Genomic DNA, 72,089 nt, shown 5'->3' with positions numbered 1-72,089 from the left:
AGTGAATTAAGTCATTTGGTGCGCCACCTTCCATGTCCGTTTCCATAGGCAGACTAAGCATTAACTTTCAATAGTGTATACCAAAATTTTGGTCTGTCTGCCTGTTGGCTGATTTGTTTGTTTGCATGCAGAAACTCTAATTTTAATCGTAAAAATTATTTTTAACTGTAATAAACGTTTTAGATTTTTATATATTTTACAGTTATTAATGAAGGTGTTTTAATAGTCCTTACAGAGAAGTCGTGTGGTGGCCACATCAGATATTTTATTGGGTGCATGTACCTAAATTAAATATACGTTCATGTTAGGTAAGTGGTGAGCGAAAGTGTTTATGATTTTATATATAAATAAAAATCAAAAGATTTGAGTAGGAGGAAAAGGGATGTGAGACCTTTAGATCGAATATAATATTGTGAAAACAATGCACTGATTTTAGAGAAAAGACAAAATAATAGTTTAATTAAACTCCCACTTCCCTTAACTCTGTGATTGTGACCCAATAAGCAGTGAAGATAATAAAGATTTCCATTCTAAGTCTCATGAATTTTTCAGGCATGTGTATAAGTGCTAGAAGGATGTTCAGCCAACAGCATTAAGCAGGCGCATAATTTAGCTCTGTTGGTTCACCGAAGATGAAATATAACTCACTTTCTCGTTCCCGCTCTCTAGTCATAATCTGTTGGATGAGAAAGTGACCATCGCACGAGCTACCTTAATTCCATTACCTGAATCCCTTAGTAAGGTAAGCGTTCTGAAAACGCCATGTTGTCTCAACTTATTATATCTTGTTATTGAGGAATGTAGAGAATTGAAATGATATGTTCTATTCACTCGGTTTTCAATGTTCACAATGTCTGTTATGATGGTCGTATGAAATATCGTCGCCTGATATGATATCAGAATGTCGTCTGATAGGATGGTTTCTTATGGAAGCATATTGTTGAGCATAAAACTCTGTTCGAGGTATACTGGCTTTTGTGTTAGATGTACCTATGTACCAAATTCGTAGCCCTGGGTCCATTAGCTTACACGCAGCATGAGCGAAAGAAATACACACAGACACTTCCTTTATATTATGAGTACAGTTATATATCAGAACATCTTTCATTGCTACATATTCAAAGAATCCTTTTAATAACATTTGTAACAATCAAGTTCCTAATAATTGTTTAAGGCTTTTGTTGAATTACAACAAAGTTAATGAATACTTTTTAACAATGCTAGTAAACCATAATCATTAGAGATATCAAATCTAGTGGTGCTAAAATTTTACGTGTGGATCACATTTGCTTAAATTTGTTATTTTTACTGCTGAAAACGTATTCGGGCCATTTTTAGAAATGGGCTTCTTTGTGTTGACAGTATTATGTTACGTTTTTATACCAACACCGTTTATCGACAGCCTATTGGGCATACTTATTTGTTTTGCGATTGCCTTCATTTTGTTTCCTCGAGGAGAAGACGAAACTCGAAAAAGTAACGACGAAAATACCATTAACCTTAATGAACACAACTATAGTGCCGGAAAGAAGGTACATAATTTAGATTACTTTGATTCATGTGCTGATATTCATGAACGTAATGACGATTCGTTTGATGTGGATGTAGAAAATGACGCCCATCTCCTCCAAGTTTCTAACGAAGCTTTTGATAATAATCTTCTAAATTTGCATATTGATAGTGACACTGATCACATCGAAAGTTTTGCCAAAAATTTCAATAATAATCCTACTGAAGTTTACCATATAAGTGATGGAAATCAATTGAATTACCTCCATGAAGAAGGAGAAAGGAATTTTGATTATCCAAAACCTGATAACTCAGGCATGAATAGCAGTATAATCACCTTCACCCAGGAAAACCCCAGTTTGAATGCCTCTATTAAATCATTGGATGCTGAATGTATTGTATCGCATACCGATCTTGGAGCACAAGGGGACATCAATTTCGGCAATCTCATCAACACAAATAATGAACCAGAAATAAATAGCAAAATGGATCAATTAGACACAATAGAAGTGAAACCAATTCAAGAATTTCAAGAACGCCTTATTGATATCGTCGTTGATACCGTCGCTGTTATCTACGTTGATGACGAGAATACTCAACATCCTTCATCACATCTTAGCAAGCGTTTCAAAATTTCAAAATTAAGAAAAGCTTTACTGAAATATTTTCGCTTTAAAAAAATTAAAAATAAACATAACAGTTTAAAGCATCATATCAAGATCTAAGTTTACATAATTTCAATTTATGTTCGTGATAAAGTTCTTCGAAATGACACCAATCTAATTGACTGACTAAAAAGTGTACATTGACTGACGAGAGACTGACTACCTGACGATCACACTAATTGACTAGTGACTGAAGTGACTGAATAAATGTAGGACATTAACTGAATAAATGACGATCTCATTGATTGAATAAAAATTGGATATTGATTGACCAGGGACTGGTCATGTGATGATCTCCTTGACTGACTGAAAAACTGACCTCATAAGCAGAACCTATATTTATTTAACAAAAAAGAGACTAATTGGGGAGCCAAGAAAGTGGCTTACTTATGACTAAACTGTGCATTCTGCCAAAATTAAGGCGTTTAAATAAAGCTTAAGAATTAATTTTATTATATTTTTGAAATTAATGCAATTTTTACTATTTTTATATCATATTCCGTTCTAAATGTTATTTTATTTTTACTTATTTATTTATTAATATTTACTTTTATGTTTTTAGTGTTTTCTTATTGTTACTTTTTAAATTTTATATTCCTTTATCCTTAATATTTTATTTTGCTTAGCATTAATTTTATTATTATTAATATTATTACTATTATTATCTTAATTTTGTATTTGATTTACTTATTTCTAAATTTTTGATTATATTTTTATTACAATTTCATTTATTATTACCATTTCAAAAAAATTTCGAACCCGTTATAAAGTTTAGACTTTTATTAAAAATTAAATGTAAAATTAACACTTTTGGCTCTCCAATAAAATTTTAATCATTCATCTTGTCATCTCATTTGTATTAAAGACTTTCGTTTATTATTATCCATTTAAGATTTATTATAATATTCAAAGCTTTATTCTTGAAAAACTGCATGAATCATAAAATATTGTCATTTGAGGCAAACCTACGAGACTTCAGACTCCGCCCTAAAGGTTTCCATTTCCTCGTAATCCATAAGTATATCCAGATACAAGAGAATGATTTTAAATAAAGAAAAATTTATTTAACAAATTCTTGTAATTTGAATTCGAATTTCATATAACTCAGAAAATTTTCTTTAGGTAAGCGACCTCTTTAAAAGGAGATTTATTGTTATATGTTTACAATTTGTATATTTTCCCTTTCGCATTTTTATTTTTCGAGTTTGTTCAATTATAAATTCTTATTTCAATTTGGATAATTTTTAATATTGTCTTAAAACTCTTATACAAGTTTGCGAAAGACGCGCTTTTCCTGTATGAAAAATGCAAGCTAAATTTCGTTAATCGGCCCTGTAGAATGGAAGATACAAAACTGTCACCTTCTAATTCCTTGTACAAATTAAAGTAAGAACTGTAATTGCCAAAAATTAAACCCACTATAAATCAATTGAAATGATTTTTTTTTGGCATAGTATCTGGACAGAATAAATATGGAGCTCTTTTTTCCAATAACGGATTGTAAAATGAATTCAGAAAACAGATTTTTCGGTAGTTGCAAGTATTTTTGTTTCAAGAGATACGTATCTCGAATAAATCGAGAATGAGTAGACGTAGAATGTTTTAGTATAAGGGAGTGCTGTAACATATAGTTGTACTCCTCGCTTTTTCTTGGCAATCGGCCACTTTAACATGTATAAATATATATATATATGTATATATATGTGTAATGAAACTGTGGTTTGAAGGTGGCAGAGTGGAAAGCATGATGACGCAATTTAACACAACATATCTTGAAAAACCACAATCTTTATTTTTTCCATGCATATCAAATCTTACTTTTTCAGACAAGATATTTTTTAATAATATTTGAATACAGTAAGTTCCATTTTGAAGTAGAACGTCATCTTAAGTAAGTAAGCAGCAGCAGCATGGATGAAATGCGTCTTAACAGCAGTAGAGCTCCCGCGGAAAAAAGGGAATGGTTATAGTACTTTCATAGCAAGAAGGCTGAAGTTTCAGTTCACAGTTTTGGTTTAGAATTAATTTGATTGGACCAGAGGCATCTGCATTAAAACGTTACTTAAGATAGAAAAGTCTGGAACCTGTGAGAAGAGATGAATTTAAAGGCAGATTACCAAATTTAGAATGTTAATTTTGAGGTCGTCAATTATATTTTGAAACAGCTATCATATTTTGTTATATCTTACATATCCCCCCCTTCAAAAGAAAAGTTCCGTGAGCAGGGTAGAAGAATAAGCATTAGAGGAAGAAAATGTTAAAGTTTTAATTTTGAAATTACAAACATATTAACTTTTAAACAAAAAATTATTGTCATAAAGTAAACTTTTGACAGATATATTTGACATTTCATTGAAAGGCATAAAATTTTCAATTGAATTATGAATTTTAGCACTGTATCATTTTCAAACAGCTATCATATTTTGTTATATCTTACATATATGTATATATATTCCTGTCCTGTTACACCGGCTCGTTCAGCTCTGTATTTGTGTTCTTGTCTATTAGTAAATTTTGCATTTTTGCCTTTCAAAAGTGGAGAATTATTTTTTTTTATGTTGCGTTTACGGATTTTACAACTTTAGTACATGGGATAGCTTTCGATTTATGAGCAATGTAAAAGTGATGGTAGGCGCAACGAGGCCACCATTTATTTGCATTTGAAAGAGTTACTAGAGTTAGTGAATTAAGTCATTTGGGGCGCCAACTTCCATGTCCGTTTGCATAGGGAGACTAAGCATTACTTTTCAGTATTGTATACGAAAATTTTGGTCTGTCTGCCTGTTGGCTGATTTGCTTGTTTGGATGCAGAAACTCTAATTTTAATTTAAAAATTGATTTTAACTTTAATAAACGTTTTAGATTTTTATATATTTTACAGTTAGTAATGAAGGTGTTTTAATAATCCTTACAGAGAAGTCGTGTGGTGGCCACATCAGATATTTTATTGGGTGCATATACCATAATTAAATATACGTTCATATTAGGTAAGTGGTGAGCGAAAGTGTTTATGATTTTATACATAAATAAAATTCAAAAGATTTGAGTAGGAGGAAAAGGGATGTGAGACCTTTAGATCGAATATAATATTCTGAAAACAATGCACTGATTTTAGAGAAAAGACAAAAGAATAGTTTAATTAAACTCCCACTTCCCTTAACTCTGTGATTGTGACCCAATAAGCAGTGAAGGTAATAAAGATTTCCATTCTAAGTCTCATGAATTTTTTCAGGCATGCGTATAAGTGTTAGAAGGAGGTTCAGCCAACAGCATTAAGCAGGCGCATAATTGAGCTCTGTTGGTTCACCGAAGATGAAATATAAGTCACTTTCTCGTTCCCGCTCTCTAGTCATAATCTGTTGGATGAGAAAGTGACCATCGCACGAGCTACCTTAATTCCATTACCTGAATCCCTTAGTAAGGTAAGCGTTCTGAAAACGCCATGTTGTCTCAACTTATTATATCTTGTTATTGAGGAATGTAGAGAATTAAAATGATATGTTCTATTCACTCGGTTTTCAATGTTCACAATGTCTGTTATGATGGTCGTATGAAATATCGTCGCCTGATATGATATCAGAATGTCGTCTGATAGGATGGTTTCTTATGGAAGCATATTGTTGAGCATAAAACTCTGTTCGAGGTATACTGGCTTTTGTGTTAGATGTACCTATGTACCAAATTCGTAGCCCTGGGTCCATTAGCTTACACGCAGCATGAGCGAAAGAAATACACACAGAAAATTCCTTTATATTATGAGTAGAGTTATATATCAGAACATCTTTCATTGCTACATATTCAAAGAATCCTTTTAATAGCATTTGTAACAATCAAGTTACTAATAATTGTTTTAGGCTTTTGTTCAATTACAACAAAGTTAATGAATACTTTTTTAACAATGCTAATAAACCATAATCATTAGAGATATCAAATCTAGTGGTGCTAAAATTTTACGTGTGGATCACATTTGCTTAAATACGAGACTTCAGACTCCGCCCTAAGGGTTTCTATTTCCTCGTAATCCATAAGTATATCCAGATCCCAGGTAATGATTTTAAATTAAGAACAATTTAGTTAAAAATTCTTTTAATTTGAATTCGAATTTCATGTAACTCAAATTTTCTTTAGGTAAGCGACCTCTTTAAAAGGAGATTTATTGTTGTTACGAAGATCACAGAAAATATATAAATCAAATATGTTTAAAACAGTTCGTTCAGTTGCGGGTGCGTCCACCCGAGGCTGGGTGCGTTACGAATAAAGACAAAAATGTTCTTAATAAGCCATTCTTTTTTTTCATCAAAACACTATTACTCTTCCGAGATCAGCTTTCGTTCGTCTACCAGCAATCCATTCGAAACACTTAGCACGCAGGCTGACGTCACAAACAGCAGCGCCTCACGCCGGCTATTACTTCAGTTCATTTCACAACATCCTCCCCCCCCTTGAGACTCAGGTTGAGTCTCAAACTCATTACAAACATTATTTAAAAGATCAAGCCTTTTTGGAGCTTTTACAAGTCGTCCAGAGGAGGAATATTGTTGCATTACCATTTTATCAGGTACAATTCCCCTTTTTAAAGTACATCCAGCACTAGAATTATATTCCTCTAGTTTTTATCAGGAATTATGTTTCTGTCATTGGACTGTATCTCCAGGGGAAAGATGCGTTGTATTGGGCGCATAACTGTTCCATGTTGGGTCTTAAGTTTAACCGTGCGAATCTTTCCATCACGTCCAGGGATCAATTCTGTAATTCGGGCTAAGTGCCAAAATAAACGTTTTTTGTTATCATCTCCCATCAGTACTATTTCTCCAACTACAGGTTCCCGAGATCGTTTTTCATTATGCTTTTGAACCAGTTGACTAAGGTATTCTTTTCTAAATCGTTGTCTCAGATCATTTAACAAATTAGTTCTGTACTTTAATCTCTTATTAAGACTTGACGATTTTAATTCATCAAGATCTTCAACTTTGGAATTTCTGTTCTCGATAAGAAACATTGCGGGTGTCAGAGGGACTAACTAATTCTTGTGGATCTTCAGAAACATAAGTTAAGGGTCTACAGTTAGTTATAGTTTCAAAATCACAAATAATAGTATAAAGTTCTTCATATGATAACACTGATTTACCTAAAGTACGTTTGAGCAATTCTTTTACTGTACGAACCAACCTCTCCCACCAGCCGCCTCACCAAGGTGCAGTAGGTGGAATAAATTTTCAGAGTATCCTTTCTGTTCCTGTTTCCTTTAATACATTAGCCCAATTTATTTTTGATAAATCATTAGATGCACCCCGAAAATTTGTCCCGTTATCACTATAGATTATTCTAGGGCGTCCGCGCCTATCAACAAATCGTCAAAGCGCCAGGAGAAACGCATCAGTAGAAAGAGAATTTACGAGTTCAAGGTAAATGGCACGGTACACAGCGCAGGTGAACAGCGCAATCCACACCTTTCCTCCATTTTTTAAAAACAGCGGTCCAGCCAAATCAATCCCTATGATTTCAAATGGAGCACAATCCGTAACTCGGTCTGGTGGCAGAGGTGTCGGTTCGCTTGACATAGCCTTAGTTTTAAATCTTTTACAAACGATAAAGTTAAAGAGGACATTTTTAATGGCCTTTCTAGCTCTGACTATCAAAAATCTTTCTCGTAATATACATTGCATCATCTGAAGACCAGCATGACAGTTCTTATTATGTACATTTCTGATTAATAACTTAGTGAAATCACATTTTTCTGGTAACATTATTGGATACAGAAAAGATTCATGGTCATCTCTATTTAGTATTCTCGTTTTAACTCTCAGAATACCATCATCATCAATGCGCGTTTCAATAAAATTATAAGATTTCTTATCAGTCAGATAATAATTTAAAGATTTCAAAGGCGATACTCTAGACTTCGCCCGTACGAGATTTATTTTTACTTCAGAATTAAATACTGATCGAACAAAGATGCACGTTGCATACTCCCCCTTGCAAGCATCCACAAATGCGTGTAGTTCAGACGTGTTATTGATAAACAAGTATCGAGGCAAAGTAACATCTTTCAAAACATTCAGTTCTTTAAACCAGTTCAAAAATATATTTACATCATTTGGAGACAATTCATCATCCCATGCAATTTTCACTTTCCACAATTTTTGCAACAACAGTTTTGGAAGCAATGTAGTTGGCGTTAATAAACCAGTAAGATCAAAAATTGTCTGCACAATTGCCAAAATTGTCCTCTTTGTGATTTTCGTATCACAGGTCAATGTATCTGTATCTGTGCAGCACCTCAGTTTATCATTATCCAAATTCCAAATTACCCCCAAAACGGAAGTATCCCCTGAATGTTTGTCAACATTTTAACCAGCCACATTGCTTTCAAAACCGCGCAAGTTAAAACATCCATTTGACATGATTAATTTGGAATGTTCAATAAAAGTAAACTGTTCATCAATACAAAAAACACTAGACAATTATTATATGTGGAATTATTATATGTTATTTTATGTGGAAAAACAATTATCCACATAAAATAACGATTTTAATTTTTGAGCAACTTCACTATATTGACGTGGACAGTTTTCTAATAGATGCATTATAGATATGTTCAACAAGTAGGGGCTGGAAGAAACTCCAAACACAACTCTGCAATGACTATAAATTAATTGCCCTTCTTTGCATGGGTAAAAAAAATCTGAGAAAATCTCTATCTTTAGATGCGACGGATAACATTAAAAAAGCCTTTTCAATATCGGCACTAATACCTATCGGATACATTCTAAAACGATCTAGAATATCAGGTATTAATTCAATAAGATTTATTCCTTTACACAAACATTCGTTCAAAGAGAGTTTCCCTTTCTCAGATGCAGAAGCGTCAAAAACAGGACCAATTTTCGTGGTTTCACTTCCTAATTTGATTACAGGCTTATGCGGCATATAATGACATTCATTATTCAGTTCGTTTTCTGGTACGCGTTCAATAATATTCAATCTTTTCCATTCCTTGAACACATTTTGATAATCATCGAAAAATTTACTACATCTAAGTTTATAGATCATCTTTTAATACCTTTTCCAGGATGATTCTTTATTATCGGTTAAATGTGTCGTATCACATTTCCACGGAAGCTCTACTTCATATCTTCCATCTGGAAGAATTTTCATTTTATTCTCAAATTTAGAAAAATTAAAACTTTCATTTATTTTAACAGTTTCGTTTCGAGCGCATATTCCTATTTTTTCAAGTTCCCATAACTCCTTCAGAGGAATTCTCCTGACATGCATTGAAAATGTTTTCAAAATATTATCCTTTTCACCCGAATTTCGTTTTCCAAATACCGTCCACCCAAGTTTCGTTTTGACAGCCGTTATTTCGGACTGTAATTCAATAAAATTTCCCGTCAATAATTTTCCTATAACATCTGCTCCGATTAAAAGGTTAATTTCAATTTCCTTTCGCAATGGATCAGAAAATTCGATTTCGTTTTCTTTTAATTCATTCAAAATCTCTTTATCTTTAACCTTAGGAATAAAACCGCAAATCCTTTTTTCAGAAAGTGCTTCAAAACTACATGCGAAAGTTCCTTTCAAATTGCTGACCTCGACCGAAAACACTTCATGTTGTTTAGGTTTCGTTTCGTCCCCCCCAAACAGTGTATGTATAACTGTCTCCTTTTGAAGTGGAGATGCTTTAAGCTGACTCATCATATTTTCACTAAAGTAGCTACTTTGGCTTCCGCTATCAATTATGCAGAGAATAATTTTCTCGCGACCTTGACACCGAATTCGAACGCAAAGCGTTTGCAAAAATACAGTTTCGCTTTTGCCACAGTTAGAAAGAGAACTCTCTTTTGAAACATGGATCTAATCGTTATTTTTTAGCTTTTGATTACACATTACATCAAAATGATTACAACTTTTGCAAATAGAACAACTTAACTTACCTTTCAAAGGACAAAATTTACTAATGTGACTCGCTCTTTTCAGACAAGAGAAACAAGCACCTTTTTTCAACAACAATTGTTGTTTTTCAGCTAAAGTCATTTTTTTTTTTTTTTTTTTTTTTTTTTTTTGCAGACTAACTTTTTTCACTAAAATGTTTCTTTTCACAAAAATTACAGTTCAGAACACTCTTACCTGAATTCTCAAGACTTGCTAGAGCTGATGCTGTTACGGGTTCATTTTGCTTTACCTGTTCGTGGTTAAAGTCTTTCTTCCGATGGTTCTGTTGGGAAGCGAAACCAGTTCTTGCGAGTTGAACCCTCTCTTCCCCCTTAACTTCCTATTTTAAGTAACTTCCTATAACTTCCTATATTATTATTATTTATTAAATGATTCAAGGATCGAGTCGCTTTAGTTCCAATGGAGACGTGATTTCTGCTTCTTTACCATGCCATCAATACTTCTTCTGGTAAGCAACGTTCCACTAAGGGGGTCAAAAAATCTCCATATTTTTCTTAGGTTCTTCCCAAACTTTCCAACGCTCGCAATTTTCCTTCTAGTTCATCATACAGGGAGGGTAGATCAGTTTTTACTCGTCCGGTTACAGCGTTCTTCATCACTAGGCTTAACAAGTCTCTCACATAGATTTGAACAAGTAAATCTTCGCGTCGAAAGCGCTCTCTTAGTTGTTCGATGGCTTTAGGATAATTAGCTGCCGTTGCCGGGAAGCTAAGGACTAGGCGTTCTGCTTTCGATTTGGGTTCCATAACCTGCAACAGATATTGCATTTTATCTTCATCCGCAATACTTTTGTCGTCGTGGATTTTCTGGAACTGACTCCAAAATGTCAGGTAATCTTTAGCTTCACCACTGAATTTTTAAGCTCAATTTTAGGCAAATTAAATTTCCTAGATTCGGAATTACTTGAAAGAGAGGAGACTTGTATTTCCGCATCTATTTGAGCACACTGTTCTAGAAACTTATCTCGGTAATCCTCCGCTTCTTGAAAATCATCACTAAATAATTTTTCTCCATCTTCAGTCTGCAAAATCTGCTGCGATATAGCACTCTGGCATATGTCAAGTCTCCGGAATTTATCACAAATTTGACACTTCAAAATCGAAAGTATTTTTAAATCTCTTACTTCTTTAGTTAATTCACTTTCGGTTTACCTTGAGGTTTGCGAAAACGCAATTCTAAGTCCTTTTCTTTGGGCCTTTAAAGCGATCAAATCCATCTTCAAAGTATATTCATAATCGGAAAATTCTAATTCATAGCACCCGGTCCCGCCGAGGGTACCACTATGTTACGAAGAACACAGAAAATATATAAATCAAATATATTTAAAACAGTTCGTTCAGTTGCGGGCTGCCTCTACCCGAGGCTGGGTGCATTATGAATAAAGACAAAAAAGTTCTTTAAAAGCCATTCTTTATTTTCATCAAAACAGTATCACTCTTCCGAGATGAGCTTTCGTTCGTCTACCAGCAATCCATTTGAAACACTCAGCATGCAGGCTGACGTCACAAACAGCAGAGCCTCGCGCCTTTTATTACTTCAGTTCATTTCACAACAATTGTTATATGCTGACAATTTGTATATTTTCCCTTTCACATTTTTATTTTTCGAGTTTGTTCAATTATAAATTCTTATTTATAATTTTTAATATTGTGTTTCAACTCTTATACAAGTTTGCGAAAGACGCGCTTTTCCGGTATGAAAAATGCAAGCTCGATTTCGTTAATCGGCCCTGTAGAATTTAAGATACAAAACTGTCACTTTCTAATTCCTTGTACAAATTAAAGTAAGAACTTTAATTGCAGAAAAATTAGGGCACCAGGTTTCAAGAAAACTCTGTGATTGTGACCCAATTTAACCCACTATAAATCAATTGGAATGATTTTTTTTTCATGTTATCTGGAGAGAATAAATATGGAGCTCTTTTTTCCAATAACGGATTGTAAAATGAATTCAGATAAGAGATTTTTCGGTATTTGCAAGTATTTTCGTTTCAAGAGATAAGTATCTCGAATAAATCGAGAATGAGTAGACGTAGAATGTTTTAATATATGGAAGTTCTATAACATATAGTTGTACTGCTCGCTTTTTCTTTGGAATCGGTCACTATAATGTATATATATATATATATATATATATACATTATAGTATATATATATATATATATATATATAGATATTCTTGTCTTGTTTCATCGGCTCGTTCAGCTCTGTATTTTTGTTCCTATATATTAGTAAATTTTGCATTTTTGCCATTTAAAGGGGTAGAATTTTGTTGTTCTTATGTTGCGGTTAAGGATTTCACAACGTTAGTGCGTGGGATAGCTGTCGAATTATGAGCAATGCAAAAGGTGATGGTAGGTGCAACGAGGCCACCATTTATTTGCATTTGAAACTGTTAGTAGAAGAGTGAATTAATTTAAGACTTAGCAACCCTTACCTTAATTCAGCTGCTCAGTTAATTAAAAGCTCCAATAATGCTGTCCTGTATGGAACTGTAAACGATTCTGTAGTATTATGCCCTATAATTTGAAAATAATATTATAGCAAAACTTTTTTTTTGGTATTTCTTAGCATTATTTCTTAATTATTGTCCTTGGTCATTATCGATTCCTATTTCCCTTCGAAGCCTTTAATTGTCTGCTCTTCGTTTGTGGTAATTAGCTGAAATCAAAACCGGTCTTGTTTTTGAGTTTTTTGTTTTGATATTTATACAGTCAAGGAACGCCAACTAATTGCCAGTTATCTTTGAGCAATCGAGCTTTTAGTTTGCAAATGTTTGCCTTAATTGTAACCTCCAAGAGTGGACAAATATCACTGACTTGTAATCTCCGTTATCAGGACAATAATACCTAGGCGCTTAAGAAGCAGCTTTTAATGAAACAGAGAAGTTAGAAAAACATTAAGATTAGCTTAGAACTAGTTTTAGAAGTGAACGTTTCCCTCTAGACATATTTCGAGTAATATTCTAAATAATAGTAACCTAGTGAATCTTTGTTCTCATTAACTTACAAAAGTCTAATTTGAAATTAATCTGTTATTTATAATCTCAGCCTTTACTACGATTTCTCCCATTATTTTTTTTTAAACAGAATGCAAATTATATAAATAAGCTGAAGTTTTTGGGTTGTAAGACAGAGCGTGTTTCTATCTCTCGAGGCCACGTTATTTTACCATCTAGGATCAGTTCATAATTATTCGGCTTTGTGCTTTTTGCTGCTGCCTTTAAATTATTTCGCCGCTTAGAGTTTTGAGCCAACTTCTATTTAAATTTAATTGTCTAGTCTTTGACTACTAGTCTACGATTTAAATTTGAATTTGACTGTTACTTCAGTTTCATCACCATAAACAACGGTTAATTTTGTTAAGCAAAAGATGTGCACTTATACAAAGTACTGTTTTAATAAATAATTGTTTTAAACTTTTTAATGTATCTGTAGTTTATTACTTCAAATACAGCGATAGTTCCATTTAATTCTGCTAAGAGTTTGGAAATAGTTTATCTTCCAAAGCAAATCAATCCCAGTGAACTGTTCACGAAGTATTGTTCAAATTTTAACACGCTTAGCTGTTTATTCATGCTTCAAATTTGTGCTCCCTTCACTTTCGCTATTTATATGTTTTGGTGAGAAAGAAGTAATACGAAATCGATGCATTTATTTAACACATTTCAAATACTAGCACAGTTCATTACGAATGCATGTATTCGTTTCCAAAACTATGAAAACTTGACATCAATTTGATCAAATAAAACTAGATTTTAATAGCTGTTCATGCAAATTTTAACAATCACAGCTGAAATTCTATACGCTCGAATTAAGTACAGAATAAAGCAGCATATCATCATGAAATACAATGCACTATTTGTACATTCAGACAATATTTTCTGAACTGTAAAGGAGAGGGAAAGCTTTATTTTTATCTCTAACAATAATCACATGTGTTAGAGTAGAATAAAATCATTCTAAAGTAGTATAGAATTTAGGAAAATGGCATTTAAAATTTTATTAAATATAATTTTTATTATAGTCATCTACCTTGCAGAGCCATTAGTTTTTTTTCCTTAGTCCAAAGGGCATTTTGTCCAGAAGACTACTTATTTCCTTTTGGCATTTGCGTTGGTTCACTATAAATGTCGGTTCACATTTCAAATCGTTGCCACCAAATATTATCGCCCTGTATTATACTTAAATTAAATAATGAAGAACTTGCATAAATGTATGTATGTTCTCGCACTGTTATAAAACAGCGGTACCTAGAGCCATCAAATTTTGAATAACGTACGTTTCCAAACGAATATGGAAGCCCAAATTTGCAATTTGCAATATTTTTATTATCTACTTCATATTTGTAAACCTTTAACGAATTTTTGATTAACAAACTCAACGATTTGGAAGCGAGCATTGGCAACACTGTACGAAAAAAAAATTATCTCCAGCAAGCGAGACTGTGTATCGGAAATTTTAAACATACGCTCATTTTGAGATATTGCTGTTGAACTGAATTTTACGGTTTAAGTGCAAAGAACAAAATATTTAATAACTAAAGGTAACGCACAAAACGTTAAGAAAGTCCCATTGGCCGTAATGTAAAATCTGAAATCTTTCAAATATATATATATTGAAGCAGGAGACGTGAAAAATGAGCACTATCCTGACCGGAGCTCGAACCCGGACCACTCGAATACGCGCCGAGTGTGCTACCGTTATACCACGAAGGCATGCTTGAATGAGGGACAAAATACCTTATAATCTTTGAGTTCGTGGGTCACTTGTATCGTTATAAAATTTTGGGGAAGTCATGAAACTGTTGTTTTTACAGAATAAAGTACCAGAAAAAAAAATTGAAAGTTTTCAGATTTTAAATTAGTCCAAAGGGGCGTTTTTTCAACGATTTGTGTGTTACTTTTATTTATTAAATATCGTGTTCTTTGCACATGAAATTCAGTACAGTATTAATGTCGTAAAATAATTTTGAAACGAGCATATCTTTAGAATTTCCGATACACATTTCCGCGCCCGCTGGAGGTGAAAAGGTCTCCCCCCCCGTATTTCAAATTTGGTTTTCCACATATCCATATTCGTAGGACGATTGCGTCATTCAAAATTCGATGGCTCTATGTACCGTTGTTTTATCACAGAGCGAGAAATATGCATATTTTTCATTATTTAATTTCTTCAAATATAATGCAGGACTCTAACATTTGGTGGCAACACTTTGAAAAGTGAAACAGACATTTATAGTAATACAACGCAAATCGCAGAACGAAAACAATAGTCCTTCAGGGACAAAGCCCCTTTGGACTAAAAGGTATCATCCCATTCATAACCTACGTAGTTTGTCAGATTGTATTTCTCCGTTAATCTGACAAATGCAATCTGAACGTAAATCTACGTAGTTTCGTCAGATTACAGTTTTCCATTTAGGCGCCTCTAGGTCTGACTGCCATAGCGATGGGTCCGAGTTCGAATCCCGGAGAAAGCATGGCTGTAAATGTCCGTCCCTTCATAGGGGGCAACGGCGGCCACCTATTAGGCAATTCCATAATGAAATGGCCACCCCTTCCGGCCCTTGTAGTGGCGCGAAAGTTTATTGACTATAAGTTTATTGACAAAGTTTATTAACTTAATCGCCCGGCCATTGCAAAAAACATTATTCATTAAATTAGATGTTTTTAATCAGCAAAATAATGATCCGAATTTGCTTAAAGCTCATTCAAAACTGAATTCTCATTCTCCCGGATCATTCAAATCTCATTCAAACTACTTCAGAAAATGAACAAAAGGAAGGAATTGTTTTTATTTAAATAATATCATAGCATGATTTGTGAAACGATAAATTACTTACTTTATTGTATAAGTATAGAATCTTATACAATGTTTATTGACAAAGTTTATAACCTACGTAGGGACCGTGACTTATATTGGGAAAGGGTTACAAATCCCAATATAAATTACTATCTTATATTGAGAAAAAATATTCTGAAGTAGTGTTTTCTTATGCTTTTCTTTTCGTAATAATTCACCCATTTTGAATCATAATTAGAAAATATTCTTCATAGAAATGGCTGCGTTTTTAAGCATTTATATATGTATTTACCCTTTTTTATGATAATTAAATGCGATTATTTAGAGACGTAACTTTTTTAAGCCTGAAGACATTAAAAATAATTCTTATGTACACTTGATTTCTTTTTTTCTTGATTTTTTCCCACATACCACGTGTCATAAGCAATACATATATATATGTATACACTCGATGCCTTTTTCAGATACCCAGTGTCAGAAACAAAATAAAAAAAATATATCAGTTGCAGTTCCCGAGATTGAACAGCACGAACAAGTTTCACAACATAGAATCCTTGGAAAAATATAGGAAGCCAAACTATATGAAATATCGTGAGGAAATTTTTAATATCGGTTTACCACTTTTGTTGAACTGCTAAAAAGAACACCAAAACTGATCGTTTCAATCTTCTGTCAAAAGGCTTCTCTGTAGGTTGTGCAGAATTAGAAAAAAAGTTCTTAAAGAAAGAAAACATTAAAATATAACTGTACGTAAAAGATTAATCAGGTTTTATTGCAATTCAGTGGTATTTCCTCATAAATTCCAGGAAGTAAATGCAAAGCGAAGCCATTCAAGTCTGTTTTACTGGAAAACAACATGCTTCTTTTTTTTTTCTAAACGCTTTTGAAACCATTATAAATAAAAACTCTTAAGTCATTACAAGAAGGCATAATAAATATATTTCTTCTACTTATGTTAAAGTTAATTACATAAATCTGCCACAAAAAGCGAAATTTTTAGACATGTCAGACACGGCTATTATCTAACAGAAAATTATCTCATCATTACGTCAGGAAACTTAATCTTACAATCAAATCGAGTAAAGTAATTCTGACAGAATACATTTATTACTGGGGGGAGTACATGTACGGACACTGTTCGTACCTTTTTTAGACGAATTTGGTTTGTTATAAAAAATATCGTCCGCTTGGAGAAACAGGTTTAATTGTAGCTGTATTTCTGAAAGTAAATTATCGTCTTCTAGTTTCGTACCTTTTTTAGACGAATTTGGTTTGTTATAAAAAATATCGTCTGCTTGGAAAAACAGGTTTAATTGTAAATTATCGTCTTCTACGTGACAATTTTATTTTCATGCAAAATGGCGCTTTTAAAGAAGCAATAGGCGGAAGGATATGTTTGTGCTTTTTCCGAAAAAAATTGTTCGTAGTTAGTTATTAAAATATGCTGCAAGAACCATTATGTTTGGGTACCCAAAGCAAAGATACATAATATTGTCAACAAGAAAGAGGAAAAATCGTCAAAATTTGGCTTCAAGCAGAAAAATCGTTCAAAATACATATCCAAGGCAAAAACGGAATGTTTATAATATTGCAAAGTAAGAAATTTAATGTTCAAAGAAAATCTGCAAATTCAAAGGACATTTAAATAATCATTAAATTGCTCAATGTCATCTGTAAAAAGTGATTAATGCTAATTTGAATCTTAAAAAGGTCGAAAAAACGTAATGTCCATCGTCTTTCTCCACGGCATATCGCCGAAAGCAGAACGCGCTGCAGATTTCTCTATTAGAAACAATTATTCAGACAAAAATGGAAAACTGTTGCCACACTAGATGAATGTTGGGCATATTTAAATAACTGCAATAAAAAGAGATCCATTGATTAAAATATAAATGCTTATGCTTTAAATGCATTCTGATTTTAAATTAGTGAACACTGATTATTCAATTAACTTAATTCTCTACATTTTCTTTGAATTCTATTTGACGAAGTATTCTGTGTGAAATACAAAAACTGGTAAAACGTATACGTCAAATAATGTTAAACATAAAAAAACAAAAATTAGCACCGCTTCTTTAAGAAATGCAGGTAGAAACGCTTCCGTAAATCTGGAAAGACATTTGGCTGCTGAGCCACAAACAGATTAGAAACCAAGTAACTAATAATAATCAGATAAGACAGCATTCGACAATTACATTTCAAGTGAAGTGCAGTTCAGCTGTTTCAAGTTAACACTGCCTTTACGTGTTTCGTTTAATATAGCACATGCACCCTACTTTCTACTAAGTTACGCGTATTATGATCGCTAATTGTGTCCGTTTCTAATATTGAGTACAATCAGTTTTCGACTTGTAATTCTTTATCAATTGATTACTTAGACATATTTTTCAGGTAGTCATTTAGTTATAATCAAATATTTTAAACATTCATTAATCGTCTTAGAGCGTTTGACGTTATGTACCAACGAATTCATGAAGAACAGCTGACCGAAGTTTGAGTTCACATTTTTCTAATATAAAAATAAGGTCTTGTTTTCATCGATTACGTTTTCCATTTTTGATGTAAAATTCATCATCCATAACAGTTTTGTAATCTAAATATGGTCAAAGCCATTTCCAAAGACTTTGTTACGGATTTTGTATTTAGTTAGTTATTTTTAGTACAATTTATCCCCGTGCCATGCAGCACGAGACACATTTTAAAAGAAATCTACTCCGGAAAAGTGAAAATACCAGAGCACGCGCATTTAACATTGAATATTTATTCAATGTTAAATTTATATTTAATTATTTCTCGTAATTTATATTTAAACTGAATAAATGTAATTGACTACTGTGTTAGCTGTGACCGTAATTCTACTCTTTTGCTTTCCAGAAATCTCGAGAAAATAGAAATTACCAGAACTTTCAAGCGGCCAATTAAAAAAGCCTTAAAAACCGGAGAGAGTGATTTCATCTCAGTAATTTTAGTGAGCAGTTGTTGTTTACTTAGCTGCTGTAGTTTTGTTGATCGGATTAGCATTCTCTGCGCTGTAGGCTGCGTTGTATTCTAACGTTTTTAGTAGTTTAAAGGAGAGATATTGATTATATTGCACGATATTTTGATATTGTACGAATATCCCTGAGAAAATACTCCAGCATTTTGCTTTATTTTTGTGATAAGAATAAATTTTAGTAACTTTTAATCGGACTTATGCATTCAATCTATTACGAACCCGTGCGCACACAATAACTTCTTTAAAGCCGAATTTTGCTCGGAATCAATGAGCCAGACGTTTGGACGACGAAGATTAAAAATTGGATTGATTTCTCCTAATCACATTTTAAAATAATACCAGCAAGCTACGGCCAAAGCAAAATTTATATGTATACCTGAAAAGTTAATTCATAAAAACATTTAAGTATGAATAAAATTAATTCATTCTTTCTTTCCAAGCAACAATCAATTAGTAAGTAATATTTTATTGCTAAACCAGGAAACAAAAACTTCTGACACTTCAGGTTAAATACATACGACGTAATGATTTAAATTTAATGTAATATAACAATATTTTCTCAATATTAATAAAAGAATTAACGTTGCAGTGATATAGCATGTAAATTATAACAACCTGAAACAAAAAAGGTGCCAACAGCTGGTATTTATTTAAAATGCTGACATAACGAAACGTTTTAGACATACAATGACGTCATATGAAATCACGTGCTTTCTTCAACGTCAGATGGTGGTGTGGTGGTGTATTTAATTATGGCAAAGCACACTAGGGCTATCTGCCTAAGGGGAGGGATGCCTTTCGTGGAGGACTTTCTAAGGGAAACTGGCTCGTATACACGTTACACATGGGGAAAACCACGAAAACGCCCATGCAGCCAGCCCGTTCGCGGGATTCGAACCTCGGACCAAACTACCAGTTTTCAGCGTCTTTACCGCTCGGCCGCTGGTGGGCCTCTTCAACGTCAGAACATGACCTTATACAATTTTTTTATTCATTTTACAAATGCCAAACGTTAGAGCTTAAGCCATTAGTTCACGAACTCTTCAGTATTTTTTAGCAATCTCCTCATACTGGGAAAGTGCAATACAATTATTTAAATGTTTAAAAATCATAGGCTGATTGGAGTCACACAAAATGCAGTTTGGGGAATCCACCACTCAAATTCTATAGATGTGGTCTGGCAAACAGTCATGTCCGGTCAGACGTCTAAATAGAGCTACCGCTGTCGTTCTAAGAAAATTGGGAAAGGCCAACAGTCCAAGATTCTTTGGGAATTACTTTGGTCATTCAGAAGAGCTTGAAACGCACTTTCGGAGTCGGACAATATGATTGCCTTTGCAAAGGAGTGGCTACAAATCGACAGTTGTTAAATAGCCACAGTAATAGCTTCGATTTTACCATCAAAGGCAGTTGTAAGAGGTCATTGGTAAGTAGAAACTGAAAAGCTCGCTATGGATACCTGCTCCAGCACCTCGCGTTCTGTCTGACAAAGAGCAGTCAGTGTAGACATGCAACCGCTCCTTTTGAGCATGGCGAACCCCAACAGTTTCCATTACAATAGATCTTAATTGTGAATCTCTCATTTCGTTGTTAACAACTCTTTGAATAAGATCAAGATTTACATTCAAATTAATAAATTCCAAGGAACACTGGGGAGGAGGTTAAATTAAATAATCTCGGCTCAACTCCAAAGCATCAGATTCTCTCTAAGCAGCCTGTATAAAGTCAATTTGAGTTTTAAGATTCATAGAAATTTTCTTATTATTGTTCCTCCAAAAGGCGTTTTATGGCAAATGCACCAGCTTCTGGTTTTGATCTTAATACAATCATGAACAAATTCCAAACAGGTTAAAAGCTGCATTGAAATAATAGGAGTAAATCTCACTGCCCCAGTAATTATGCGTAACGTTTGGTTCTAGAAAACTTGAGGGATCTGGACGACATTCTCTGGAGCCGTGATGAGAATCTTGCTACAATGACCAATAATAGGTTGAATGTATAATTTTTAAGTAGTCGTCAATGTCTCTCTGTTATCTTATATCGTAATAATATAGTATTTAATGTTTGGCAATGCTATTTTCATGCTATTCATACTTACAAATTTTTTACTAACAAACCCTACGATTTTAAAGCGAGCAATGGCCACATTTTTCGAAATAAACCAGATGTTTATCTCCAGCGTGCGCAACTGTTGCCGCTGGAAAAAACTCAGTGCGAAAATTCGCTTTATCAGAGTTTTTAATTAGTATTTCGGCTGTTTAAATTCGCACGAAGATGAGAATGGTCGAAATGCCTTCCCACGAATTTTAAGAATCCGGGAGGTACTTCTCTTGAAACTAAACTCCTCGCCGTTGCGGAGGAGATGATGTCACAAATAATCATGCAAACAGACAGACGCGCACAGATTTTAATGGTATAGCTAGATAATAAAAACTACATTGTCTTTATCTGCCTGCATAAAGAATCATTAACGAAGTTACTGTTGATTCGAAGTGTCCAGCTTACACGAGTATGTATACTTCTGCTTAATTAGAGCTTTCAATTTTTAACTTCTTCCTTTAGCATAATTGAGTATAAGAAAATTCAAATTAAAAGATATATTTACAGATTGAAAATCGAATTTCTAATTGCCATATCTGTTATAAATCACTAAAAAAAATAAGCGTCAAATCTTTGTGTCGCATTCAGCTGTGTGAGATCGTTGCGATTCCCTCCCCCCCCCAAAAAAAATTCAAGTGATAAAAACAAAAAAATAACATTTTCCTGAATATTACTAAGATCTCATAGAAATTTTTTTGTTAAAAAAATTGTTTCGTCGGTTTTATATAAGAAGTCCTAACATGAAGACTTTTTAGTATACTCTAGGAACTGTGACGTAATGGTGAATAAAATAACTATTTTAAATTTTATCTGCTTATCTTTTATGCGCAAGAAAACAGAATCCAACCTTTACTGTGCACTTGACAATGTTTAATTTCCGTGTGCATTTAATTATATTTAGGTAAAAAGTATTTAAGTTGGTTAAAGTTTAATTTGAATAGAAAACTTTAACATGAGATTGACTGGAAAAACGTATTTTGTTCCTGATAAAAAAGGACCTGTATCTGATAGGGGCCCTTTAATTTCATTTTGTTGAAAACTTGCGCCAAAATATGATTGCTTTATTTTCTAACATTTTTTTTCAAATTTTAAACTGACGTATTTCTCTTTGTTTGAATAGATAGTTATCATCGGAGAGCATGAAATATTATTTCTAAAGCCAGGTCAGAGTGAAAAATTAATAAATATTTGTTACACTTGCGTATTTTAAAAATTATATATATATGCATATATACAAACTAATTAATCAAATTAATAGAATCAAAATTATCTGAACACAAATACACTACTTGAAAGATAAAATTGTTTTATTCCTAGAAGACCTTATAGACAGTGAAATTTCTTCCCACTTGATTAGTAATACTCTGAAAAAAGCAGGCGTTAACTTTCATATATCTATAAACTAATAATTTGTGATGGGCTTTATTTTAAGCCGTCCATGGAGGATGAGTCTGGATGTTTTGTTAGATTTGACGATTTGTATATTCTGTATTTTACTGAAATTACGAGTACTTTAATAAAAAATAGCTCTGACTTTTTTCCTTTTATTAAAAAATGCCATTTAGTTTCTAAAGACCCAAATATCACGTGAAAACGTTTGACTGTTATTCTTACTATTTTCTATTTCCTTGACTTGGAGGCTATTATAAGTTTCTAATTTTAAGTCTTTTATAATAGTCTTATTTATGTAATAGCCAAAAGAAAAATTAAAACAATTTCCTATCATCTTCATTCACTCTTCATATAAACTAGCCCGAATTTATAGATTACTTGAATATGTAATGAAAACACGAATAGTTACTACAAACTATGAAATGATACATTCGTAGACGGAAATAGGTGATATTATTTACAGATATAAGAGAAGCTAACGTCTTTTACATGAAAGCATGTTTTATCTTAATGGAGTCATCATCTTACTGGCGGAATCGTCTGAATTCTATCACCAGAAATAAAAGTCTTTTTTCACACAGCTTGCCGTACCATCTGATTATTGTGGATGATGCTATCCTATATATATATATAAAATAAAAAATGGAAATGGAAAGTAAGACAATATTTTAACTAATGAGAGTTGTATTCCTTTCATTACTTTAATTATATATATATATATAATGTTGTATGATCTTAAATCGATTTAGTGCGAAAACAAGTTATTACTACTTGCGCAATTGCTGCAAAGTTAGTTAATAATAATTTATTTCCTAAAGAGTATTGATTAATTGATTATATTATCTCCTAAGTTTAATTAAAGTAGAATTATTTTAAAAGAGTGAATCCATACTGGTAAGTTATATTTTGAAAGATGTTTTGAAGTAATTTGAAAGCAAAATGTTAATAATGTTTTAACGGGGACTGGAGTTAAATCATCATGAAGAATAAAATTTCAATTGTAAAAGGAAAATATAAAAACATGTAATCATTGTCATTGATCGGAAATTAGTTGACTTTTCAAGGGGAACAAACCAACTCCCGTTCAATGAACAATAATTGATAAAAATGCGTAAATACGAAAGTGTTTCGTCTTTACTCGAGTTATAAGTTAAAGCCAAACCGACAATTCTAGTCAGGCCAAAAATTTCCGCGAATAGAAGGGATTATGAACCAATGCTGATACTCAAAGAACTTATTCTTATGAAGCATTTTAGTCAATTCAATAAGGAGTAAAAAGCAATTACTGTAGAGAAATCCTAATTAACTCGAGTAACCGTCCCCGACACTTTCATGTTTATGCATTTGAGTTCTATATTATTTGTAAAAATTAAACATTGGAAATTGTCATTATGAAATCGAATTCAAAGTAAAGTTGAAATAAACATAGAAGATTACAAAATAAGATAAATAATGCAAACTTTGTAAAAACAAATCAAAGACAATATAAACATAATATAAAAATAATATAAAAATAATATATAATAAGAACAGTGAATGTATATGAAGATATAACTACTTTAATTTAGGAGATAATATAATCAATTAATCAATACGGTTTAGGAAATAAATTATATATATATATTGTTACATAAGAATAAATTGAATTCAAATAAATTTAATTTAAATACAAATTTAATTAATTCTTTGCGCCATTGCTGCAAGGAATGAAATTTAAATTTTAACAAACATGTATATACGTAAAAAAAAATAAATTAAGTTAAAATAATTAAAAAATGTGCAAACATATAAAAGATTACATTTTCGAACTAATCTACAATATCATTTAAATTCAGATAGCATAAGTAAATCAAGTGCAAAACCAAACCATGAAAATAAATTCACCAATTTAGCAAATTAAAATTAATCTAAATTTTTTTTTAAAAAATGCATAAGTGAATGACTGTTGAGCAGGCAGGAGACAGACTTATCAAGAGGAAGTTGCCTCCAAAAATTTTTTTACGTATATACATGTTTGTTCAAATTTAAATTTGTTTAAATATATATATATAGTATATAAATCAGTTCATAATTCCACTGACCTTTTTCTGTTGACATGTGCAAGATATCAGAGGCCTAATTTTTGTGCAAGCTTATGGGATTACCAAATTTAACAACGCCTGAGGCTAGGGGAAACTTTCTCTAGAAACAAGCTTTCCCTTCTACTTGTACCATTAGAATGTTTTTAGTTGAAACATGTTTCGCTGCAATCGATATCTATCGAGTTACGTGGGACAATTTACAGCTGAGATGAAAATGTATCCTTAAACCTCTGTCCCTCATAAGTGCTCCCTAAAGAACTGATTTTCATGTAAGCCAACCAATCGGGTCTTCTGAAAACAAAAATTCACGGAAATGTTTCTTATGAGGGGTTTTGAGTGTATGTAGTGGATGTCACCCGGGTTTTATAGTCATACTTCTGTAGCTTTACAGCGTGCAATATATCCTGCATTTTCTTATTTTTAAATTGGATAATCATAACTATGTCAGGAAATTAGTAGTTTTAGCTTTATAGTTTTTGCAGGACGATGAAAACCTTAAATAATCTTCAGCTGAAAAAATTTTCATTCTAATGATTCACAGGCAAGTATTCTTTTGCAAATCATCATCTTCAAAATACTGAATAGTTTATATGATTTTGCAGTTTTCATAATAGTTAGGAATATGTGATGATGTTGTTGTCTAAAAGCAAATGATGTATATAACTACAAATTGCACAATTGTACTTGTAAACATTTTAGAAATGATATCGCCCATTAAGATTTTTTGTTTCCGTAATTCTAAAGTGCTTGACTAAATCCTCTAAGAAGAAGCTATTCCAAAAATTATTTAAAATTCTTCAAGTTCCTTCAGCATCAGTCAATTATAATTGCATTTTCTTCCAAAAAATTATGAATTTAGTGCTAGATATATAGACCACACGAATTATATTGCATTAAAAACAAAAGTTAATTACTTCTAAATTTCAATTACTTTGCAAGAAAAAGATACAAAAATATAATCAAAGTTTCAGTACTTTAATTAGTTATCTAATATCCAACTTTGTATAATTTCTGAATCTAATTATAAGATGATTACTTCATGGATGACTAACTTTCATCTTTTCTCAAAAGAAAAAAAAAAAAGCGATTTACTCTCAAAATTTTCAAAAGTCCAAGCACTTAAATTACCTATAAGCTTTAGTCTTTTTCCGTTGAATATTAATTTACATTTCAAAAGCACTTGTTAATTAAGTGAGTAGCTGAAGCAAATACTTTCGGTTAATAAAAAAGTAAAATAAACCTACTTCGGAATATTACTGTTGAAAAAGAATAATAATTCTTTTTGTGCTTATATCGATTTAGTCGTTCCCTTTTATTTTCAACCAGCTATCATAAATTCGCATAAAGTTAGCTTTAAATTAATGCAATGAAAAATATAAAAGCCGTTCACGCCTTTTGCGTTTTCTTGCATGTTTTTTTCTTACTGATGTCCTGGTATTGATAGATTTAAAGCCAAGCGCATGTTAGTAAGCAGTGTATTATGAGGATAGACGGTCTTCATCATTTTAAAGCTAAATGCAGAAAAACTAGCAACGTATACATCTAAACAAACACCAATTTATCTTTTGTAGAGTAAGAGCTCAGCATGAGTTGTGTAGCAAATTCACTTAATTATTTAAATTACGACTGATGAAAAATTAACTTATTAATACTCTAAATTTATGCTACACACTACTATTTAATATCTGTGCTAATGTGTTTAATTTTAATTGGGGTTTTTTGGTAGTTAAGATAGGTACGTTCTTTCCACTCGTTACTTGTAAACGCGCTGAAACACACAATGGAATCGGGTGCTTTTCTACGTTAAGTTAAGAATGGGTTAAGAATGGGTTCTTAACTTATACCACTAAAAGCAGAAAAATTAGCTCTTTAACTTATCACTTTCAAGTATCTAGCTTTAACAGATTTTAAGAGACAGTAAATTATTTAACTGAAATTTCCATTTTGCATTGTGTTGAAAAGGAAGGGGATGGAATTGGAAAAAACGCAGCCTTTTTAGCAAGTTTTCTGTCGCTCTTAACTATTCTGTTAAGGGTTTTCCGGTGCGAAGCAGGTCGTTTCGACGCCGACGGTTCGACGCCAACGTTTCGACGCCGGTGCAGTTCGACGCCGTATGTTTCGACGCAGGGGCAGTTCGACGCCATATTTTTTTCGTATTTTTATTTATTTTTAGAATAAATATGAAGTAATATAAATAAGTAATATGACTGATTTTTCTTTATTGAATTAGCGATTGTTTGCATGCATATTTGAAATAAATATATGTGTGTATATATGTGAAAGTGTTCTAGATTTTTGTTTGTGTCTCACATTAGTGAGAAGCCCCCTCGCCAACGTCAAGGCCCCAGGACATGAGGGAGGGTTTTTTTTAAATTTATTTATTTCACAAAACAGCATCAAAAAGGCAAAATGCATAAATGGTAAATAACCAGATGGTTACAAAGTAGTTGTATTATATTGCAGACAAATATAATTACGGATAAACATATATATTATTATTATAATTACACATAATAAGACAAATATAATTACACATAAATAAGATTAGAGATAAATAAGATTACATCACAGAACTGTTATTATACTAATCCATTGCAAATTATGCGCCACACCTTTCAGGTAATCCATTATTTATCGATTTTCAAAATCTTCAACTATTACTTTAATTCTCTTATCAGCTCGCAGATACCTATTCCGTTTGTGCGGCGGTTCATCTCCACGTACAAATTGTTTATAACATTGATCAATTGATTTTTGAACACGCCTGAGACCATCTCTTAATGTGGGGTGTGAAATACCAAATGATGATGACACCAAATTTATTTGAATGATGATGCAAAATTATTCTAAAAATAAATAAAAATACGAAAAGTAAGGCTTCAAACAAAAGCACAAAAGTATGGCTTCGAACTGACCCCGCGTCGAAACGACCTCGTGTCGAATTGACCACGCGTCGAAACGCTGGCGTCGAACCGTTGGCGTCGAAACATTGGCGTCGAACTGACCTGTACCGTTCCGGTGGGGTGAGTTAGGTTGCCGACTTGGCCTTCGCAGCTGTTCTAGACTTGACGATCGTTTGGCGATGTTTAAATTTGTGTTTAGTTAACCGCCTCGGAAAAAGTGAAATTTTACAGAGAGTGAGGCGGTTGTTGTAAAATCTGGTTTTTTCACAATTTCTAGCGCTTAGCCAATGTGGCAATCCTTCATATCAAAAAGAAGTTGTAGACGGAAATTTGGGCTATTGGGCTTTTACACCTTGCTGGACCCGTGGCTCTCTCTCTCTCGCTCTCTTGTGAGCGTTCAGTATCGTCGTTACACCGCTTATCTTAGCGGTAAGATATTTACTATGCTGAGGACGAAGTCCCGCTTGAAGGTCTGTCCCTAGTGAACTAGACATCCGAAAATAGGGGATTGTGTTGTGTTCCATTTTAGGACCTCTTCATTGAAGACGCCAGCAGTCCGCTGCGTTTAAAAGATGCTAGTTTACCCCTCCATTTAAAGATGCCAATCGAACACTGCATTCAAAATGTCAGCTTACCAATTCACTACAAGAGTCTAGTATGCAATTTCTCTAAGGATCGAGAGGCCGTCAATGTTCTACCTGCCGAAGAGGCCTAGATGCCAATTCTACAAATCCCCTTCATCCTCCTGCAATAGCAACTTAGCCGTCCGATTTCCTGTGCCTTCATCCGTAATGCTATAAGTTTCGACAAGTTGCCTGATGATCCTGCCTTTTTTCCCGGCAAAATCCAGAGGTGGAGCTTATGTTAACCAGACGGATTGCCAGCCATTTCCTTGTCGGACCTTTTCCAGCTAAGTGGAGAAAATTTACTCATCTTTAATTTGCGCCTTCTTTAAATTTTGTAAATTCTAACTCTAAAGCTAAATTTCTTCAAGTGTTTGCAGGAAATTGTTTTAAAATGTGGATTTACCTTAAGGTGTAACTAACTTGTTTTCAAGTGATTCGTTAAAAGTTTTACAGATAGAATTTTGATTTTTTTTAATTATTGAAGGGAATTAGTGAGAGAATATCAATGCAATTTCTTTAATGAAAAGGCTTATTGATATTTAATTTGTCTGAAACTATTATAGAGCTGTGTGGTAGATCAATGGAAAATTTTCTAATCCAAATGCTAATTATTATCTAAATTGTCTTAATATTTAAGAATTGATATTCAATGTTCTCTTATTCACCAGTGGTAAGTTCCCTCCCGACCTGTAATAGTTTGATTAGAAATGTGCAATGTATAAAAATCCACTAGTGCAATATTTAGAGTAAACTGAACTCTGGTTATAAATCGATATTTTTACCCAATATAATATGAAACAGTTAAGAGAATCATTAGGTTGTAGAAGAAAATTTTGTTACTAATAATTAATCTCCCCGGGGACATTTATTTTTAATTAATCTGGGTACCCATTGTTTTGATAATTGTTTACCTTCCACTTAAGAAAACGTAATTAAGGTATATATTTTGGATCACGTTGTATGTTTTATTTACCTTGTATTATAACTCATGATATTCACCAGTTATCAACACGAGGCTATTCTGAGTTATTTAATCATAACGCAATGAATGAAATAGTATAGGTTAGATTTTAGATAATTTCAATTTGTGTGAGGTGTCATCTAAAAGCACCTTAAAACATGTCTTATAGGTGAGAAAGAAGGTGCACTGACAAAACGCTTTGGAATAAGTCGCACAGCAATCTTATATGTTCTCGAGTAAAGAATGATGCAGATGGATTTCGATAGTGTATTTTTCTTATAAGATACTTAAAACATCCTAGGAATGCTTCTCCATGATTGTTTAACTCGTTCGCAACGGTAGAGACCAAAAATCTGCTCCTCTCAAGCATGTGAAACGCTCGAATATACGAATTTTTGTTGTCCCTCCCCCTTGCCAAGTTACAGCGTTAACAATAACATACTTAAGTGAAGCAATTACTCTACTGGGATCTTTGTGCGGTTTTATCAGGAATCCGCCGAAAACATCGCTGCAAAATCATCGCGGAAGAAAACGTAGCACAGAAAACAACTCTAGGCGAAAACGTCGCGGAAGAAAACGTAGCACAGAAAACAACTCTAGGCGAAAACGTCGTGGTACAAAATATCGTGGGAAAAATAAAGCGGTTCAAAAATGCTGCAGTTTAAAAACATCGTTGTCGAAAATATCGTGCTAAAAAATAAAATACCTAGAAATCATCGCATGACGATAACAGTGCACATATGCGTTCCGAGGTTTTAGAAGTTGTAAATGCATGTTCGTATAATGATTTGGAAAAAGAAAAGATGGATTCTTCTACCTGTATTTTCATATTTTTGAACGAACTAATAAATTTTTCCTGAAAACTTAGAAGGAAACTGAATCATTTAAAATTGAAAAGGAGTAGAAAATTAATGCAAGGTATAGAATTTAATAGAATTTTAAATTTACATAGTTACTTAACAAAGGTCATTAAAAATTGACCTTTCTTATAAAGTTTGACTGATAATGTTTTGTGAAAAATGCAGCCTAAAATTGCTCAGAAGAAAGAAGATAAATAACTGCATGAAGTTACCTCTATAAAAATTGCTCAGTTAATGATCAAATTATTTTCTTTAACATTTATTAATCTGATACAAGCAAGAGTACACAGGAGAAGAAGGAATCTGTGTGATTTATGAAATAATATTAGATAGTAAATATTAAGAACTCTTTCGATAATACAAATAAATGATTCAGTCTTAAAGAAACACGTAATGTTTACCTAAATAAAATAAAGGATATGTTTTAGTAAAGCAAACTTATCCGAAAGAAATGATATCATTATTTACATCTTTTTATTTTATCTAGAAAGATACTGTGTTATTACTACAAAACACTAAAGTAATTTAATACTACAAAGCACTAAAGCAACGGGTAGGAGCGATGATAGATGACTGAGTTGTTCGGCCTCTAATATTCAAAGTGGAATTTTAATTTTGAACATTCATCCTTTGTAATTTTGGGTTATAATTCACTTGAAGATCACTGTAGTGTCTACTTCGCATATAAGTTGAGAAATGATTACTCTCTGCTTACGTATAAATTGAATCTTTTATATACGTATAATTATTCTTAAGCATTACTCTAGATTAGATTTATGTATTTTTTAAATCTTCATTTGTAAGGATAAATGTTATTGCTTTATTTTCCACTCAAAAGAACATTCTTAAATTATTAAGGCTCATAATCCTTTCAGCAAACCCTTGATAAGAAATTTTTACGCTACCAACGAGAGTTTAGGTTAAAACCCAAAGGGTGAAAAACAGAAGATTTAAAACTGACGTTTTTGAATCATTTTAATCAGGAGTAAAATATTATTTTTGCTAATAATCTCACCTGTAAAACTAAAATTATCTTTCATTGCTTCCTCATTTCCAGAAGGACTATTAATTTCGTTTTGGCATTTTGTGTCGATTCACGAGAAGCATTGTTTCACTTTTCAATTTAAGCCACTTATGTGATGTGCTAGTTAAGAGCCGGTTTATGTCATTTTATGTTCTCATATCTGAGTCACATTATGCCTATTATTTTGTATGTTCACAATATCTGCTTGCTTGTTGCTTCATGGCATTTTGTTTACGCGAACAATTATAAGCTTTCATAATTTTCTTTCCGTTTTCTACTCAATAGGTTGGACGGGAGAGGTGTAAGCCTTTAACTCATTTAGATTAATCTCTTACTAAAGAAGTTGGCATTCTTAAGACGAGTATTTTGAATCTGTCTCTTCAGTGAGCAACATCGTGCTAAAAATAAAATTTGTCGAAAACTAAAAAATTTAACCTCTGTATTAGAACAAAAATGCAGAATTTTGGGAAAGGCAAACTTAATAAAGTTCGAAGCAAATACTCTTTTCTCTTACATCTGTACTTTCCATAGAGTTAGTTTCTCCCGCTACATAAAATCTATTTTTGAAGATACTTACACAAGTTAGTATATGATTTAAAAAATGTTTCTAAAATGATAACATCGATACCGATTGCTCAGATGTCAAATATATTTAATACAGTGCTACATTTGAATATACTTCCAATAGAAAACAATTTATTGAGATCTCTAGTAAGGTTTCGTTGAAAATAGATTTAACGTATAGAACAGACTGAATTTTTAATGCCAGTAAAAGACGAATATCTTCTTCTTAAAGATAAAATTAATGGATTCTAGTTCTATTTTAAATTCTTATTACAAAGGGATACTTCATTTTTCTGTGATATTAATACAAGAAAAGTTGCAGAATATCTAGAGAAGCTGCTAATTCCTCATTCAGTATCGTACCGTCTTTTTACCGTGTGATCAAAGTTCAAAATTAAATATAATGCATTGAAATTAAATATAATGCATTTAAATTCTTTAGCCTTAATATATTGTATCAGTTATACTAACCTAAAACAAAAAAAAAAGTTACTAACAGCAAATATTTATTTAAAATGCTTGCATTAATGAAACATTTCCGACGTCCCATGTAATCGCGTGCTTTCTTCAACATCAGAATATGACGTCATATAATAATAATAATAATAATAATATATTTAAAGTTTGGCAATGCTATTTTTAGTCCAAAGAGGCAATTTGCCCAGAAGGACTATTAATTTCGTTTTGGCATTTTGTGTCGATTCACGATAAGCGTTGTTTCACTTTTCAAATTGCTGCCACCAGACATTATCGCCTTGTAATAGGGGTACCGGAAAGTAATGCCGTTTCTGCGCATGTCGACAACAACATGCTAAGGGCAAAAGTGGAAGCAAATCCAAGCCAAACACTCTTAACCAACCTTGTTCGACCATCCAAGAAAATTTAAAGCAGAATGGAAAAATAAGCAAAGCAGGTGTTTGAGTCCCCCATAATCTGTCCGAAAAGAGCAAAGCCAACCTATCCATCAGATGCAACGTATTGCTTCAACGGCACCATACAGAACTGATTTTTGATCGTTTGATTAGTGGAGACAAAAAAATAAGTCCTTTATGATAATCCAAAACTCAAAAGGCAGTTTTAATAGGGATTACGAAGGGCTTACATTCCGAAAGGCGCTTCTGGGTGTTTGATGGAGTATTCGCAGAATTGTTCATTTTGAATTGCTGACACCTGGACAAACTGTCAATGCAGACCTTTATTGTGAACAATTGGATGGAGTGAACCAATCTTTAATCGAAAAATATCATTTGTCAACAGAAAAAGCGTCTTTCTGCAACAGGACAATGCTTTGCTAAAATTACTTGCTAGGGTATTGAATTGTAATTGTATCACTTGCTAAAGTTTTGTTCATAAGTACTGTGTTCACACAGATGTAACCATTTTTAGTATCTATGTTTTATAACACTAATCAATGTGCCCTATGAGTGGATCTCGTGCGGTCCTAACATGAGTAAGCTTTAGATAAGGGTGGACGTGCCGCTAAACCAAGTAACCATAATGGTAAAGGGGTGGTGCCCACGTCTTCCGTGACTAAACTAAACTAAACAGGACAATGCAAGTCCTCACTGTGCAATACGAACACTGGAAAAAATGAATGAATTGGGGTGGGAGGTACTGCCCTACTCACCCACCACACTTGGCCGATATCGCAGCATTGGATTTCTACATTTTCTTAGTGGCAAAAAATTTGAAAATTTAGATGATGTCCAAAATGTCTTCTCGAGATATTTTACTCAAAAACCAATTGATTTTTATCGGTTCAGGATTGAAAATCTGCACATTAGATGGCAAAAGGTTGTTGATAACGAGGGTGATTATATTATTGATTAAAAATAAAAATATATTCGTTTGAATTTAATGTAAGAAAGCGATATTACATTCCGGTCCCCCTATTATTATATTTAAAGAAATTAAACAATGAAGAATCTGCATGAATGTATGCATGTTTCTCACATTGTGATAAAACAAAGGTACCTAGATCCATCAAAATTTGAATAACGTAATCTTCCATAGAATATGGGCATGTGGAAGCTCTAATTTCAATTTGAAATTTGTTTTATTATCGATTTCATATTTGTAACAATTAAACGAATTTTTTATTAACAAACTAAACGATTCAAAGCCAGCAATGGCAACACTGTACGAAAAAGAAGAAAAAGAAAATATGTCCAGCGTGCCAGACTCTGTATCGAAAATTCTAAAGATGTGCTCATTTTTAAATTATTTTGAGATATTGCTGTTGAACTGAATTTTGTGGTTTGAGTACGTAGAACGTGATATTTAGTAAATAAAAGTAACACGCGAAACGTTGAGAAACAGCCCTATGGACGTAATTTAAAATCTGAATCCTTTCAGATTTTTATTTTTTTTTTTTTTAATTTCATATTTTGTAAAACTTACAAATTTTATATTGACAAAGTCTGCGATTTGAAATCAAGCAGTAGCAACTCTTTTCAAAATAAAGGAGATTTTCAAAATAAAGGAGATTTCAAATAAAGGAGATTTTTACTTTCAGCAAGAGTGTTGCCACTCGGAAAAATGAGGAGGAAAATTAGCGTTTTCAGAGTTTTTAATTAACATCTCGGCTGGTTAAAGGAGATAAGAACGGTCGAAATGACTTCCTACGAATTTTTGGAATCCGGAGGTTTTCTCTTGGAATTCAATTCTCCACCTTTCCGTAGGAGATAATGTCACAAAGAAATAAGCAAACAAACAGATGCACACAGGTTTTAATAGTATATATGCTCAAAAATGAAATTTTATTAGAAATGTTTTGCCAAAATATTCTCATCAAATTGAATTCACAGAAATGCATTTTCCTAATTTCCAAAATAACAAAAAGCAAACTTAAATGGCATACGTTTTCTTCTTAGCTTTGGGTACATAAAGGATATGGAGAAAGAGAAAAGTATCTTCTTCGCTTTGTCAACAATACTGCTTTCTCGGTTTGCATATTTACTCCTACGCAGATGGTTGCGGCAGGAGACGAATACATGCCGGCTTATGTTCCGAATTGTTTGTGCCATTTTCACATTCTCCGTTTTTGCTTTTAACTTGCCCCAAGCAAGTGTTCCTATTTGAGTAAGGATAGTTGTTTCTTTATTCTGTGTAAGTCAACTGCATATTTATGGTTGTATTCCTTTTTATATCTTTGATCTGAAGCATGCTTGAATTAGTTTATTTATTTTGTGCTAAATGAAACAGCAAAACTGGCACGGGTATTTACAAAAATGACTGTAGTAATGAAAAAGGTTTTCGTTTCAGAATAGAATTTTTGACGCATAAAATCTTAGATGAATTACCATAAGAATATAGTTTGAGACTCGCTTTTAAGTTTTAACTCTTTAAATCCAGACCCTTCGTTAACCTGTATCCTCAAAATACCGGACCGCCCGAAACAGTTTTCCAGTTTCACAGCAATTTCCTCCCCTATTAACCCAGAAAATAGGTGTGAAGATTTCCAATGACATCCTTTGTATTTTCTAACAAATATTCCATTAGCCTTTGACCCCGTTCTTTATAAAACTATCCTGAAGGTCAGACCAACAAGCATTTTCGGCTCTGTTATGATCACGACTGAGATTTTGTTTATTTCCGTTATTTTTATAGGAAGGAATAAATTGTTTAAAAATAAATATAACCCTTAAATTTTTAAACTGCTCTTTTATTGTTTAAAGCTTAAAAGCACGCTGTACCACAAAAGAATCAACAACGAAATGTCACGATCGACCAAAAGGTAATAAAACCTTTTAGGACAAGCTGTGTGCAGTAAACTGATACAATGTATTTGGGGAAATTGCACCTGCTACTGCATACCTTAGGAGGAGGGAAGAAAACAAGATTACAATCTCGGCCGTTTTCGGGCGGTTTTGGTTGTTTCAATGTAGGGCCGTGTCGGGTGGATTGGATGTGAAGGAGTTAATTTTGAATAAATTTCGCAAATTTTCTGTTCTATGATTGTTTAATATAAGATTGAATGTAAAAAGTCTCATCGATAAGAATGCACTTCCGACATTTAGGGTACAGTGAGAGTATCATTTGATAGAAATCCAAAATCAAATTCTTATTTGGTCAAATAGTTTATAAGGTATTTCTCCGGCCTTCTTAGCATGCCCTCGTAGTGTAGTAGTCAGCACGCTGGGCGTGTATTCCAGAGGTCCGTGGTTCGATTCCCGGCGAACGCGTTGCTCATTTTTCATCTCTCCTGCTTTCCTTCCGAATACATGACATATCCTGTGAATAGACTATTCACGGACTATTACTGCAACAAGGGCATCTTAGAGATAATGAAGCAAGTGAATGAAAATAATTATATCCAAGAAACTACAGATTAATGTAAAATGTAGAAAGGCGGCCTAACCGTCAGATTGCTAGCAATGACTAAGATGACTTCCTAACCCTGTAGTGCCATTAATAGTTTGGCGAAACAGGTTAAGTAAAGTGACCATATCTCTTCTGCTTCAAATTAACCTAATGTCTCTACAGTGGGGCCCGAACTAAAGCGGTTGCGGATGATGTTTCTCTACACCCAGGACTTTGCGATTGGGTCTCCTAAAAACAGGGTATATAAAGTATTTCACCCGCCTTCTTAACATGCCTTCCTAGTGTAATGGTCAGCACGCTGGTTGCGTGCTGACCAGAGGTCCGTGGTTCGATTCCCGGCGAAGGCGTTGCTCATTTACATCTCTCTGGCTTTCCTTTAACATCTTTCCTATAATGGCTGGTAGTTATGTCCCGCCGAAAAAGAATATATTCATTTTGAAGATGTTGTTTGATAAAAGGAATAATACATTTTAATGCCTTTATTTAAATAAATGGAAAGTATGATATTGCGCTGAAAATTGGCAAAGTTATAAATATATGTCTTGTGTATGTCGCAGCATATCATCATATTGGTTGAAAATTATTCCTTCAGCCTAATACTGAAGTGCACAGCGAAGTGTACAGTTCTGAGATTAGGATCATATATGAAAAGATATGCATAATCTATAATAAATGTTCTCCTTATTCCCGTTAGAATCATGTGCTTATAAATTTTAAGACATTTGTTTTTGAATTTCTTGATTATTTTCGTATTTTAAAGCTAAGGTTTAGGTGTAATAATCTAAGCCTAGATTTTTCTTAATTCAGTGAATATTTAATTTTGGTGTGTTCAATTTTCTAGCATCTTGACATATAAAAGTCCTTTTTCTCAATAAAAATCTCTTTAACCATCTTTGGGAACACTTTGCTTATTTCCTCTTGGCCCTTTCTGCAACATTCTGAAAAGCAAGTTCCATGCTTTTCAGATTGTTTTGAAATTTGACAAATCTCTGCTTTTGAAATTTGACTATTTTTTAAACGTATATTTTTTATTAGCCCAAATGGATCTCGGAAGGACCATTTGTCTCGACGCGATATTTTGCATCGAATCGTTTTAAATATCCGAATCACTTTCCAAATTGTTGCCACTAAATATTATCGCCTTGTATTATATTTAACAAAAGTAAATAATGAAGAATCTATATGAATATATACATGTTTCTGGCATTCTGTAAAACCAACGGTAGCCACATTCACCAAATTTCGAATGACACAGTCTTCCACCCGAACATGCGCACCTGGAAGCCCGAATTTTGAATTTGTTTTATTGTCTATCTCATATTTTGTAAACATTTAACGAAGTTCTGATTAAAACACTCAACAATTTCAAAGTGAGCAGTGGCAACACTAAAGAATAATACATGTTTATTCTCAGCGCGCGATCCAGTGGCTAGCTGGATCCAGTGGCTAGCTGAAGGCTTGCTTTCCAGATATCCAAATTAGTTGTACAAAATTCAGATGTGATACCAAAAGCAATCCTTGTGTTGTAAAAATGTCTTTCAACAGCTGAAAAGCTTCCAGCGAAATTATTAGAGCAAGCAATGCTCCGCTGATGGAGGAACAGCGAACACTGTCAAAAGCTTTAATAATATTGAATGCAAGTACGACATGATTGGGACATGTATTGTGGTTAACAAAGTTTACCTCATCAAATAAAGCATCGTCGCTCGAGCTTCCCTTAACGAAACCATGTTGTATACCGGAGAGTTCTCCAATAACAATAAAAAATGAGCCAATCTCATAGATAGAAGGTTGTCAGAAATTTTTCCAAAGATTTGTTTTAGTATACATATAGATCTGAATCTAAATTGTTCCTTTGGAATAAGGGCAACTCCACCGATTTTCCAACTGTCTGAAAAATCTCTAAATTTCTTACATGTTGGTAACTAAAATCAAGACATAACATAAACATCAAAGTAAGTCATAAAATTAGACAAAGTAACAACCTTATGTTTGTAGTAGGTTTTAGTCAGGACTCTGTTAATTTTGAGAGCAAACAGGTGCTGGTTTCTCTTCACCAGGAGTAGATTTCTTTGCGCCCTGTTGAAGAGGAACCTAGACTTGTTTGTCCTCAAAATCGATACAGTCTTGACTAAAATCTGTTCCAAACACAAAGTTCTTGCTTTGCCTAATTTTATGTTCACGCATCTATTGAATAAAATTATAAATAAATTAGGGTACAAATTAAATAAACATTTTACTACAGCCGCCGATGTGCCGTCCAGTTCTGGCAGGTATTTAAGTTTTAAATTATCAATAGTAAGTTCAGTTTCATTTAGCACAAATCATTTTCCCTACCGGGAGCTCTACAATATCCTTTGTTAAAGAGATCCAAATTTTCTTCTTCTTTATTCTTAGAAGAATGGCTCATGATTTCCATAATTATTCCTCTGGAGACAACAGCCAGATCTTCTCTCTGAGAATTTTTAAATCTAAACTACAAAGATTTTTAAATATATTAGAAGCAGTCTCAAAGAATCCTTCATAATAATTCCTTTTCCCGAGGAAGAACTCCATCTCAACCTCCGTTTCTGTCTTAATAAATGTTTTCCTATAGAAAGCCAGCTTCCTTTTATATTTGAGTCTTCTTATGAGTTTTATACCTTCACTTAAGCCCCTAACTTGGGAATTTTTCTTACAGGCTCGAGTTCTTCTTTTGTAACTCTCAAGAGATGGATTCTACCAACTAAATTGTTTCTTATTAATTTTTTTTGATTTTCAAATACTTGTTCAGAACAATTGTAAGGAAAGTTTTAAACTCTTGAACAAAATTATTTACATTATCTTTGGATTCTGAAGAGTCTAATCTCTTTTCTGTAAAGCTGATTATATTAATACCAATTTTTAGCATAGCCTATTTATTTTGCAAAATAGTTTGAGTATCCCACCATATCATATCCAAAATCTTTTAAATCCTTACATTTTAAGAGCAAATAACAGTAATCACTCAAGCTGTCCAGCTCCAAGGTAGCCTTTCAAGAGAGTTCATATCAAAATTAGCAGAGCATAAAACTAAATCCGTGCAGGCCACCCCCACAGGGGATAGAAAAACAGGTAGTGAGTCAGGTCTATTCAATAAAATAAAATTATTCTCTCTCATAAAATCTTGGACTAAAAGTCCCCAATGATCGTGCCCCAATTCACATGTTCCCCATTAAAGTTTCTAGCACCGATAAAATTTGCTTAATAGTTAAAAATGTTCTGCAGCCATAGGAGGTGGGCCTGAAGTTATTCTGCTTGAAAAAAATAAACTGTAATAATGCCCAGGGAGCTGTGCTGCGTATTCAGCGAAATGGCAATAATTGAATCAGAACAATAATCCACTACCCAATCTATAGATACAAAACTAACGACAATGGCTGTCTGTCCCCCCCATCCTCATAAATCTCTCTCCAAAAAAGTTTATAGATGTAATTTTGTTTACTATTCAATATGGTTCCTGAACTGTAATAAACTCAGAGGTCTGCAGCAAAATTTTATCGATGGGAGAGAGTTGCAGTAGTGCCGATTTACAATCCTTTAAATTACTACTCAATACATACATATTAACAACTGCCAGACGTGATTGCATTTAAATCAAACTCTAAGTATAAATAAAATTGACAATCGAAAAGTTAAAATCTCTGGTATGAAACCATAGTAATTAAAATCTCTACATACACCTTGTAGAGTTATTATTATATTTTTTTTAAACAGGAGACGTGAAAAATGTGCACTGCCTTCGCCGGGACTGACTCGAAACCTGCACCTGTCGAATACGAGTCGAGCATGCTTCCAATCACCTCTCGAAGGCATGGGAAAATGGGCGAGACAATACCTTGCATACTTCCTTTTTTGAAGGGTAACTGGGAATCAGGTATCTAATCGATAAATCCTGGTGATGAAAAATTATCACCCACCATCTTTTAGTTCCGGCACCATATGTGGAGTCATTAGGGTTTTTCTTTCAATTCCATCATGAATTCATGCTGAAAGGAGCATGAAAATACCTTATAACCACTTCAAAACATTTAAAATCTTGCTTACTTATATTCTGCAGCGAAGTTGGAAAAGAAACCTTTTTATGATGCAGTGTCAGCAGTTATAAAAAGAAGAAAAGTCTTCGTGATGTGAACTGGTTTCGTGCATCACAAATATCCTTTCTTACGTCATTACGAGGGTCAACGAAATATAAAAACGAAAAGCACAGAGGTATGGCTCGCCATAACCTAGACTCATTTTTAGTAGAGTTCATGTTCAGGCACCAAGTTGGCCATGATATTGTATTTAAGGCATAATTAGAAGCAATTGGTGAACTGTGACAACTAGAAACAGTTTGTAAAAGCGAGTGTTACTCTGTAAAAAGGAGTGCTAATACTTAAAATGAATGCAATTATGATACCTTTTAATAAATTGATAACAAAATTGTGTACTGCAATAAATTAAATGTTAAAATTTATGATTTCGTTCTAAAACTGTACGCATAATAGACATTTCTCAAAATAAACCCCCAATGATATTGACAGAGTGCAATTACATTTGTTTCTCGCCAATGCAGAAACACGCCAAATCGACATTCTCGCCTTGGACATTACAGAAGACAATATCCAAAGTATTCTTCAGATAAAAAAGAATCAAGTTGAATTTAAGTATAAAACTTCAGGTATTCTCATAATAATTCAATAAAAAGTAATAAAAGGTTAAAATATAAACAAGGTTTTGATTCTGCACAGATTAACATAAGATCGACTCAATAATGACATAATCAAGAAGAATCACAAAATAAGAATAAAACAGATAAATTTGAGCTCAGTCGCAGTGAAGCAACTTCAGTTTACACCCTCCAATCCTTATGGTCTCGTACATATTTAATATCTTTCAAAAGAGATGGACAGTTTCTATCAAATGTATCATGCAACACACCAAAATTTCTGCCAAAAAAATCATTATAATTCGTACAACACAATTTGAGTTCCATTCGTACATTCACTTATCAAATGTTGCAAACAGTAATGAGCATAAATTGTTTTATTCATACAATTCCTCTTCACATGACCAAATACCAAACATTCTATAGATCTCCTAGACTAAACGAGAGGTTTCATTACATAGGATTTCAACCAAGGGTTAGACGAACATTATAGAGGATATTTGCCTGGAAACCTTTCGTCACTTAAACACGATGTAAATTTTCAGAATCGGACCTAATTCCCATCTGAAAAAGTATGCAAACACAATCGCTGACACAAGTACCGATTTCATTCATCTAGCTCTGCAAAATCATCATTATTTATTGAATTACATATACTTATTATATATAGCTAAAAAACTGATATATACACATATTATATAAGGCTTATTACATGATGCCAAACAATCTTCTTGTACTAACAAATACATTATTTTACAATTCACTTTTTTATAATTCTTTTCCCAGTCCTTAATTTCGAATTCATCTCCGAATCCAACTACCAAATCTTAATTTTTCTTTTCATAAGTTCATTAACGTAAACATTTTAATCAAGCAGTTGTATAGAGCACGTCATCTCAACTAAAACATCAGTTTTATTCTTACTGAGTTCCAAGGTTCAGTTTCAAACTCCTTTGCTGATTGCACAGCCTTACCCGTTTTCCATGTACTTTTCCAAGTAAATTTACCTTTAATAAAGAGTTAGTTTCGTGATATGATCTTTAAACTATTCTATCACTTTACCTGTAGTCTTAGCAATATTAGCTTCTACTATCTTTAAATTTTGTGCAGCAGTTTACTCCGTAATTTTAACTAGCCTTCCGGTTAGAACATCTGTAATCATTTTAGCAACCGTTTACTTATAACTATTTATCTGATCAGCAAATTTGTAAATCTCCTTTAACAATTACAGGGATACCATTTCACTCAGTAATACTATTTTCAGTTACAGTTTTTCAATATTACAGTTGCAGTTTCTTGATTGGAGTCCTCAACCGCACGAGTAACACAAGTGTTTTCTGTTTTCTTAATTTTACCAAAACATTCAAATGCAGGCACAATATAATAGCAACACAGCCAAAGGCTGAATATTTCACGCACACTTAACCATTATAAAGTTACTATGAGCGCATATACCTTTGAAACATCATAAAATCAACAAAGAACACTTTCAAGTTGAAAAATATATGTTCTAATGTAACTTTAAAAACATCTCCCAACGGGCATAAAAGCTTACTTGGATGATGCACTATTAATAACGCATGTCCTCCAGTGTCTGAGAGCTAAAACAATTCTTCAAGAAAAACGACACTTAGTACTAGTCCAAAATCGCTGCTCTGCCTCGTTAGGCTTAACTACACAGCGTGAGTAAAAGCGATAAAAGGTGGTGGATGACGATTCTTGCCCATCGGAATTTGGCGACTAGGTCCCCTATTCCCCGGTTCCCTTTTAAAAAGGGGGATTTTCTTCCTTCCTGCTTTCTGCATGCCTTCGTGGTGTAATTGTTAGCACACTCGGCACGTATTATAGAGGTCCAGGTTTGAGTCCTGGCGAGGGCATTGCTCATTTTTCATCTTCTACTTCAAAATAATCTAATGACTCTACAACATGTAACAGAAAACACGGGATATTTAACAAATATACAATGTTTTTAAAATCACTTGGAGACAAGGAGCATCACTGATTTGCGCATGCGCAGACAACACTGTAAGTTATTTTCTCTTTACTTTCTGCGTGTTTTTATGGTGTAATTGGAAGCATGCCCGGTTTTTAGCAATCGGGAGATCCGGAGTCGAATCACAGCGAGGGCAGGCACATTTTTCTTGTTTCCTGCTGAACCAAATTTTCATAAGGTTGCGTTTTCTCTGTCTCCTTGGGAAAATATGGTCCAAATAAATAATGCTCCATACTAAATTGTAGTTCTTACAATGAATAAATTATGCTTATAATGAATATATTATTGCCTCATAAATTAAAAAGAAATATTTAAAGATTTATTTTAAATGTATGATACTAAATTGTTATATTATATAACGAAGTAGGCAAATATTTAGGTACCTATCTTCTTTTCATCAAATCATTTAATTTTCACATCAAAACTACAGTTATTATTCCGAGCTCCAACTAGGCACTAAGCTTGTGTTAATTAGCTTCTTTTCCTGTTATTATTTTTGATTAAAATTATCATTTAATTCAATTTCATTAAGGGGACTCATACACTTTAAAACCCAAAGGATGTTCGAATAGGTGACTGTTGCAAGAATTGGAATAATTTATTTATTTTAAAAGTAATTGCTACCAACTTTTTACAGCTGACTACATAATATAGCTGCTTTCTGAAATAGTCATCACAAAGGTTGTGTTGCCACAAATATTTTTATAATTTAATCCGCTTTGTGACAACATTTTTCGTCATGTTTCCAACTTGCGCGCACAGTTTAAAACATTCTGTTTCATAATTTAATTCCATATTTAATATATAGCTTTTATAATATTTGGAAATTACTGCGAACCTAAAATTCTAAAAATTTTATGTTAAATTTTTATTTTATTTTGAGTTGAGTTTATAAAATGTATTTTATTAACAAAATTTGTAATGTTTTCGTCCATAAAATTTTTCAATATTAAAATATTCATCAGACTGTTGGTTCAGTTAAAAAATAGTGCCCATATAAAGAATTCCATCCAATTTCAAGTATGTACCATTAGCCATTTTTAAAATACCATGCGCGCAAGGTGGAAGCATGGCGAAATATTTTGTCACAAAGAGGATTAAATTACAAAAATATTTGTGGCAACACAAACTTTCTGATTACTCGTTTCCAAGCAGCTATATTATGTAGTCAGCTGTAAAAAGTTGGAAGTAATTGCTTTTAAAATAAATAAAATATTCTAATTCTTGCAACAGTCACATATTCGAAGATCATGGTGGGTTTAAGGTGTATGAGTCCCCTTAAATAATGATAATGACACTAAGTCAAATAAAAGTGAGCTTCATATAAAGTATATCCGAATAATCCATCAAGAAACCTCCGAAAATAAATATGGTACTTAAATGTTTAGCTTTCATTTGTTTTGTCTCTTAGATAGTAAAACATATTAAACTTTAACAATATCTAGTGTTACTTATCAAATAAACTAAATAATTTTAAAGAAAAGCATAAATTCTCACGTACGAAGTCACATACCTTGAGATATTAATATAATGATAATGGGATCCCACGCAAGAAATTCCCACGCAAAAGTCCTCACTAGAAAGGGTTGAAAACACAGTTCACCACACGGAACACAAGGCTGTGATGCCCTCCTCCTAGGGATACCCGGTGATGAGGCTGAAACCTATGTATTAAGCTTAATCTTGGAATATTTCCGCAGTACTGGTGAGCAAATGATGACCGATGATCGGAACACCTAAACAATATTTCCGGTATTCTTTTCTGTCAGGAACTTTCCGTCGTTATGTCAGAAAGAAATCCGTCGATCATGAGAAAAACTGTTAGTTCGAATCGTCGGAGGGAGAATTTCCTACCCGAACTCAGCTCTGAAAGCTCTTAACTAGCTATTCACCGCAAGAAGGACTAGGTCCTCTTCTTAATTCACCACTCGCCAGCTACTGTGAAAAACGCTCCTCCTAAAACAGGGGTTCTCATGTCTTCTATACGTCTGCGGGCTACTCGTGGGTCTGTCGCTAACGTGCTCTCTGACAACACTGTCTCAAAGAACTATCTAGAAGCTGTTGCCTCTACCTGGATAAGCAGGCGGTTTTAAAAGGTGTTCACTCCAGTTCCAAAATTTCTCCGTCCACCAACCACTACATGGTCTTTTGCTGTCCTTCAATCTGACCATTCTCTTCGTCAAATCGGAGGTATTTTTTCTTTGTTTGATCCGTCGTCATGTCCAGAAATGTTAACGAACTCAGTTCATGGCCATATATTCCCAGGAAGTGAAAATTTTCTTTATCATAAAAGGAAGTCCATTCCTGCCTGTAGAAGGTTCCGAACGCATTAGATCAGAATCTGCATTAAAAAAAAATAAATAAATAAATAAATAAATAAAAATAAAAAATAAAAAAAAGGAAATAATAAAAATCGCTCTTTTCAAGTCTTAATCACTTCTAGAATGCTTTCTGATGCCCTTTTATGTGTTTCCACGGAGTCATACTTTAGATTTGCAAACTTTATACTTAAAATTCAAGCGATTATTATTTACTTTACAATTTTATGCCAATAATTAGAAACAGGCACTCCCAATTAAAAATTTAAATAAATAAGACGTTATAAACGACCTTTATTATTGAACGTCACTAAAATGACATTGATGTAACACTTGGCTAGTTATTTAGGTAAAGTGGATTAAGCTGCCCTTTGCTTTGCTTATATCTTTTTAACATTTTTCATTGATGTAAGTAATATAAAAGTTATACAGTTCATTATATACTTTTAGAAAGCTGTTAAATTGATCTAAATAAAATTTTACCATTTGTATTGGTTTACAATGTTGAGTAAATATGCATCTATTTTCATTTTTGTATTCTATATGTTATATCTGCGTAAACAGATTTAAAAGAAATGATGATCTAAAATCAATGCCCTCTCTATAACGGGAATTTTTGTCTTATACTCTGTGTTTAGCAGTAGCAAATTATATTCTGTTAGCCATTTGATGTCCCACATGTTTTTTAAAGGGTGACTTCCTTATTCTTGAAAATAAAGTGCAAAATTTTGCATTAGTAAAAAGTGCAATAATTGCTTTATCCTGTTAGCAACCCATCAATGAAAAATCTAATGTGTACACCACATGACTTCCTTGTACGGAATATTAAATTATACGCATTTTTTCTTGCATTTCGTTTAAACTAATAAGTTTAAATTGAATTAAATCTACTTCGCCAACACAGCATAAAACACAATAGAATAAATGCATCCTTTAAATTTCATTCTAGTATTTGTTTACCATAGCGACACTCTGGCGCTAGATTCACTTAACAGTATTAATAATTATGTAACACTTATATAATAAATATATATAAGGAAACTAAGTTAACTGTTATATAATCCAATAATTATATAACGGTTATCCAATAATTATGTATGAAATATATTTCGTTCATATTATAACTCATAATGCACAAAATTTATATCATTTAAAGAATAGAATTATCGAATCGTTGCCACATGTTCTATTCAAATACTATAATAAAGCTACAATGATGTATAAAAGAAATTAAGTTTTCACAGACGATTGAGTATTTCTCATTCAATTAATTCAGTTCTCACTTCGCGAGAAGGCAAAAAAACATAAAAACTCAAAATATTTATATTAAAAATTACGAAGTAAATCTTAAACACTTATTTCCTCCAAAAACATTCCAGAAAGAATTAAGCATGATTTAATTGCAATAATACATGAATGTGTTATCTTTGTTGTTGCGAAGCTAAGTTTCTCTAGATTGGCAACAAATCCACTAGTCTGCTGTTTCAAATGTAAACATCAATAGCCGCCATAAAAAAAGGTTTAGCGGCACTTAGCAACTTTAAAATTGTTGATAATTCTAAAAACATTGCATACAGATTTACTAAAGGCATAAAAATCTTAACCGGAAGATAAAAACAACATAATACAATCATTTTTAAAGCAAAAAATGTACAATCTGAAAACATATAAGAGTAAAGAAATTGAGATCACTGAGACGGGTAATAGAGTGGATATATATATAAATATATTTATATACGTTTGGTGCGGCCGTTTGCTACCAAAATACGAGGTTCACATCTACATGTTATAGCTGTCCTATATACAAAATTTCAACGTTCTGAGGCTACTCGTTTTTGAGTTATGCGAGATACGTACGTACGTTCGTACAGACGCCACGAAAAATTCTCTTCAGAATTTATTTTAAAACAGTTTTACAATTTTTTGAAGGAAAAGAGTATTTTATTCTGTCTTTACGTACAGATATCACGCAAATACATCGTTAAATTGCATTCGAAAGCGGTCAAAATTGATATTTTCGTTGAAATATGCTGCCTGAAACTTTTCGCGATTACAATACTTCCTTTTTACAAAGAGACTGCAAGATGAAAGAAAATAGAGAAAGCATTAATCTGATGGCTATAATAAATTTATTTAATTTTTCAAAGAATAAAACCATCTCAGTATGTTTAATTTTGTAGAATGTTGTTCTAGATTGTCAGCTGAGCCATTTAACCGAGACTTACTGCTAGTCAGAACAACATAGTGCGGAATGGAATCTTGTGTAACGCTTGGTTGTTTGTGTATATCATTTCCCCTCATATCTCGGATGAAATATCGCTGTATTGATTGTATTGTCTCTTGTGCAACGCGGTGGATGATGACACCAGTAGATTCGGCTCCCCTTGCGAATGCTTCAGAAGCAAGTGTCCGTCGAAATTAAACAAAAAAGATAATGGTCTCTTACTCACATTACTATAAATACTACAAGATAACATCAATACATTTTCAAATTTTATGAAAATATGAAAATGCTTCTGCCCACTTAAGACAATATTTGGAGTAATATTGAATATTGTTACTGTTGTGAATTTAAAAACATACATTTATAACCCGAAATATTGTCCTAGTTATAAGCAGGAAAAGCCTCAAAGAATAGAGAAAATTAAGACCTCAGAACTTTGGTCTCGATCTAGTATTAAGGTGAATAACGGAGATTTAGTGTGATAGGTTTTCCAGGTTGCTAAATTGCTCCTTTCTCGTTTTCCATATATATTGCGTGCTAACATTCTTGTCGTTCGTTTCCAGGTGCTTCGGTCACGCCCTTCAGGTCCAATATCCACCTTCCGGGTGTGGTGAGAGGTTTTAATAAATCTTCCCAATAAATGCACTTGTTTTTCACGTATGGAAATCGATGAATCAAGCAAGACGTAGAATACAATTTCGGTTTTCCCCGATTCTTTTTGTTTCAGTTCATTTCGAAATTTTCTGTGCTATAAAAATTAATACAAATAAACAGCACTATAATGAAATTTTAAGGGGTGGAATTAGTTTTCTATTCGATTCGGTAAGAAAAATTAATGATCTCGCAAAAAAATCATAAAGAATCTGAATAACACGTTCTCCTTCAAAGCGAGATGAAAATAATAATACTTAGTTTTTTAAAACAAATATCACACTAGAGATTAATGTAAACACGTGTTTCAGTTCCTCTCAGTTGCATCTTATGATAGTAATTATACACAATAAGATAATGTAAGCAGAAAAATATCATGATTTGGAATCTTCCTGGAAAATTTATCTTCCATTAAAGCGTGCATTTATAATTATTAATAAATATTTAATTCCCAAAAAGTGTAAATTAATTTATTTAATTAAAATTATTCGTTAGTTTGCTTTTAGTTTCCATACTTCGATGATTTAATGCAGAAATCAGAAGAGTTTTATCGAAAGATTTAAACACCTCAGCAATTTCGTTTCCACGGTTTATGTAGAAAACAAATTAGTAATGCTATGCATCATTGTTCTCTTCGTTACAGTTACATATCTGCACTTTCGCCAACAATTCAAGAGAAAGAATTTTTAATTATAAAATTTTATTTGCAAATGCATTTAGCATACATCAGTGTATAAGTTTGTTTGTAAGCAGTGTATACATTGTTTCAAGATAGATTCATCTCGTGCAACTTTGCAATTTCGTATTCATCACGATCTCCGTATGTCATTCGGATGGATTTGTATTTCTGCAGTTATCGGAAATCTAGGGTTACATAACATCCGCGTGATTTGTCAGAATGGAAATATGCAATAAAACGTGAAGTTATATAAATTCCTCCTGTGATGCTTCCTTCGTCATTGTTGTCAACAATCTCCCGCATGTTATACGTTATCGTCGGTGAAGGTGGGCACGTTATATATACACTTCGTCATACGTGTTTCATTCCAATGTCTTTTATTTTTCTCCAATACGCTGATCAATTTGCGCAGGGGAAAAGAACTGGGCGTTGTGGTTCGAAACTTTCCAACGTTTATCACTGCAACTGTAACCGTGAGAGCCTTATTGCTTTAAATCATAACTTCGAGATATTTGAAATTTCATTTCGATTGGTTGAGCAGATAGGCCGCTAGGTGTTCATTTATCGGGGAAGTTCATTCATGACCGCCTTGTTTTCGGAGTGAAAACCACTCCACTTAATCCATTTTTTGACAGCAGAGTTATCAAAATAAGAATAGAATCTTACACTTTGGCTAAAATCATCTCACGTTTATGGCTCTTCTTCAAGCATTCCCGCGTCGTGTATACCGTACGTCCAGATATGCGGGAAACAGAAGGTATTTTCGCATTTTAAGCACTACGTAGACTTTTAGATATTCTAGGCACCATAATTTTACAACTTTCAGCTATATTGGTTCATTAAAATAAACTCTGTAAGCACAAGCGGAAAGAAAGCATTTATTCATATAAATTTCCTTTAATTTTCAGCTATATTGGTTGATTAAAATAAACTCTGTATGCATAAGCGGAAAGAAAGCATTTATTCATATGAATTTCCTTTGCCCATAGCCGGTTAACAATTCGTAAAAACGTGTAATCACAAAAGCAAATCAGAAACAAATCTTAAACGTGTACAAAAAAAGTAAAATGTATATCAAAATAGGAAAGTGAAATATATAATAATGCCGTAAGGGAAAACAGGTGTAATAATTAAGTACCAAAAACTGATAAATACAATATTTTTACCTTAGCTCCTAACGAACATTTCACACAGTCAATTCAAATATAACTGCAATTAATCAACCCAAATTTGATTGCGTAATACAAGTTACAATTCCTTAAATGTATTGCCGTGGACAGAAAACATAATACTAGATAAAAATATAATTTTAGCTACAAAAATATTCATTTTATTTAATATACACTCAGTACCACATTAACATATTAAAGTCATAAAAAATTACCTAGATAAATGTTCTCATTTTAACACTCAGTTTACAAAAGCATCACTTAGTTTTACATTTACTGTCGACAAAACATTTTTCAGCTATTTTGTTAAGTACTGAAGCTCTATTTCGTTGTGGACTTCGAAATCTTTACAGACTAAAGAATACTCAAGGTAGTTTTGGCAGAAGTCTTGGTTTCATTGCTTCTCGTTTGGTTATGTATTTTTTATTTTTTTTTACGCTGCAGGTTTTCTTGTATCACGAAACTTTCGAATACATAGAGAAAGTTTCTAGATCACGTTTCGTGCAACGTTACGTTATTCTCACAGAAACCGTCTGCTGAAAAATATTGCAATTTACTACAAGAGCCAAAGCCATTTCTTTTAGGCAGACTGGTAAATTTTGAATGAGCATGCGAAATGCTTATGCGGGACGCATTGTAAGTTCCTATGAAATTCCTTTCAAGTCAGTTGACAAATTATGAATTTAAATATTTTTAACAGTGACAAATACATTCTGAATTACTTTACTTTCCCACTCAGTTGAGAAGATATCATCTGCACATGTTTAGAATCCAATAATATGCAAAACTGGAGAATAAGTGTTATGACCGAATTAATTGAATATAAGACATGTTTCTAAGTTTTATTCATGTTTCTTTTCTATTATTTTCTAATTTTTGCATTAAATTTTGAATCGTTTCCACGTATGTTACCTAATATGCAGCTTCCTTAAGAACTATTTAATCAAGATTTATAAAATACGAAACAATAGCATTTTTCAGTTATACATAAATGACAAAAAAACGTAATGCGGTCAAAAGCGGATAAATAAGAGGAAAAAAAAATTGAGAGAGAAAAATCATTTTTATACAAATCATCGAAATGTTTTCTCTAGAAACTAACATATATGATAGCGAAATGGTTTTCAAAGTTATTTTATTTTCTTAAAAGTAAAGCATAAATTAGGGTTTCAGAAAATACCAGGGAAGGCAAGGCCGCTAGATTTGGCGCGAAATCTTCCATTTGCCGACAAAATTGGGGATAGACGGATGGAGAACATTCTAGAAAGAATTTTTACCGCTTTGGCGCAGAATGTTCTCGAAGGCAGGGCAAAAGATATATAAATCCTGCCTGTACGCGAAATTGTTGTATATCGCAGTGCATCGTAGAGCTTTATCTTGAGTGTGTTGAGCTCCGAAAGCGATCGACCGAGTCGGGAGCTATACTTTAGACCAGCGGTTCTCAACCGGTGGTATGCGTACCACTGGTGGTACGCAAAGAAGTAAAGTATTTTTAAATATTAAATTCAAAACTTAGAACTCCAACATTCTGATTGAGGTTTTTCTCTAACACTCGTAAATTTATGCGATCTGAGCTTTATTCAAGAATGGTGGTGGTAGTAGTACTTTGTAGTGGTGGTATAAAAGGTTTTTAAATTTTTGTTTGGATGGTACGCGTTAGTCAAAAGGTTGAAAACCGCTGTTTTGAGTTTTGCCGTGAAGCTGTCTTCAGCCTTATAGCCTGATAGCCTGAAGGATGTGTTGTTGAGTGTTTCAGCGTGTTTGTCGTAGTTTTTCGACGACTACAAACGTGATTTTGGAGCTGTTCTGAATAATATTGACTAAATAAATTGTGCTTTGATTCTTCGTCAAGTGTCATCATCAATAACTCCAAATCCACAAACCCGTAAATCTCAACAACAAAGAGAAAAGTATGCCAAATTTTAAAGAACCATAAAAATTAACTTTTTAGTTTGATAGTTATGTAGTATCATCTTTCAAAGAAAAACGGGTTGAGTTCCAGACAATTTGTTATTCTGTGCAGTTAGTTACAAAACTTTGTTACGTTGCTAGTCAGTGTAATTGTTAACATCTCGTAGAGGCCTCATTTGATTTCATTTAATGGTGAAATTCTAGCAATTCTATATTATTTTGCATTCATTATTATATTAACTAAGTAACAATATTCATTAAAAATAAAGAATAAAAACACAAAATCACTATTTTATGCAATCAGCGTGAGAAAATATTAATTATAGAAAAAGCATCATAAAAATATTACATTGATTATTTTATTATATTAGACAACCAAAATTAAATTCTATAAACTAAATAATGGATTTCTTTTAATTCAAAAGTCTAGTGAATCTTTGGCTGCGGCCTTGATGGTAGTAAAACTGAATCCGTAAAAAAATTTATTTTATTGTTTAAATCCATAAACCTTAAGAACTGGTGTGATCTTTGTTTCAGATTTAATTCTAATCTTGGCGCATTCTGAATATAAACAAAGAAAAGCATTTAAAACTGTTTCAACAAGTTGTCCAACAATAATACGGTATTTAAAGAAACACTCTTTATGTAATTTTATGTAGGCGCTACGTCTAAAGTAATAATATTTATATACTAACTCTATTACGGATCTATCTTACTTTTGCGCTGTTATATCTTCTTGATGGACAATCTGATTTTCTGAATGATCAATCAAAATAGCCATCAAGAAAATGGAACATGCATTTTTCTTATGAAGATGACCGCTTTGAATATATGTGTATTCGCTATCGGTTTTCATTATACACAGCGTGGAGTATTTTGAGAAAAAACATAAATGAAGCCTAGATTGATAATTTTTAATTCACCACGGATTCATACATAGCTTAAAAGCCATATTCAGTGAGTCATAGCCAATCTGATGAGTTTAAAACTCTAATTGTAACACATACTAAAGCATATTAGGTTTTTTACATGCAAACACTTTAACCAAGGATTAAATTCCCAACTTAAAGCCTTTATAAGGAAGAAGATACTCTGTTTTACATTTTATTCGTAAATGAACAAAATTTTAAAGTAATTTCTTTTCTAGAAAGTACTCTAAATGTGTTTCCGATATCTTTTAAAATACGAAGCTTAAAGAAAATTTAGTTTTTTTTTTTTATTTTTCAAATTTTATGTTATAGATTTAATAACCTGAATTTTAAACGTTCCGAAAGATTTCAGCACATGGCCATTTATTGAAAAATCGTAACTTTGTTAGGCTAACGTAAATTAAAAATTGGCCGAATAATTTTTTTTTTCTTTTACCAGGGTGAAAATTAGTTCCAAGTTACAAAAACGAATATCCCCGAAATCACTGGTATGATTTTGTTTTACAAAATTTGATATTTATGCACAATTTAAGGCATCCATTAGAACTGTTGAGAAAAAAATGTGTTATGCCATCATAGAAGAAGTTTGAGTTTTATGTTTTGTGCGCTTGCTTTGTGTACGGCTTCTCTTGGGTCATTCTGCATGAATGTAATATATATATTAAATTACACTTTTGAGAAAAAGAAAGGCGCAGTTTGAATTTCCTCGAGCGACCTACTAGAACGGATGTTTTTTTAGTAGATTTGCTGTACATATTAGAACACAAAAACGTCATCGTTTAATTTCCGTGATGAATTTCCTGAATATCAAAGTATTGTTTGTTTATATAAAAATTTGATACGAGGACTATCGGAACTCTAACGTATTTAATAATTTGTTCTCTGGCCTTGAGTTTAAATATGTAAATTCGACAGAAATTGAGTTCTTAGCACTTCGAATATTAAACATCCCATTTGCCCTAATATATAGTATCATGAATTCTGTATACCGTAAAAATGCTGATTTCACTTGCTAAGTTAGAAAATTAAATATTAATTAGGAAAAACTATTTGGATTAAAAATACTTACAGCATGATTTGTTAAAAGGGCACTTAACAAGAAATAATTGTGCACACAGAGAGGAAAAATAAAGGAATTCAAAATTCTTTTTTCATTTCGCAATAATTACTATCTATTTTCTACTTTTAAAGCTTGCTCTTAATTAAGCAAGAAATCAAAGAGCCTGATCAAGTGGTTACGAAATATTTTTTCTGTCTTTTTCTTACTAGAAAATCTTTATTTCAAGGTTTCCGTCTTATGGGAGAATAAAAAAAGAAACACCTTTTGAAATATTTTAATTAAAAGAATTGTCATTACTATGGAGATTAGAATGACGATGGACAATTTTAGAGGATGCAAAAATTTATTTTACTTTTCTAGCCATTTACTGGTTGTTTATTAAATTGTTTCAATTTTATTGCTGAAGACTGAATTTTTTCAAATATTTAAAAAAAAAAAAAAAAAAAAAAAAAAACTTTACAATTTTATTTGCCCTTTCCCCCCCAGATGTACATTACTTTAAGTAATGAAATCATATGATGCACAAAAGTATATTTTTATGTATTATAAACCAGCAATAAAGTTTGATGATAAGAATGCTTGCACAATTAGGTACGCTTGCATGGAATAGTTCACTTCCTGCAAAATATTTAGACAGAGTAAGAATGCAGATGAGTAACCTAATGTAATGTGTGTTGCACAAATCTCAAAGTTAAAATAATGCATGTTAAATAATGTACGTATAAACGACGAAACTAATTATTTTTAATAATACATTTTTTGTAATATCATACAAAATAAAAGAAGATTAGCGAGAATTGTCTTCTCAGAAATCGTTCCATAAATTGTAATGAACGGTAAAGAAATTAAAAATAGCTTGGTTAAGAATGAACCAATTCAAAACGATATAATATGAAGAAAACTGTAACTGCAAATTAATAAAATATAAATCAGATTACTTGCATAAATTGTAATGAATTACCATTATTGCATTACCATTATTGCATAAATTGTAATGAACAATAATAATTATTAAATAAATTGTAATGAACATTATGAATAAGCGTTGCATAAATTGTAATGAACATTATGAATAAGCGTTGCATAAATTGTAATGAACGGTAAAGAAATTAAAAATACCTTGGTTAAGAATGAACATATTCAAAACGATATAATATGAACAAATATAACTGTAAATTAATAAAATATAAATCAGATTATTTGTATGAATTGTAATCAATATTACCATTATTGCATAAATTGTAATGAATTACCATTATTGCATAAATTGTAATGAACAATAATAACTATTGCATAAATTGTAATGAACATTATGAATTGTTGCATAAATTGTAATGAACGGGTAAAGAAATTAAAAATAGCTTGGTTAAGAATGAATATATTCAAAACGATATAATATGAAGCAAAATATAACTGTAAGTTAGTAAAATATAAATCAGATTACTTGCATAAACTGCATTACCATTATTGCATAAATTGAATTACCATTATTGCATAAATTGTAATGAACAAAAATAATGATTGCAGAAATTGTAATGAACATTATGAATCGTTGCATAAATTGTAATGAACGGTAAAGAAATTAAAAATACCTTGGTTAAGAATGAACATATTCAGAACGATATAATATGAATCAAAATATAACTGCAAATTAATAAAATATAAATCAGATTAGTTGGAAAACATCTGAAGCCAATAATGATTAAAAGGATTTATCGGATAAAATATAGTTTACCATTATATTTACGCATAATTAATACGATTATGTATTACAGGTCTATAAATAAAAATGTGTTGTAGTCGGATATTGGACACCCAATAATACCCTTATTCTGGGTCTTACATATCCATGAATAAATATATACTATGGTCAGGACGTAGAGATCTATAAATAAGAATATACTACAGACGGATATTAAAGGTCTATAAATAAAAATATACTTTCCGTGGGCACTTTCCAAACCAAAAATTAAATCATATAAATGATTCATGCTATTATGTAATACATTAATTCTCGGATCCAAAGTCAAGTCCACAAGTGTCTGAGATGATTTGCTAAGAAAACCGCATTTTGAAAAAAAAGAATTAAAATTTTAAGGTGCAAGAACTATTAGAAATAAGATGTCTCTTGTGGAAAGAAAAACAAAATTTTAAAAAGATAATAAGTAAATAAATGAATTTTTAAGATTATAAAATATGCTATAAATAATTTTACTATCATTGGAGCATTGTTTAATTAAACATGACATTTCATCTCGCACGTCAAAAGCATTTTTCTGAACAACTCCCCATCAAAGGAAATTAATATCTGTCATATGAACACTGGCATTTCAATTTAAAAGATTTTAGAAGGAAATTAGAGGAATCCAAAGACTGAAATCCATTAAGAAAGGATAATTTTTCTTAATTCATAAAAATAAGACAATCAGTGGCTATAATATTCAATAAATAGTTCAATGAATATTTCATATATAGCAACAGAACTTCAAAATTTAAAAATTAATTATTATTTATCGGCATTTCTAAGATTTTATTGGAGCTAAAAATGACGATTGTTCAAAACAAATACTTTTGTGTATTATGGCCTATTTTATGAAAGCATTTTACATTTAATTGTGCAGAGATCTCATGAATGAATAACTCTTAACTGCAAGATAAACATAATTAAGTATTTTATATGATAATTGATTGTCTCTTAAGCTATGGATAATTAAAAATAGCTCTGATAAAATTTTCAAAAACTGTGAAATTTCCAAAATAGATGTTAATAGGAAACTCTTTTAACAGATTTCATCCCTATACTGTTATATATAACATATCATTCGATTTTCAATCGCAGCTTATGCTGCTAGCTTTAAAATCCGCTTGTTTTGCGCAAGTTAGTGTTTTAAAAACGAATGAATTTTATGATTGAGAAATAATTCACAGCACATATAAATATGATTCGGGTGTCACCTTTTTCATCGTTTGTTGGTGATTGCAAAATTTTATTCCTGTCTTTGTTCATTTTGTCCTGACTCAGATGGGCGGCCATTCCATATTATATGGCGAAACTTTGATTTTTCAAAATAGCTTTACCAAGCGCAAAATCGTTGACTTTCCAGGCTCACGAGTATTTCGGGAGATCACTTTTAATGCTTCAACAAATTTTTCCTAAGAATGCATCCCGAACTTGTAACCAGGGGAAGAATGTGGCTGTCAGGAATTCGGGAAAATTTCCTAGGCGGCTCTGCTGGTGGTGCTGCAAATACCGAAGACCCTGGGGTCGAATCCCAGAAATGGCATGGTTGTAAATTATCTGTCCCTTCAAAGGAAGCAACGGTAGCCCACTTATAAAGTGCATCCATAATAATATAATCATCGATTCCAGCTATAGTAGTGGCCGACGCTTACAACGGCTAGTATCCGCCATTGGAAATAAATAAAAGTATTAAAAAGGAGTAGTTTTCAACCACATTTGCCCCTGCACCCCTTTTACCACTGTCAGACGATCATGCCCTCTCCTTACTCAAACTCGAGAAATATGTACATATTTGCTTAAATTTAGATAATTTTTTATATGTTATATATATTAACAAAGAAAAATATTGCGTTACCTGGACTTCATTAAGAGTGCTGGGCACATGTAATTCTTTATAGTAGACGCAAGTGTTCCTGGCATAAAGGCACATAGATGCCCAGCAACTTTGCTTAAATTTAATTTATAATATGAAGAAAATAAACTTCATATTTTAAAATAATTATTTTTATAATTAATTATTATAAAAATTTACCAGGACCCTTACACAGAAGTCTTTATATTTGCGAACAGTCCTTGACTTGCACAGATGTGCTGGCATTTTAATAGCACTTTAAATAAAAAATTTTTATTTTAAAAATTTTAAAATTTTTATAGCATTGTACTTCTTATTCGTACCCTTAAAAAAAAAAAAAAATCACAACTGTAGAATTTATGCAATCATAGCAAGAAAAAGACACATTGAAAGAAAAAGGTTTAATTAAAGGTACTGAAAAATCAAAAGTTATACTAATGATAACTGTAATAAGGCATTACTCCCACCTTCTTAGCGTGCCTTCGTTGTGTAGTGGTTCTGCATGCTGGGCCGGTATTCCAGAGGTTCGTGGTTCGATTCCCGGCGAAGGCGATTGCTTATTTTTCATCTCGCCTGCTTCCAAATTACCTATTGTCCCTACAGTGGCGCCCGAACTAAAAAGGTGATGGATGATGATTTCTTCCCACCCAGGTTTTGACGATTCGATCGCCTAAAAACTTACTTTAAAAGGGAGAGTATAGAACGTATTTCTCCAACCTTCCTAGCGTGTCTTTGTGGTGTAGTGGTCAGCACACTGAGCCGGTATTTCAGAGGTCCGCGGTTCGATTTCCTGGGAAGGCGTTTGCTCATTTTTCATCTCTTCGGCCTCTAAAAATACCTAATGTCTCTACAAGTGTACTAATCTAATCACCTTACATCGGTTGTCTTTAGCTGTAACCAATTCTTAATCATTGTAAATAAAAATAATCATACAAGTTTATTATCGTAATTAACATATGAGCACATAGCATTACAATAAGAGTATTAACTGCTTATAAGATAATACTTTTAACATAAAAGGTGATCCTATATAAGCGAAAAGTAGGTTTGCTACTGTCACTGAAATACTATATGTTAGGAAACTACATATGATTAATTAAAATCATATAATTCTTTTGTCCATTACATAAAAATCAGAAAATTTCACGTCCTGGCACCCAGACAATTTCATAAAGTGCTATAAAAATGCCAGCACATCTGTGCAAGTCAAGGACTGTTCGCAAATATAAAGACTTCTGTGTAAGGGTCCTGGTAAATTTTTATAATAATTAATTATAAAAATAATTATTTTAAAATATGAAGTTTATTTTCTTCATATTATAAATTAAATTTAACCAAAGTTGCTGGGCATCTGTGTGCCTTTATGCCAGGAACACTTGCGTCTACTATAAAGAATTACATGTGCCCAGCATTCTTAATGAAATCCAGTTAACGCAATCTTTTTCTTTGTTAATATATATAACATATAAAAATTATTTAAATTTAAGCAAATATGTACATATTTCTCGAGTTTGAGTAAGGAGACGGCATGATCGTCTGACAGTGGTAAAAGGGGTGCAGGGGCAAATGTGGTTGAAAACTACTCCTTTAATACTTTTATTTATTTCCAATGGCGGATACTAGCCGTTATAAGCGTCGGCCACTACTATAGCTGGAATCGGTGATTATATTATTATGGATGCACTTAATACGTGGGCTACCGTTGCCAGAAACTTCGGTACGGTAGCTAGTGTGACTAACCACATTCCCGTCTGGATTTCTGTGCTTTAAAAGTTTAATAAATTATATTGAACTATATCATATTTAATTTCGTTACACTTGAAAGACATTTTGAAATCCTTGGCAAAGGTTTACTGATTTAAATTGGTGACGCATCACAATCTAACTAGAAAATACATCTCGGAACATCATTTATTGTATGAAAAATCGTGAATCGAAACTTAAATGAGATATTCATTTGAACATATGAGCATATAACATTACAATAAGAGTATTAACTGCTTATAAGATAATCCTTTTAACATCAAATGTGGTCCTATATAAGCGAAAAGTCAGTTTGCTACTGTGACTGAAATACTATATGTTAAGAAACTACATATGATTAATTTCATCAAATATACAGCTACTTTTATTTCTTTCATAGATTTAGTAATACTTCCTTTCATATTCGTGTACTTCTCATTTATTTGTAAGGGAGAAAATCAAAATTGTTGGGGGCGTACGGGTTCATAATACATTGAATGCACGCGGAACCGATGTTAGTTTGATAAAATTTATTTTCCGAAAAGAAACACTTTACAGTTCCGGAGATTTACACCAAAGCATACATACACCTTTTCTCAGTATCACAGAGCATAATCAGTAGCTACACTTCAAACTACTGAAAACGTTAAACACAATGCAATGCAAAGCGCATCTAAGAGGCGAAGCTCTCATGCATATCTCAGTACCGAAGTCAGTTCTGAACTAACAACTGAGAGTTGATGCTCTCTCCGTCTTAAATAACTTTCCCTTGGCCACCGAGAAATCTAGTTTCTTCCATTTCTCGAAACTACTCTAAGGCATATACTTTTAGAGTTACATATAAGCGAATAATTAATAGATTATTATATATATATATATCATAGAGTTGAATTTACGATATTTGAAAAGTATATAATTAATGGATAGTAAAACCGAAATTAAATGATGAAAAATACAGAAACTAAAATTAAAAATATATACCTAGTTCTAGTTTATTGATTTAGTTTATTTTTAGTTTATTTATTATATTTCTTTTCTAATAAACAAATACATACCTATAGTTAGTTTATTAGAAAATAAATAATTTTGTTTTACGCAAGGTAAAACATAATTTTTTTGCTGGAATTTAGTAATGCAGTAAGTATATGAATTTTTATGGAAATTATGCTTGAACTATGTTTCAATGTCTAGTTTTCAGAAAATTATATTTTGGTTTCCTTTTTTACAAACGGAAAATCAAAATCTCCTCCTTCGCTGTGCAATTAATACGTGCTTAGCTTAGAAAAAATCTAATGCGGACACCATATGGCTTCTTTGTACGGCTTATCAAATTATACGCATTTTTTGCTGCATTTCATTTAAATTTATTTCCTCGACTTTCATTAGAGATATATTTCCCATTCAATTAATTCAGTTCTCACTTCGTGGCAAGGCAAAAACACATAAAACCTCAAAACATTTTTATTAAAAAGTGAAAAATATAGAAAAACACAAAACGTTAAACACAGTTATAACAATAAAAAAAATTTTCAATTAAAATTAAAGTTTCTACGCAAAAACAAGCAATTCGGCCAGCGTGCAAGAAGACAGATTTTTCGGTGCATACAACTGAAAGTTCACGTTTGGTCTCACTCGGCAAAAAGACCCTAAAGGTGCACAAAACTGACTTAATTCACTATTTTGCTTTCAAACGTAAACAAATATAGCTGCTAAGTTAGGCTTAGCCTCACTTGAACAACTTTTAAATTGTTGAAAATTCCACAACTATTGCAATCAGATTAATTAAAGGCATAAAAACTTTAACCGAGACATAAGAAAAGCATAATTCAATCGTTTTTAGAGCAAAATATTCACAATTTACCAACATGTTAGAATAAAAAAACTGATCTCACGGAACCGAGTAACAAAGTGAGTGTATATAGTATATTGGTGCAACCGACTGCAACCAAAAAGGGAGCTGCACAATTATATGTTATAGAAGTTCTATACACAAAATTGTAACGTTCTGAGGATACTCGATTTTGATTTGTGAGAGCTATATACATACAGTCGTTACGAAAAGAAATCTCTTCTGAATCCATTTTAAATCCATTTTGCTATCGTTTTGGAAAAAGAGTCCTTTATTCTGCCCTTATGTATAGTTATCACGTAAAAACATCGTTAAATTGCATTCGATAGCTGTCAAAATGGATATTTTCGTTGAAATATGACACCCGATATGTTTCGCTATTCCAATACTTCCTTTACTTCGCACAAGGAAGTAAAAAGAGGGTTACGTCCAGTTAACTGGAATTTTTTGTGCTGTGTTTCCACGTTGCATGTGCATTCCAAGTTATAATATACTGCACTTCTTATTTTAGGATATCCCTTAGGTGCAAATTCTTGAAATGTTACCATGCAGCAATAGACATCTTTTCTGACAGCGCGAAATTCCGCGTGATAAGTAAAGAAATAGTTCCTCCAGACACCCAAATATAAAAAAAAAAAATATATATATATATATATATATATATATATATATATATATATATATATATATTGGGAGATTGCAGGCATAGCTTTTTGCTGACGTAGAAAGATTTTGTTACAAACGAATGAATGCTCAATTTCAGAACCGTGGAAATGTCAGTCGACGGTAAGCTACAGCAATGAATAATAGATACAATGACATCTATTCGCTGGAAACAAGAGACCCTCTGTTTTGATTAAGACAGCAAACGGAACAATTGTATTGGTATCCAATATGAGAAAAATACGATATTTGGTGTAATATTTTCCTCCATTCGATAAACATGAGAAAAACATTATGTAGAAGAAAAAAAATTGACGGCAGGTTCAATCTTTTATTTTAAAGAACCGCGGGTGTTTAATGTGTAGCATTACTAACGGAAGTACGTGGAGGTTATAGAAGAAATAAATTAAACAAAAGATTTTGCACACACATATATTTAATTTAATTTTATTTTTTACTATCCGCTACACGACCAATCTTCGCCTGGGTTTTAAATGTTCCGAAAAAGTGCCTAAAGGGTACCTAAAAGGTGCAAACACCAAATTAAAAATCTGATGTGTACATCACATGACTTCCTTGTACGGAATATTAAATTATACGCATTTTTCTTGCAATTTATTTAAACGTATTAGAGTGAATTAAACCTACTTCGCCGACAGCGCATAAACCACAATAGAATAAATGCATTCTTTAAAATTCACTTTGTTTACCATAGCGACACTCTGGCGCTAGGTTTACTTTATTCTATTTCATTCATATTATAACTCAGAATGCACAAAATGTATATCATTTAAAGAATTATCTAATCGTTGCCACATGTTCTATTCAAACACTATAATAAAGCTAGAACTATGTATAAAAGAAATTAAGCAAACAAAACAGAAAAGAAACAGTTTTTCACAGACAATTGATTATTTCTCATTTAATTAATTCAGTTCTCACTTCGCGAGAAGGAAAAAATACATAAAAACTCAAAATATCTATATTAAAAATTACGAAGTAAATCTCAAACGCTTATTTCCTCGAAAAAATTCCAGAAAGAATTAAGCATGATTTAATTGGCAATAATAAATGAATGCGTTATCTTTGTTCTTGCGAAGCCGAGTTTCTCTAGATTGGCAACAAATCCACTAGTCTCCTGTTTCAAATGCTCAATTCAAAGCATCAACGGCCGCCATTAAAAACAGGCTTAGCGGCAATTAAACAACTTTAAAATTGCTGATAATTCTAAAAACATTGCACGCAGATTTACTAAAGGCATAAAATCCTTAACCGGAAGATAAAAATAACATAATTCAATCATTTTTAAAGTAAAACCTGTACAATTTACAAACATATAAGAGTAAAGAAACTGAGATCACTGAGCCGGGTAATAGAGTAGATGTATATATATAAATATATTTATATACGTTTGGTGCGGCCGATTGCAACCAAATACGAGGTGCACATCTACATGTTATAGCAGTCCTATATACAAAATTTCAAAGTTTTAAGGCTACTCGTTTTTGAGTTATGCGAGATATGTACGTACGCACGCACGTACGTACATACGTTCGTACAGAAGCCACGAAAAATTCTCTTCAGGATTAATTTTAAAGCAGTTTCATAATTTTTTTGAAGGAAAGGAGTATTTTATTCTGTCCTTGCGTACAGATTATCACGCAAAAACATCGTTAAATTGCATTCGAAAGCGGTCAAAATGGATATTTTCGTTGAAATATGCTGCCTGAAACTTTTCGCGATTACAATACTTCCCTTTTACTTCGTACAAGTAAGTAAAAAACAGCATAGAATTTTACTCTGCAGACCAACTTTATCCAAAAAAAAATTCAATAAAATTATATTAAATATAAAAAACTTTAGAATGAAATAAGCAATATACCTTAATACGTTATTTACCCTGATAAAAAATTAACCAATTTCCCGTTGCAAAATCTTAAGAATTCAAATGGTATAGAGGAAGTTAAGAACTTTGTTGCCTAATAAAAATCATGCAAAATGTTTTATACAATTAAAATTATTTATATTAGTTTTATACAATAAAAATTATATATACCTAAATCATAATATAAAAAATTACAATGAAATAAGCAATAAATCTCATATTTTCAGGAGAAAACAGTTAGCAGTTCAGTATCCAAAGCAATGAATGAAAATTTGTTGCCAAACTCACATTTCTAAAAGAATGAAACTATCATTAGGAATCAATAACTAATCAAAATTGTGCTTTGTAGATGACATAATTCAAAATATACAAACCTCTTTGCCATTAGCTAATAAAGAGAAAGAGAGAGGGAAAAAAAAAGGAATTTCTTTCTGTTTTGCCTCGTGAGACACACGCACGTCATAATAAGGATATTGCGATGTGCGTGTTGCGTGTCAAAATATTCTAAAGAAAATAAGCAGCATTTTATCTCATATTTTCAACAGTCATCAGTCCACTATACAAAGCATTGAATGGAAAACTGTTGCCAAAACTACATTTCTAAAAGAATGAAACAATTAAAAATGATGAGATTTCTTCAAAAAAGGGTAAAATAAATAAATAAAAAAAAGCTGATTCGAATTTTGAAAAAATCGCTTCGAGGTCTACTAGCTCTAACTTACGCGCAGTACAAACGAAAGTCACAGCTACACACAGACAGACTCTTTCTTTTATTATATGTAGAGATTTATTACATTTATTCGTAAAAAAATGACCCTATGTACAGTCTGTCTAAGAAAAGCTCTCGCCAGTTAGTCTGCAGCTGTCTGTTGCCGTAGAAACGAGTCTTGACCCATTTTCCGTAGGGGTGTCTTGAAGATGAACGATAAGCTCTTTTCCCCTCAGCAAACAGTCGCCAAAACAAAATAACAATAAAGCAACCATTGATTCGCCCCTATTTGAAATATACTAGCCCTGTTGCTATAGCGACCGCCACCCACCAGACACTGTGACGGGATCTGTTCTTCTCGTAGACAGATAGTAAATGTGGTCGATGATATGACAAATTAGGTACATAATTTAAGATGTCCACAGTTATATAGTAATTGCTAAATTTATGAATGAATTGCCAAGTGCACTTGGATAGTTAATTAATACCAAACTGTGATTTAAACAATGATCTATGAAATCAAATACCTTTTTATTTCGCTTGACGTCCACAATGATATCTAACATCATAATAATAGGAACGTCTGTACCCACACTAAGTTCTTCATCACTCGGTAAAGTAGTCTCAGAATATTTCATGAATGCACTACAAAAGAACATCTATAAATCTCATGAATTAACAGTTGAGTGGGTACATACGGATGCTAGAATAAATCTTGACTGTTCATCAACAATTACATCAACCATATAAGCTTCGCCCGCTTCTGAATCCTGAATTTTCTCACGCTGCTTAACAGTAAATTTAATTAGTATAAAATTCTGTTACACTCGTCACATTTCTATAAATCGCAACACCTTACTTTGGCGAAATAAAATAAAATACAGCAAACGCCACCCGAGCACAATGACTTTCTACGCGCGACTGCCTACCAGACGACTTTGCCAATCACACGCCGTCGCGCATGCACGGAACTTCACCAAAATCTAGTTATTTTTAAGGCGTTACTATGCGTATACCATTTGTCCAACTTAATTTTTACATTTTGCTAATGTGCTCTTTCTTCTACCTAATGATGTATTTAGATTGATAGTAACATTTATATTTTCGACGAAATACGCATTCACGCAAACCTCAAATAGAGTCCTAATTTTTGTTTTCCCATCAGACCATTATGGATGGACATAATCCTGCGTTAAACACTATGTACGAGAGAAAAAAAGAATAAAACTTGAAATGAGAATGAGATTAAGGGGACACCTTAAACCCCTCATGATCTTCGAATAGATGACTGTTGCAAGAATTGGGCTATTTTATTTATTTTAAAAGCAATTACTTCCAACGTTTTACAGCTGATTACATGATATAGCTGCTTTCGAAACTAGTAAGCAGAAAGTTTGTGTTGCCAAAAATATTTTTGTAATTTAATCCTCTTTGTGACAAAATATTTCGCCGTGTTTCCACCTTGCGCGCATGATATTTTAAAAATGACTAATGGTACATACTTGAAATTTGATGGAATTCTTTATATGGGCACTATTTTCTAACTGAACCAACAATCTGATGAATATTTTAATATTGAAAAATTTTATGGGCGAAAACATTAAATTTTTTTTTAATAAAATGCATTTTGTAAACTCAACTCAAAATAAAACAAAAATTTAACATGAAATTTTTAGAATTTTAGGTTCACAGTAGTTTCCAAATGTTATAAAAGCTATATACTAAATATGGAATTAAATTATGAAACAGAATGTTTTAAACTGTGCGCGCAAGTAGAAACATGACGAAAAATGTTGTCACAAAGCGGATTAAATTATAAAAATATTTGTGGCAACACAAACTTTCTGATTACTATTTCAGAAAGCAGCTATATTATGCAGTCAGCTGTAAAATGTTGGTAGTAGTTGCTTTTAAAGTAACTAAGTTATCCCAATTCTTGCAACAGTCACCTATTCGAACATCTTATGGGTTTTAAGGTGTATGAGTCCCCTTTTAAAGCATTCGGATATGCTAAGATCTTTTTAAAGAAATCGAAGGAAGGAGTTTCATAATATAATTAAATTACAAAACTTACTTTATTAACAGTCATGCTTTAATTTTGTAACTTAGTTTTTTTTACAACTTTGCTAACAGTTTTGTGTAAAATTTTTCCTAAAATTCATCTTTGACATAGTTAGAAAATTTAGCAACTAAACGAAAAAAACTAACAGCAGAGCTTCTAAACGACTGGCTGCTCTTCACTGTGGTTAGAACAGACACTTGCAGTGATTCTGCTAATTTATTGGAGAGTAATAAGATACAGATGTAACAAGCGAATTCGAATCTTTTCCACTGTAGGACAATACGTCCCAAACAGATACCGCTATGACGATATGTGCTCCAGCTTTGCACTTCTAGTAAAAAACATCTTTTTAAATATGTACGCGAATTTCATACGTTTAGTGAAAAAGCATGCTTTCTTCTTAATGATTTAAATTCTGGAAAAATATTTTACCACTAGAGATATATGTCTTAGATAATTAGTTTCAATATATAAAGAACAAAATAGTATAATGACAAATTCAAAAATCTTCATTGCAATATTTGATTTGATTAAACGAACACCGTTATAAGAGATCCGAATTAAACATAAAAGTGAATGGTTACCAGCAGACAACGTAGGCGAATATATCTTTCTATAGAAAAACCATTCGATGTATGTTATAAAGCAAGATATCTATGAATTCTTCACGATCCTCCTATCGTCTTCCATGTGCTCCATAATGCAAGGAAAAGTAGAAAGAGAAAAACAGGAAATGAAACAAAGATGTGGACCCACCTTTCCATGTTAATGAGCTGACCGATGACCTGCCGAGAAACAAAGATACTGCTGCCTCTCAATGACATAGACACTCAGTGAGCCCAGTCTAGGAACACCTCGGTTCGCCGTTCGATTTTAGGCAAGATTTCAAGGTAAAAATCTAAAACTAATATAGAATAAGAAGATTAGCATACAGCCAAAAAAATAACATAGAAATTTCCTTTCAAACAATTCTTTTTATACCTTAAAAAAATCTGGAAGATTACTTTGAAAATGAGGGTCTTAAAAAACAAAACATGGCTAAAATATATACACTGGTTTGTGTTGAGCTGCCATCTACTATAAATAAAGAAGGTTCAGAGTAACCTATAGTAACCTTCAAATCCTTTTTCATTCAATTTTTCTGTGCGTACAGAAGGAAATTTTTAGGTGTTCCCAGAGCGGGCACACCGTGCCGCAAAGAGTTAATCTTTTATATATTCTTTATTTTTGCTACATATAAGAAAAAAAAAGATAGCTGCCTTAAAAATCATTGGCGAACTCAAAATTAACGATGCTAGATTTGGTGCTCTCCCCCTAAATTCTGTTATCTCAAATTCGAGATTCTTCTATGTTATGTAACAATCTCAAATTAACCAGTCATAGCTTGTCGCTACAATTACGTCAGATTTAGTATAAATATCGCTGTCAAATTAATTATGTCATTCTTCCCTTCCCTAACTGCTGCTCTGTCAACATCCTGTCGACTTTTTCTTATGTAATATTTTTTAAACCTTGTCGGGATGGCTTTGTGGCAAATTGGGAACACGAACAGACAACGCCGACACAAAATTAGACAAATTCTCAATCTTTATTTCTATGCATATAAAAGCATCTAAGTATATATTTACCCAATCATAATGAAATCCGATACATATCTATGATTCAAATTATAAGGAAATATGATTAGTTTCTATGTATATTGGCTTTTAAAAAGAAATGACGTAGGCAGTTAAGAAAAGGCAAAATACCTGCTGTTCCCTTCCGTAACTGCTGCTCTGTCAACATTGCGTTGTTTTACCTTTGCTTAACTGCCTACGTCATTTCTTTTTAAAAGCCAATATTCATAAAAATTTATCATATTTCATTATGATTTAATAATGATAATAGAAATGTATCGTATTTTATTATGGTCGGATAAATATATACTGAGATGACGTTATTATTGACACGGCGTCATCTGTTCGGCCTCCCAGCCTGCCACTATGCCATCACGACTACGCTTCAAAAACATTACATATATGTACTTGAAAGACAAATAGTAAAAAAAGATAATTTCATACATTTAATTGAAAAATTCCTTCGCTTGAGCTGGACAGGGTGGAACGTAAAACAGTTATAACAATAAGAATTTTTTTCAAAACCATTACATTTTTTTTTCAAAGATTATCCTGTCTTAGGAAAAATTGTGTAGAGCAGTAAATGACTCATGTTAACAGCGGTTTGAGTCCTATAATGGCAGGGAGAACGAAACTTGTGTTCGGCACTCATTAATCGTCCGGGTTTGATGCTTTAAATACTAACCCCTTAAAAGTTCTATTTAAAGCATTTAAACATAGGATGATTAACAGTTTCTATCTGATACACTATATGTTTTACCTCTCAGCTTTTATTTTTCACTACTAATTACCATGAGAAATTTTTCTACCCTACAGAGGTTTTCGTAAGATAGAACAATCTTAAAATTTTTTAAAGAAAGCCCCCAACAGCATTTGACTAGAGTCAATAACATATAGATTCAATTCCACTAGAGTCAATAACGTACAGACACTGAGACAGAGATGACAAATGTCATGTGACCCATGTCTTGACGTTGCTGGGAAAAAGCAATATAATAAGAATCTCAGGCCAAGCCTGGAACAAACTGACGTAATAGGAATGTGATGAGATCATCAAGTGGCTCATGTCATGCTGAGGCATTTCGTATGAAATTTCATTAAATCTTGCAAATCAGAGGAAATTTACAGTATAGGTAAAAACTGTCTTTCAACATTTATATACAAACCTTCTTTGCATAAAATACTACGTTTTGATTAAGGGCACGATGTAGATATGGAAAAAAATATAATCGAGCCTTAATTTTTTAGCATATTTACATTTATTGCTGAAGATATATTCTGACGAATAAAATAAAATCTTTCTTATTACTCCAAAGGGATTTGAATCCCGAAGGACTATTAGTTTCGTTTTGGCATTTTGCGTCGGACTCATAAATGTCGGTTCACTTTTCAAACTGTTGCCACAAAATGTTAGAGTCCTGCATTATATTTGAAGAAATTAAATAATGAAAAATCTGCATAAATGTATGTATATTTCTCACATTGTCATAAAATAACGGTACATAGAGTCATCGAATTTTGAATAACGTAATCCTCCAACGAATATGAGCATGTGGAAGACCAAATTTGAAATTTGAAATTTGTTTTATGATCGATTTCCTATTTTTAAAACTTTGACGAATTTTTGATTAACAAACTCAAGGATTTCAAAGCGAGCAATGGCAACGTTGTGCAGAAAAAAACATTTTTATCTCCAGCGCGTGAGTCTCTGTATCGGAAATTCTAAAGATATGCTCGTTTTAAAACTATTTTGCGATATTGCTGTTGCACTGGATCTTATGGTTTAAGTGCGAGGAACATGATATTTAATAAAGAAAGGTAACACACAAAATGTTAAAAAACGCCCCTTTGGACGTAATTTAAAATCTGAAACATTTCAGAATTTTTTTTTTTTTTTTTTTTTGTTTTTTGTTTTTAAATACAAAAGGTTGACGCTCCAGAGACTCAAGCACTTGGTAATAATGAACAGCGTCGTTTCAAGTGTCATTTACCTCGATCTTTTGGGGACGCGTGAGCGCAGTGAAAATCCTCTGAGGTTAAAATATTTTGCTTCTAATATTAAATAAGAGTTATTAAAACTCAGGGAAGTGATTTAAAATTCATCTTACTTGAGCTAGATTGAAATTACTTATTAGATCTTATCTTTTGGATTCAGTAAAATAATATGCAGGGGTGTTTAAGTTTTCGAGTACTTTAATAACAATTCAGTAAATGTAATCTGTTGTGAAATTTTAGAGAGAGGGAAAAAATATCAAAATGAAATGGTTTTACTGTAATGAAAAAAAAATCATATTTTAATCACCACATAAAGCTCTTAATATTTCTACGTATGTGCAGACACTTAATGTTTTGGAGATATTAGCTCTTTAAATTTTTTTTCTGTATTTTGTTTTATAACGGAGGATTAAAGCCTCGCGTTTTTCATGTCTTGAAAGCTCAACTTATTGAATGTATAAGGCTTAAATGCTATATATTAGATTTATATATAGCATTTTTTTAACCTAGTTATTTGGACACAAAAAATCAGACTTTTCATGATATGATATATCGATTCTACGATTCAATTTATGTCAAAATGCCAAATTTTCTAAAAATCGCACGAGTTGTTTTTGAAAACATCTAGCTCTCAAAATTTTAGCACGTCAGTGAAAACTTAATTTGGTGTATATTTATTAATACCTCTTTTTTTAACCTTACTCGATTCCTTTTTTCACAGCTCGAAATTCAGGTTCAATCCAAACAAATGTCGGAAATATTTTCAGATTTATTTTTTATATTCGTGTATTTAGCAATTGTTTTTAATTTTTCGAAAAAAAAATTATTTATTATATCCAACTTATAAAACATGACTTATAAATTTCTTACCATCACTTCAAAGTAGTTGCATTTCTAGACATGCCTCCAAAAAATTAGAATTTTTTATTCAACATTTCCGACGATATACATGACGACATACATTTGCGCGATTTGAAATTTCGCAATATGTTTTCCGCACTTTGTTAAAATTATTTGAAAGAATGAACGACGCACCTTTTATTCCGCTCGTGCCCCGTGAAAAGGAAAAGAAAATTGGTTACCTTAAATTAAGAATCTCGCCAAGTGAGTCATTCTTGGCGCAATATGAAAAAAGTGCGCAAAGACAAATTTTAAATTTCTCGAGAATTTTCTTACCAAATTTTACAAAATTTAAGCATTTAGGCATAATTTGAGGCATAGAACCGAAATATGGAAAAACAAGTAATATGTTATTTCAAAAAAGTCCGATTTTGTGTCAAAATAACTATACTAAAACAATGGTATATAAAACTCTAATATACACTCTTAGTCGCGCTTTCGAGACATGAAAAATGCAAATTCCGTCAATCGACTCGAGAACGTTAGATGTAGAGAACTGTCTCATCTTTCATTAAGCAAGTTGTACATAACGTGGGTACACTACTTGTAAATGCTGAAGGATAATCTGTAAAAATATATTGCTGATTAAAGCTTTCGATCAGCAACCAGTGATATAATAATCACTTATGCTAAATGTCTGCAACTGAAAACAGAATTGGACTACATGTAGGGTAACGCACGAACTACGTAAAATGAACTAATGCACATAAGTTAGTTCATTGAAATATTCAAACTAGGTGATTAAAAACGTGTTGCTCAATGCGTAATTTCGAGTGTGTAATGATGTAAAAATTGGTGTGGTTTTAGAAAGTGCATCCTATTCATTAGTTATGACACAAAGGCATCATTTAATAAAAGGCGAAAGTGGTAAGTAATTTGTACATTTGAAGACAGTCAAACACTAACGGAAGTTGGCTAAGATATGAATATTTCAAGCACTGAATCAATTAATAGGTCTGGTCAAGTTTGTCCAAAACAAACAACTGCATTAGAAGACCGTTGATTTAGAAGAACCTCTAAATGATTCCAAAATGTTTGGTTTTAAATCTTCAGGTTGTCATGGAAGCTCGAATTAAGCTTACTATTTTTTCATACTAGAAATTTTCATAAAGTTGAATGTTGTACATGGAAACAAACGATTTATGTCCATCTTCAAAAAAGACACATTTAAAGTGGTGTCAAGCCAGAAGAGCGAGGTATCTAATACTTGACGTTCTTTTGTCCACAAAAGATACTGTTTTCACAGAAGCGGATTTATGGCTTGGGATAGATATATGGACGAGATCGTAGAAGTTATGTAGTTTATTTAAGGATTTTGTTGACAAATATGTTTTCCTATTTGAGTATATGCTTGTCTACATCGAGCTCTCTGATGCCCGAATATTCGAAAACAGCAGAATGGCCAATTTCCTCCCAAGAACTGAACTCAGGTGACCAGATATGGATTTCTCACACCTGAGAAATGCTCTATCGCAAGAGCATTCCCATATGACGTAATCAACACTTTAATCAACACAGCAACAAAACCTGACTTGTCAACGAATGTTTTATCAAACTATATTGCTGAAATTAATCTTACGATTCAAGTTTTAATTAAGCATTTTACTTATAAAATTCCATAAAGAGGTACCTTCAAAAGATGTATTTTAAAAATTTATTTTCAAATAAATATAAATTTAACTTTGTCTTTATCTAGTACTTCTGATGTC

The sequence above is a fragment of the Stegodyphus dumicola genome, chromosome 9, assembly GCF_044657685.1.
Source record: "Stegodyphus dumicola isolate Sdum_Otavi_A_Nest chromosome 9, ASM4465768v1".
In the NCBI taxonomy this organism is placed as follows: Eukaryota; Metazoa; Arthropoda; class Arachnida; order Araneae; family Eresidae; genus Stegodyphus; species Stegodyphus dumicola.
This window is presented reverse-complemented; position numbering follows the sequence as displayed.